Source organism: Lithobates pipiens, unplaced genomic scaffold (genome assembly GCF_037356315.1).
Source record: "Lithobates pipiens isolate NorthernLeopardFrog02 unplaced genomic scaffold, aLitPip1_a1.2 Scaffold_30, whole genome shotgun sequence".
Classification (NCBI taxonomy): domain Eukaryota; kingdom Metazoa; phylum Chordata; class Amphibia; order Anura; family Ranidae; genus Lithobates; species Lithobates pipiens.
In genome coordinates, this window is record NW_027507791.1 from 81,691,841 (window position 1) to 81,763,415 (window position 71,575).

The 71,575-nt window shown below is 48.5% G+C and overlaps 1 protein-coding gene, 14 non-coding genes and 1 pseudogene across 15 annotated transcripts; 11 read left to right on the forward strand and 5 right to left on the reverse strand.

The window, feature by feature from the left end:
• Window positions 1–5,285: 5,285 nt before the first annotated feature.
• LOC143950460 (U6 spliceosomal RNA) lies at window positions 5,286–5,392 on the forward strand. The gene has a single exon (XR_013265831.1). It is a non-coding gene; the product is annotated as a U6 spliceosomal RNA (small nuclear RNA).
• A 2,733-nt stretch (window positions 5,393–8,125) lies between these two features.
• LOC143950470 (U6 spliceosomal RNA) lies at window positions 8,126–8,237 on the reverse strand. Its single transcript, XR_013265840.1, has one exon. It is a non-coding gene; the product is annotated as a U6 spliceosomal RNA (small nuclear RNA).
• Window positions 8,238–11,123: 2,886 nt separating this feature from the next.
• On the reverse strand, window positions 11,124–11,230 carry LOC143950462 (U6 spliceosomal RNA). The gene has a single exon (XR_013265833.1). It is a non-coding gene; the product is annotated as a U6 spliceosomal RNA (small nuclear RNA).
• A 6,916-nt stretch (window positions 11,231–18,146) lies between these two features.
• LOC143950464 (U6 spliceosomal RNA) lies at window positions 18,147–18,253 on the forward strand. Its single transcript, XR_013265835.1, has one exon. It is a non-coding gene; the product is annotated as a U6 spliceosomal RNA (small nuclear RNA).
• Window positions 18,254–22,030: 3,777 nt separating this feature from the next.
• On the forward strand, window positions 22,031–22,142 carry LOC143950471 (U6 spliceosomal RNA). Its single transcript, XR_013265841.1, has one exon. It is a non-coding gene; the product is annotated as a U6 spliceosomal RNA (small nuclear RNA).
• A 2,395-nt stretch (window positions 22,143–24,537) lies between these two features.
• Window positions 24,538–24,636, forward strand: LOC143950483 (U6 spliceosomal RNA; annotated as a pseudogene).
• A 1,951-nt stretch (window positions 24,637–26,587) lies between these two features.
• On the forward strand, window positions 26,588–26,699 carry LOC143950472 (U6 spliceosomal RNA). Its single transcript, XR_013265842.1, has one exon. It is a non-coding gene; the product is annotated as a U6 spliceosomal RNA (small nuclear RNA).
• A 1,983-nt stretch (window positions 26,700–28,682) lies between these two features.
• LOC143950474 (U6 spliceosomal RNA) lies at window positions 28,683–28,794 on the forward strand. The gene has a single exon (XR_013265844.1). It is a non-coding gene; the product is annotated as a U6 spliceosomal RNA (small nuclear RNA).
• A 1,893-nt stretch (window positions 28,795–30,687) lies between these two features.
• LOC143950475 (U6 spliceosomal RNA) lies at window positions 30,688–30,799 on the forward strand. Its single transcript, XR_013265845.1, has one exon. It is a non-coding gene; the product is annotated as a U6 spliceosomal RNA (small nuclear RNA).
• Window positions 30,800–32,676: 1,877 nt separating this feature from the next.
• LOC143950476 (U6 spliceosomal RNA) lies at window positions 32,677–32,788 on the forward strand. The gene has a single exon (XR_013265846.1). It is a non-coding gene; the product is annotated as a U6 spliceosomal RNA (small nuclear RNA).
• A 1,933-nt stretch (window positions 32,789–34,721) lies between these two features.
• Window positions 34,722–34,833, forward strand: LOC143950478 (U6 spliceosomal RNA). The gene has a single exon (XR_013265847.1). It is a non-coding gene; the product is annotated as a U6 spliceosomal RNA (small nuclear RNA).
• A 937-nt stretch (window positions 34,834–35,770) lies between these two features.
• Window positions 35,771–35,879, reverse strand: LOC143950484 (U6 spliceosomal RNA). The gene has a single exon (XR_013265852.1). It is a non-coding gene; the product is annotated as a U6 spliceosomal RNA (small nuclear RNA).
• A 6,005-nt stretch (window positions 35,880–41,884) lies between these two features.
• Window positions 41,885–41,991, forward strand: LOC143950463 (U6 spliceosomal RNA). Its single transcript, XR_013265834.1, has one exon. It is a non-coding gene; the product is annotated as a U6 spliceosomal RNA (small nuclear RNA).
• Window positions 41,992–43,849: 1,858 nt separating this feature from the next.
• On the reverse strand, window positions 43,850–43,961 carry LOC143950479 (U6 spliceosomal RNA). The gene has a single exon (XR_013265848.1). It is a non-coding gene; the product is annotated as a U6 spliceosomal RNA (small nuclear RNA).
• A 3,855-nt stretch (window positions 43,962–47,816) lies between these two features.
• Window positions 47,817–49,283, reverse strand: LOC143942226 (uncharacterized). Its single transcript, XM_077463478.1, has 2 exons — window positions 48,326–49,283; window positions 47,817–48,130 (listed from the first exon to the last, which is right to left on the reverse strand). The coding sequence occupies exons 1-2, from the start codon at window positions 49,281–49,283 to the stop codon at window positions 47,817–47,819; spliced, it is 1,272 nt and encodes a 423-aa protein (XP_077319604.1).
• A 467-nt stretch (window positions 49,284–49,750) lies between these two features.
• On the forward strand, window positions 49,751–49,857 carry LOC143950468 (U6 spliceosomal RNA). The gene has a single exon (XR_013265838.1). It is a non-coding gene; the product is annotated as a U6 spliceosomal RNA (small nuclear RNA).
• Window positions 49,858–71,575: the final 21,718 nt, after the last annotated feature.

The window sequence follows — 71,575 nt, forward strand, 5'->3', positions numbered from 1 at the left end:
AATGTAACCGCAATATGTAACAACATTTTATTTTTTTGTATAGCCATGGACATCAGTCCCAATCACCGTGATGTGCCACTAGATCCCCAGTGCCCATCTGTGCCCCCCACAAGTGCCGCCCACCAGCGCCACCTGTCAGTGCAAATCAATGAAGCAGAAAAATTACCTGTTTGCAAAATTGTATAACAAACTATTAAACATGATTTATTTTTTTCTTCAGAATTTTCCATATTTCTTTGTTTGTTTAGCAAAAAAAAAAAAAAAAAAACCCCAGCTGTGATTAAATACCACCAAAAGAATGCTCTATTTATGTGGGAAAAAAAATGATAAAAATGTAATTTGGGTGCAGTGTTGGATGACCGCGTCATTGACATTGAAAGTGCGTCAGCGGCGAAAGCTGAAAATTGGTCTGGGCAGGAGGAGGCCATAAGTGGCCAGTAAGCAAGGGGTTAAATAGCACAAAAAGAAAGCGCTCGCCGGAAAAGTACAACTGCACCGCCGATCTAACCGCGATATATAAGTAGGTTTTTTTATTTTTTAGTATAGCCGTGACAAGAGTACAGGAGATAGGAAGAGGGAAAAGCTTGACTGCTACATAGGAGGGCAAGAAAATGTGGTTCGCTTCACGATTATACGTGTCATCCTTGCGCAGGGAACACATTTTTTTGATTGAAAATGTATACTTTATTTTGCAAGAAAATATACAAAAAACAAAATACTTTGAACAGGGTACATTCCACACTGTACTGCGACGCAGCGCATAAAATACACTACATAACAATACAGTTCCAAACATACAAATAAATTACATTCATCCTGCGGTGTGATGCCTGATGTGTTGTGCAGAGTAATAATCCCCCGAAACATCACATCATGCATGACGCCGCGTTACCCTGAAAGCATTACCAAAAACCATTACCAAATACATGTCAAGTCATACAGTCTTAAAGCGGAGGTCCACCCTAAAGTGGACCTTCCGCTCATCGGAACCCTCCCCCCCTCCGGTGCCACAATCGGCACCTTTCAGGGGGGAGGGGGGTGCAGTTACCTGGATAATCCAGGTAACTGCACCCACTTCCGGGATACCTCTCTGCGGAAAGGGGCGTAACTTACCACTTTCCGAAGAGCATGACTTCCGACTTCCCGCAGTTGACCTTTGCCCCTGAAGCTTGGCCGAAGTCCTCACACGTCTGGGCGAGTGTGTCGATGGAGCGCCGGTCGGCACAGAACACCGTCACATCATCCATGTAGAGCGAGCACTTGACCTCCCGTCTGTCCGGTCCTGGTGCGGTGATCCCTCTGATCTCTGGGTTCCGTCTGATGCTTCGGGCGAAGAGCTCTATACAACAGACAAAAAGCAGAGGTGAGAGAGGGCAGCCTTGTCTGACCCCAGACAACACTGGAAAGGGGTCAGTTTTCCAACCGTTCACCAACACCACACTACAAATTTCATTGTACATTACATTTACATATGAACAGAACATTTCCCCAAGACCAAACCTGCGCAGAGCGCTGCACATAAACTCATGGGAGACACGGTCAAAGGCCTTCTCCTGGTCAAGACTGACCAGTCCCGAGTGCACACGGCGGCCATGGATGTACTGGACCGTGTCCCGGACAAGCGCGAGGCTGTCCGCAATCCTGCGACCAGGGATGCCACAAGTCTGATCCGGGTGGATGATCTGTCCGATGACAGATTTCAGCCTGTTGGCCAGAACCTTGGCGAGGATTTTGTAGTCCACGTTCAGAAGAGAGATCGGACGCCAGTTTTTCATGTCCGATCTCTCCCCCTTGCGCTTATACAAAATCGTGATCATCCCCTCCCTTAGGGTCGGAGGCATTCTGCCCTCCACCACCATCTCCTCGTACAGCTCGAGCAGGTCCGGGCCTACGAGATCCCACAGCGTTACATAAAGTTCAACTGGGAGACCATCGCAGCCCGGGGTCCTGCCTTGCCTAAAGGATTTAGCGGCAGAGTGCAGCTCCTCCAACACCAAGGGGGCATTGACGTCCGACGAACCTGCAGGATCAATTTGGTTAGAGATACCTGACAGGAACCTGTCGGCTGCCTGTGTGTCTGTTGTTTTCGGGGAGTAGAGGTTGGTGTAGTAGTCGCTGACCACTTGCATCACAGCCTCCATTCCCTTCTGGAGTGTTCCGGTCTCGTCACGCAGCTCAGACAAGGGTGTGTGTCCTGAGTGGAGTTTCCTGAAAAAGAAAGAATTACACTTCTCACCTTTCTCAAGGTTCTCCACCTTGGCATGGAAGACAATGTGCCTGGATTCTTCCTCAAAGTGCCCTTTCAGGCTCTTCTTGGTGTCCTCCAGGTCCTGCCTAACGTCCCAGCCACAGTGGTGAAGGTCCTGCAGGGACTGCAACTGACGTTGCAGTCTCCTGAGTTCCTTCTTCCTGGCACACACTTGCTGACGTCCCCTTGCCTGAAAGAAGCTGCGCAGCTTGACCTTCACAAACTCCCAACAGTCACTTACCCTTCCGAAGAATCGCTTTTCCTCCGTCCAGGTGGCATAGGCCTCCCGGAGTTCCCCCATCAGTTCCTCATTTTCCAGCAGGGTGCTATTCAGCTTCCAGGAGCCTGGTCCGCGGGCAAAGCCCTCGCCCAGGTCACCTCGAAAGTGAATAGCCCTGTGGTCAGAGAAAAAGCAGGGAGAAATCGCGATGCTTGACTGCTCTTGAAGTGAGCACGAAGTCAATCCTGGAACGCACTGATCCATTGGGACGGCACCATGAGTAGTTCACGGTACCTCTCCCTATGGATCCCACGGCGTCCTGCAGGGAAGCCTCCGAGATCATCTCCTTGCGCAGCCTGGATGTAGCATCGAGTTTTGCGTACATGCTGGAGCTGCGCCCATCCTCCGCTATCGGACAGTTAAAATCACCGCCGATTACTACTGCCCTGGTGGTGACGAGTTGGGTCTGCAGGGTCTGGAAAAGTTCCAGCCGCTCATTCTTATCTGGGGGGGCGTACACGTTGATGAGCCTAATTGGCTCTCCCAGCCACGAGCCGTCTATGACCAGAAGACGGCCACAGACTAGCTCATGGATGGAGTCAACAGCGAGGCGTCCACCCCTGACAAGAATGGCTACACCTGCAGACTTACAATCGCCACCCCCGGACCAGTAGGAGGGACCGAGGGTCCACTGGGAGGTCAGATGGGTGTACCTCCTCAGAGGAGGAAGTGCGCACTCCTGGAGCATGTAGACATCACTCTGCTGTGTGGCAAGAAATGTCAGTGCCGCTTGCCGTCTAGATGTATCCTTGATACTCCTCACATTAATGGAAAAGATTGAGATCTCTGCCATAATGAAAAAGGGTATGAGGTCTAGTCAGCAAGGGCCGAACTTACCTCCCCGGAGGGGGGTCTTCCGTTGCCTCCTCTGCTTGTCCTGTTTTCTGCTCAGACAGACCGAGCTCCTCCAGGACAGCATCCATCATTGTCTGGGTGATGGTGACGTGGATGTCGGAGGGGAGGTCAGGCTCAGGGATGGCCATGACCTCCTCCTCCCCCCCCACGTCCTCATCCTCCTCCCCCGCTGACTCGAGGTCCTCCACTATTGGCTCTGGTCCCTCGCTTTCGTGCTGGTCGCCAGTGGGCCTTTTAGTGGAGGAAGCGGGTTCCTCTGCTGTTGGACTCCTAGGCTTCCGTTTCCGGCTTCCTGAGGGTCCACTGGTGGGGGTGGAAGGGAGGGTGGGAAAGTCCTCCAGGGAGGACAGGTCCGGGGTGGGTGTGGGGAGGGTCTCCTCCAGCGCAGAGGTGGTGGGTGGGGGTGTGCTGGAGGCAGGGGCTGGGGCAAGGGTCTGGGCTGGGGCCTGGACAGGGGTGGGGGTAGGGGTGGGCTTACCAGTCTTCTTCTGTGGTTCTCTCTCCGCCTGCTTCTTCCCGGTGCTGGCGGATGGCTTGCCCTGGATCAGGACGCCAGCGTAGGACCGGGACCGCTGGGGGCAGTGTTTAAACACGTGCTCAGCCGCTCCGCAGAGATTGCAGGCTTTGGACCTCGGACAATCCTTGGTCTCGTGGCCTGCAACCCTACAGAACCTGCAAGCAGGTTCTTTGCAGTCCTTCCCCATGTGTCCGGTGTTGCTACACCTGTTGCAGGTGAAGGGTATACCGGGTAGAAAAGGATGCCTGCGGAGTTGCCCAGGGAGAAGCACGGCTGCAGGTGCAGGATGTCCCCCGAAGGGTCCTTCCTGAACTTGCAGAGTACTGACCACTTACCTATCCAGAAGCCGTTGGCATCGAGGATTCGGACGGGGTCCTTCACCACGGTGCAGAACCTCTGGAGGTAAGTGGCTATATCCTTACCTGAGGTATAAGGGTTCCTCATGGCCACCGTCACCCACTTCTCGTCCCGTGTTATGGGGCAGTTCGCAGTGAACTTACGAACGGGGGATTCGGGACCACTCGCCTTGACCATATCCCAGTACCTTCTGCAGGCCTGGAACGACACAAAAGTTATAAAAAATATACCTCTTGTGAAGGCCTGCACCGAAAGCGTTTCCGCTTTGCTGAACCCCTGCTCCAGGATCATCTTCTTTCCGAAGATCTCCGGGGTCATGTCGGGGACCCTTCCGTCCACCTCCTTCAGCTGCAGCACGACCGTCTGCTTCATCCAAGACTCCAGGGTAGGGAGCCCGTCTGCAGGGGGGGAGGGCTTGGCTGGATTCGGCTGGCTGGCACCGGCCGGGTTGGGGGTGGATGTTGAGGCCGCGACATCCTCTGGGATCTCGGAGGAAGTGGCTGGAGCGGGGTTCCTTTTGTTCTTTCCGGTCTTCCCGGTCTTTCTATCGCTCTTCCCCATCGTCTTGGAGATGGAAGTCGCTTCAGGTGTTCTTTCGGCGGCTTCCTTCTGGTTTCCTCGACGTCTTCGCTCTGAAGCCTTTATAAAGGCTCTTGCATCTACTGCCCGGAGGTAGTAATGCGGAGGAGGGGGGGAGGAGGGAAGACCGCAATCTCGTTCCTTGTGGGGGCTAAGCCTCTGGCCCAATAGCAGCAAGTAGGTGAAGCTGAATTTAATCAACGATCCTACAAGGCCGAGCAGAGGGTACCCCACAAGGACCTAATGGCTTGGATAGATACAAGTGGTTCTCAACGTCCTAGCTGTGAAGCAGAGACACCCCTAAGGGCTATAGTCGATACTACACTTGATCTTAGCCAAAAGGCCGAGAATCCCCACCCCCTCCCCCATACATCATTAGCAGGCTCACCATGAGCTGACATTTCTGGCTCTGGTTGTCCTTATATACCTCTGAGGGTCACCATTGGATTGTCCTCGCTTCGGCAGGACATATACTAAAATTGGAACGATACAGAGAAGATTAGCATGGCCCCTGCGCAAGGATGACACGCAAATTCGTGAAGCGTTCCATATTTTCTTCCCCCCCCAAGGTTTCAGCAGGGGCTTCAACCTAAAGTCCAAGGGGGTGTATGTGGCGCGGGCTTTTTTTTTTTTTTGGCTGGGCTGTGTTGTTGTGTGGCAGGGAGTAAGCTCACTTGCTGGTTGCCTGGCTACCAGTGCCTATCAATGCTGACCACTAAACTCACCTGCCTGACACACACTGACCTTTACACGGACCTACCTACCTGACATGCATGCAGGGCCGATCCTAGGGTCACAGACGCCTGGGTGCAGAAATATTTCTGGCGCCCCCCACATGGGCGTGGCCATCTTACTAACCCCTCCCCTTTACAAATGTTTCTATGGCTACAACTCAAACACGGAGATGCTCCCCTAAGAAGTCTTTATTACCCTGGGATCCTCCCATGATCTTTTAACAATAAAGAAAATGAGTAGACTAATGGGACCTGAAGGGGGGTCCCGCTAATGCCCACAGAGAGGGATTTCCGTTAGAGAGTGTGTTAGAAAGAGCTCCCAGACATTATGCAAGACATGATACAAGAGATGGTCAGAGACTGCAGACATGATACAAGAGATGGTCAGAGACTACAGACATGGTACAGGAGATGGTCAGAGACTGCAGACATGGTACAGGAGATGGTCAGAGACTGCAGACATGATACAGGCAGGGGCAGACTGATCAGTTGGTCACTTGGGCGCCGCCCGAGGGCCCGAGGCCATTAGGGGCCCGGGCTAGGCCACATGAGAGGCCACTTGCAACGGCTGAAATACATGCCGCGATGCCGATAATAACACAGGTAACTGTGCGCTGCTCCCTGCCGGCCCCTCCTTACATATTGCGTTTACTATGGCGGTGCAGTTGTACTTTTTTCGCCGAGCGCTTTCTTTTTGTGGTATTTAATCACCACGGGGGGGGGTTTGAATTTATTGTGCCAAATGAAAAGGACCAACATTTGTGAAAAAAAAAAAAAAAAATGAAAATAAATAATCACAGACAGTACTAATTGTTTTTGTACAGAGGATATGATCACCAATAGTCTCATGATAGGGAGGTTGCAATAATGACTTGCTTAAAAAAATTAATTAAATGGGTTTAAAATATTATTAAAAAAAGAATGGAATAAAATGTATCTTTAATGTATTTAAAAAAAAAAGCCTCCAATAAACACAGTTTATATTAAAAAAAAAAAAACATATATATATATATATATTTTTATTTTTTAATTACAAAAGTAAAAAAATATATACCTAGCGGAGGATGGTTTCGATCCATCGACCTCTTGGTTATGGGCCCGGCACGCTTCCGCTGCGCCACTCTGCTACTTGGTTGCTATGGGAACCTTTGAAATACTATATAAGATATCTTCTTATCTCCTGTACTCTTGTCACGGCTATACTAAAAAATAAAAAAAACCTACTTATATATCGCGGTTAGATTGGCGGTGCAGTTGTACTTTTCCGGCGAGCGCTTTCTTTTTGTGCTATTTAACCCCTTGCTTACTGGCCACTTATGGTCCCCTCCTGCCCAGACCAATTTTCAGCTTTGGCCGCTGACGCACTTTCAATGTCAATGACGCGGTCATCCAACACTGCACCCAAATTACATTTTTATCATTTTTTTTCCCACATAAATAGAGCCTTCTTTTGGTGATATTTAATCACAGCTGGGGGTTTTTTTTTTTTTTGCTAAACAAACAAAGAAATATGGAAAATTCTGAAGAAAAAAAAAAATCATGTTTAATAGTTTGTTATACAATTTTGCAAACAGGTAATTTTTCTGCTTCATTGATTTGCACTGACAGGTGGCGCTGGTGGGCGGCACTTGTGGGGGGCACAGATGGGCACTGGGGATCTGGTGGCACATCACGGTGATTGGGACTGATGTCCATGGCTATACAAAAAAATAAAATGTTGTTACATATTGCGGTTACATTGGCGGTGCAGTTGTACTTTTTTTGGCGAGCGCTTTCTTTTTGTGGTATTTAATCACCACGGGGGGTTTTAAATTTTTTGTGCCAAATTAAAAGGACCAACATTTGTTAAAAAAAAAAAAAAAAAAAAAAAAAATGAAAATAAATAAAGTATCACAGACAGTACTAATTGTTTTTGTACAGAGGATATGAACACCAATAGTCTCATGATAGGGAGGTTGCAATAATGACTTGCTTAAAAAAATTCATTAAATGGGTTTAAAATATTATTAAAAAAGAATGGAATAAAATGTATCTTTAATTTCTTTTTTTTTTTAAAACCTCCAATAAACAGTTTATATTAAAAAAAAAAACTTCTGATGTAATGGGAACCTCCAATGCGACTTTTAAGGCTTCATGCACAGAGCCTGCGTAGTCACTCTGCAGGGACTCAGCGCCCAATGAGATGAAATAGATGAGGCTGTGCGCCATTTTGGGTGTATGCTCCAAACACAGATATGGCGCATTCTGCCGTGTGGTGCGTTCCACATACGGCCGCGTGCGTGAAACCAAAAAATGGTCATACGCCATTAGAATTTAGTTTCAAATTTTTCAATTTAGAAAATCAAATGCTAAAAGAAAAGGAAATTTTTAACAACATTGGTCATCGAACGTACTGAGAATGTTTGTACGAACATTCGTATGAAAAAACCTACTAGTGTATAGCTTACTTTATGTCCCCAACGATATAATAACATGCATGTTATAATATAAATGTGTGTATATATTATAGCTCATAAGAAGAGGGAAGTAATTATAACTACTGTTATTTGGTGCAAGAAAATGTGGTTCGCTTCACGATTATGCGTGTCATCCTTGCGCAGGGCACATGCTAATCTTCTCTGTATCGTTCCACTTTAAGTATGTGTCCTGCCAATACCGGCCGAGGACAACATACATGGTACCTTCTAAATTATATAAACTTCTCATATAATGAACTAATGACATTAGGGAGAGTATTAAATATCAAATATCCATATTTTACTTTATATATTCCAAACTAATTCTGTAATGACCCTTTTTCCTGATAAATAATGTCTGTGAATTGAAAAAATGTATTTAAATAAAGGAAATAAGCAGCATGAAAGCATATGTTGAAGCAAAACACCGTATGCAAATTTATGCAAATTAGCAGCTGAGCCGCAAAGCATTCTGGGAGTGCAGAACCCACCCACCAACCGTCATTGACTAGCTGCAGCTGACACATAAACGCATTATATAGGATCTAAAAGGTTCCCATGGCAACCAAGTAGCAGAGTGGCGCAGCGGAAGCGTGCTGGGCCCATAACCCAGAGGTCGATGGATCGAAACCATCCTCTGCTAGGTGTATATTTTTTTCTTTTGTAATTAAAAAAATATAAACAGGGGGACACTCACACAGGAGGATATGCACACAGGGGGACACGCACACAGGAGGACACGCACACAGGGGGACACGCACACAGGAGGATATGCACACAGGGGGACACACACACAGCCAGGAGGACACTGCGGGGTGGGGGGACCCGGGGCCCTTACATCTGTACACTCCCCCCCATCACTTGTGGTGGCCCTGATGTCTCGGCTTCACTCACTGAGTCACCGGATGCCGATAATAATACTTCTAACAGCGCGCTGCTCCCCCCCCCCCCCGCGCCCCTCCACTCTTCTCGTCCGTCCCAGGTGATGTCACGACGCATACAGCACCTGGGATGAACGGGAGGGAAGGAGGGGCCGGCGGGGAGCAGCGCACAGTTAGCTGTGTTATTATCGGCATCGCGGCATGTATTTCAGCTGCTGCAAGTGGCCTCTCATGTGGCCGAGTCCGGGCCCCTAATGGCCTCGGGCGGCGCCCAAGTGACCGACTGGTCAGTCTGCCCCTGCCTATATCACGTCTGCAGTCTCTGATCATCTTCTGTACCGTCTCTGCAGTCTCTGGTCATCTCTTGCAGTATGTCTGCAGTCTCTGACCATCTCCTGTACTATTTCTGCAGTCTCTGATCATCTCCTGTACTATGTCTGCATTCTCTGACCATCTCCTGTACCATGTCTGCAGTCTCTGACCATCTCCTGTACTATTTCTGCAGTCTCTGATCATCTCCTGTACCATGTCTGCAGTCTCTGACCATCTCCTGTACCATGTCTGCAGTCTCTGACCATCTCCTGTACCATGTCTGCAGTCTCTGACCATCTCCTGTACTATGTCTGCAGTCTCTGATCACCTCCTGTACTATTTCTGCAGTCTCTGACCATCTCCTGTACCATGTCTGCAGTCTCTGATCATCTCCTGTACTATGTCTGCAGTCTCTGACCATCTCCTGTACTATGTCTGCAGTCTCTGACCATCTCCTGTACTATGTCTGCAGTCTCTGATCACCTCCTGTACTATGTCTGCAGTCTCTGACCATCTCCTGTACTATTTCTGCAGTCTCTGACCATCTCCTGTACTATTTCTGCAGTCTCTGATCATCTCCTGTACTATGTCTGCAGTCTCTGATCATCTCCTGTACTATTTCTGCAGTCTCTGATCATCTCCTGTACTATGTCTGCAGTCTCTGATCATCTCCTGTACTATGTCTGCAGTCTCTGATCATCTCCTATACTATTTCTGCAGTCTCTGATCATCTCCTGTACTATGTCTGCAGTCTCTGATCATCTCCTATACTATTTCTGCAGTCTCTGATCATCTCCTGTACTATGTCTGCAGTCTCTGACCATCTCCTGTACTATTTCTGCAGTCTCTGATCATCTCCTGTACTATGTCTGCAGTCTCTGATCATCTCCTGTACTATTACTGCAGTCTCTGATCATCTCCTGTACTATGTCTGCAGTCTCTGATCATCTCCTGTACTATGTCTGCAGTCTCTGATCATCTCCTATACTATTTCTGCAGTCTCTGATCATCTCCTGTACTATGTCTGCAGTCTCTGACCATCTCCTGTACCATGTCTGCAGTCTCTGATCATCTCCTGTACCATGTCTGCAGTCTCTGACCATCTCCTGTACTATTTCTGCAGTCTCTGACCATCTCCTGTACCATGTCTGCAGTCTCTGATCATCTCCTGTACCATGTCTGGAGTCTCTGACCATCTCCTGTACTATTTCTGCAGTCTCTGATCGTCTCCTGTACTATGTCTGCAGTCTCTGACATCTCCTGTACTATGTCTGCAGTCTCTGATCATCTCCTGTACTATGTCTGCAGTCTCTGATCATCTCTTGTATCATGTCTTGCATAATGTCTGGGAGCTCTTTCTAACACACTCTCTAATGGAGATCCCTCTGTGGGCATTAGCGGGACCCCCCCTTCAGGTCCCATTAGTCTACTCATTTTCTTTATTGTTAAAAGATCATGGGAGGATCCCGGGGTAATAAAGACTTCTTAGGGGAGCATCTCCGTGTTTGAGTTGTAGCCATAGAAACATTTGTAAAGGGGAGGAGTTAGTAAGATGGTCACGCCCATGTGGGGGGGGTTCCAGAAATATTTGTAAAGGGGAGGGGTTAATAAGATGGCCACGCCCATGTGGGGGGTGCCAGAAATATTTCTGCACCCAGGCGTCTGTGACCCTAGGATCGGCCCTGCATGCGTGTCAGGTAGGTAGGTCCGTGTAAAGGTCAGTGTGTGTCAGGCAGGTGAGTTTAGTGGTCAGCATTGATAGGCACTGGTAGCCAGGCAACCAGCAAGTGAGCTTACTCCCTGCCACACAACACAGCCCAGCCAAAAAAAAAAAAAAGCCCACGCCACATACACCCCCCTTGGACTTTAGGTTGAAGCCCCTGCTGAAACCATAGAGGGGGGAAGAAAATATGGAACGCTTCACGAATTTGCGTGTCATCCTTGCGCAGGGGCCATGCTAATCTTCTCTGTATCGTTCCAATTTTAGTATATGTCCTGCCGAAGCGAGGACAATCCAAAGGTGACCCTCAGAGTTATATAAGGACAACCAGAGCCAGAAATGTCAGCTCATGGTGACGATGTATGGGGGGGGGGGGGGGGGGGGGGGGGGGCGTTAATAAAGATTTACAGATCAATGTATCGGTGGTGATTTGAGGAAATGATAATGATCTAATCAGATCAGCTTCTCCTTACAACACATTCCGATGTTCCATACACAGATCAATAACCAATCATCTACAGATCAGATACAAGCAGCACCAGCACATGCACATGCAAATGAGCACAGCAGCCACCACAGGGGATTGTGGGAGGAGGGAGGGGCCATCCTTAGACTGTGTATCTAATTACATTGTAGCTGATTACATTGTAGTGTCAGTGTATTAGAAGCTGTTGCGGGGGATGGGAGGAGGACAAAATGCATAGAATTAGAGTCGGTGTCGATCATCTTTAGCTGCTTTCTCTTCAATAGTAAAATGTTGTTTATTCTGCGAGGCTCCTTCTAACCCTTTCACTACTAGACACGTTTTTGAAGTTTGCTTGTTTTTTGCGCACATGGTTAATAAAACATTTGACATGTGGGGGACCTCTAATATAATGGAGGACCTCTGATGTGATGGGGGGTCGGCCTGGTCATTGTGTTACACAATGGCCACCTTGCTCACTCTCCTCTCCACTATCCCTTCCCCACTTCATTTATTTATTTATTTTGTGTGTGTCACGTCTCTGTTTGTCACTGTGCACGTGTGATGAGTAGGGTGTCAGTCTTCGGGCCAACCCTGAAAGTCTTGTGAGGGGGTGGATATAGGCCTTCTGGCTTGGTTCACCCTCTCTCTTGGGGTGGTCTCCCTTTGGGGGAGCCCCAACCAAGTACCTGGGTGGGTCTGTTTCGGCAGACCTTCCGGAGAAAGGCGGTCATCTGATTTCGGCCAGATGGGCCATGTATTGGTACCTCAGTCCCCGTCTGGAGCCTAACGCCCCGGGGGATCAGGGTAAGGTTCTTCCTCATGGAGGACAGTGGTACACCCGTTGCACGTTTTTGTGTGTCACTCTTAATGTGTGTCCACTTTTTTTACACCGGGTGGAAGTTTTTGGGTGTGTTTTGCACGCCACAGGCTTTTCCCCAAAAAAAGGGGGGGGTACTCTGATCTGATGGGGGGAGCTCTGATGTGATGGGATAACCTCTGATATGATGGAGGGGCAGGGGCGGATCCAGAGTCTAATCTCGGGAGGGGCACTGCTATAAAATATGTTTTTTGGGGGGCAATTTATATGGGAAATGGCTGGTATTGGCGCTTCAATCATTACGGCACAATGGTTGTTATGGTGTCAGGATGATTGAAGGGCATTATTTCTATTAATACATTGTAATATAAAATTAAATGGTTCAACTCACCATATTGCAGAATCAGTGGGAGCCCTGAGGATGTCACTTGCCATGTCGCCTGCCACCAAATGTGGATTGTCACTTGTCACCAAATGCGGATTGTTACTTGCCACGTCACCTGCCACACATTGCGGATTGTCACTTGCCACGTAGCCTGCCACACATTGCGGATTGTGACTTGCCACGTCACCTGCCACACATTGCGGATTGTCACTTGCCACGTCGCCTGCCACCAGATGCGGATTGCCACGTAGCCTGCCACACATTGCAGATTGCCACTTGCCACGTCACCTGCCACACATTGCGGAATGTCACTTGCCACATAGCCTGCCACACATTGCGGATTGTGACTTGCCACGTCACCTGCCACATATTGCGGATTGTCACTTGCCACGTCGCCTGCCACCAGATGCGGATTGCCACGTAGCCTGCCACACATTGCGGATTGCCACTTGCCACGTCACCTGCCACACATTGCGGATTGTCACTTGCCACGTCGCCTGTCACCAGATGCGGATTGCCACGTAGCCTGCCACACATTGCGGATTGCCACTTGCCACGTCACCTGCCACACATTGCGGATTGTCACTTGCCACGTTGCCTGACCCACATTGCGGATTGCCACTTGCCACGTCACCTGCCACACATTGGGGATTGTCACTTGCCACGTCACCTGCCACACATTGCGGATTGCCACTTGCCACGTAGTCTGCCACACATTGTGGATTGCCACTTGCCACGTAGTCTGCCACACATTGCGGATTGTCACTTGCCACGTCACCTGCCACACATTGCGGATTGTCACTTGCCACGTCACCTGCCACACATTGCGGATTGTCACTTGCCACGTCACCTGCCACACATTGCGGATTGCCACTTGCCACGTAGTCTGCCACACATTGTGGATTGCCACTTGCCACGTAGTCTGCCACACATTGCGGATTGCAACTTGCCACGTAGCCTGCCACACATTGCGGATTGCCACTTGCCACGTAGCCTGCCACACATTGCGGATTGTCACCTACTGGTGGTCTTTTGTTGGGTCCCAGAGTGAAGATAGGCAGCAGAGAGATGATGCAATCTCTCTGCTGCACACAGCTTCCTACACAGTGAGGGTGGAACTGGAGGGATGCAGGGCAGTGAGAGATGATGTCATCTCCCTGCTCCCCTGCCTGCTGGCTTCCTGATTGGCCAGCAGCCCTCCTAAGCCACCCAGCTGCCCCCCCTCACTCGTCCACTAAGCGCGGGTACCCGCGGAACCGACCGCGCGGGTACCCGCGGAACCGACCGCAATTGGACCCGCGGAACCGGCCGCGGGTACCCGCGGAACCGCCCGCGATTGGACCCGCGGAACCGGCCGCGATTGGACCCGCGGAACCGGCCGCGGGTACCCGCGGAACCGCCCGCGATTGGACCCACGGAACCGGCCCGCAGGTACCCGCGGAACCGGCCGCGATTGGACCCGCGGAACCGGCCGTATTCTCGGAGGGGGCAATTAACCCGTTGCCCCCCCCCTGGATCCGCCCCTGTGGAGGGGCCTCTAATGTGATGGAAGTACCACTGATTGGGGGGGCACTGATGTGAGGGTAGAACCTCTGATGTGATAAAGGGGCCTCTGATGTGATAAAGGGACCTCTGATGTGAGGGTAGAACCTCTGATGTGATAAAGGGACCTCTGATGAGATGGGTGGATCTGTGATGTGATGGGGGACCTTTGATGTGATGGGGGGACATCTGATGTTATGGGGGATCTCTGATTTGATAGGAGGATGTCTGATGTGATGGTAGGAGCTCTGATGTGATGAGGGGACCTCTGATGTGATAAGAGGACATCTGATGCAAAGGGGGAACCTCTGATCCGGTGGGGGACCTCTGATGTGATTGGGAGACCTCTGATGTGATGGGAGGACCTCTGATGTGATGGGAGGACCTCTGATGTGATGGGAGGACCTCTGATGTGATTTGGTGATCTCTGATGTGATGGGGGGACCTTTGATCCAGGGTGGCTTTGGCCAATTATGACTCAGGGGGTTTAGTACATGCCCCACACTATATAAGGCCTTGCATAGTGTGTTGCGTCGGCGGAGAGAGATAGACAGAGAGACAGTGTCTTTGAATTTAATTTGAAGCTGTTGCAATTACAGTTGGTGTATTGTGCCATCTGCACAGTGTACGCCTAAAGCTAACCCAATTGCTGGTGTTATGCTGATCCTATCCGCAGGCAGCTGTAGCAATTATAGTCGGTGTATTGTGCCACCTGCACAGGGTACGCCTAAAGCTACCCCAATTGCTGGTGTTCTTCAGATCCTATACTACAGGCAGGCAGCTGTTGCAATTACAGTCGGTGTATGGTGTCATCTGCACAGTGTACGCCTAAAGCTACCACAATTGCTGGGCAGGTACCCGGGCAGGGCCGTCTTTAAGGCAGGGCAAAAGGGGCAGCTGCCCTGGGCCCTGTCATTGTTGTGGGGCCCAAAGCAGCTGCCTCATACTTGCCAACTATCCCAGTGTAAATTCCCTTGTCCCTTGAAGTTTTAGTCCTGTGCTATGTCCCGATATCTCAGTGAGAAGTGCTGGTACTAATGCTGCCCAGCTCTGCCCTATTGTTGTGTACAGGTGACTCACCTGCAGATCCTGTGTTTACATTAACTGGCATTCATATGTAAATAGTGGTGGCATTACTAAGTAAATAGATGCAGCTGGCAGCATTTATATGTAACTAAAGGTGGCATTCATATATGTATCATGCTCCTCTGCAGTGAGGAGATGATGTGCTGTGACTTCTAGCAGCCAATCAGTGAGCAGTATTACTTTACAGTAATCTCTAGCAACCAATTAACAAGCAGAAATCATTTGCTGTAACCTCTAGTAACTAATCAGTGAGCCGTAATGTGCGCTGTAACCTCTAGCAACCAGTCAGTAAGCAGTAATGATATGCTGTAATCTCTGGCAACCAATCGTAATTGCTGCCTGATCTGATACAGTAAACTGATTTTAAGTCTAGCTGCTATTTATTGTATGTCTCAGAGCAGGTGGAGAGCAAAATTGCATGAGGGGGCCCCCAAGAAAATTTTTGCCCAGGGTCCAATCAATATTAAAGATGGCCCTGTACCCGGGCTTACAGGATGTCCTGAGGCAGGCCAGGAAAGTCTGTGTGCATTTTCGCCGGTCATATAATGCCAGTGCTCGGCTGGCTGACGTCCAAAAGGAATTGAACCTGCCCAAGAACCGCCTAATCTGTGACACCAGGTGGAACTCAACGCTGGCCATGCTGCAGCGGCTGCAAACGCAGCAGAGGGCCATCAATGTGTACCTGTGCGACTACGGCACCAGGACAGGGTCAGGGGAGCTTGTTTTTTTTCCCCACGCCAGTGGGCCATGATCAGGGATGCATGCACTGTCCTGTCACCGTTTGAGGAGGCCACGAGGATGGTGAGCAGTGACAGTGCATGCATCAGTGACACTGTACCTCTTGTCCACCTGTTGGAGCATACACTGCATGGAATAATGGACAGGGCACTTGAGGCAGAACAGAGGCAGGAAGAGGAGGAATTCCTTGCCTCTCAAGGCCCCCTTTAGATTAGAGGGTCCTCCATCATATCAGAGGTCATCCTAACACAACAGAGGTCATCCCATCCCATCAGAGCTCCCCTCCCCTCAGAGTCCCCTCATCAGATCCGAGGTCCCCCCATCACATCAGAGGTCATCCTAACACAACAGAGGTCATCCCATCCCATCCCATCAGAAATCCCCTCCCCTCACATCAGAGTTCCCTATTCAGATCAGAGGTCCCCCCATCACATCAGATGGCCTCCAATCACATCAGAGGTCATCCTAACACATCAGAGGTCCTCCTAACACATCAGATGGCCTCCCATCACATCAGAGGTCCCCCCATCAGAGGTCATCCCATCCTATCACATCAGAACTCCCCTCCAATCACATCATAGGTTCCCCCCCATCACATCATAGGTTCCCCCATCAGATCAGAGTACTCCCAATCACATCAGAGGCCCCCCCATCACATCAGAGGTCCTCCCAAGAAATCAGAGGTCCACTCCCACCTCCCCATCACATTAGAGGGTCCTCCATCATATCAGAGATCATCCTAACACATCAGAGGTAATCCCATCACATCAGAACTCCCCTCCCCTCACATCAGAGTTCCCTCATCAGATCAGAGGTCCCCCCATCACATCAGATGGCCTCCCATCACATTAGAGATCCTCCTAACACATCAGATGGCCTCCCATCACATCAGAGGTCCCCCCATCACATCAGAGGTCATCCCATCCTATCACATCAGAACTCCCCTCCCATCACATCAGAGTTCTCTCATCAGATCAGAGGTAGGGATGAGCCAAACACCCCCCGGTTCGGTTTGCACCAGAACCTGCGAACGCACCGAAAATGTGCACGAACTTTAGAACCCCTTTAAAGTCTATGGGACTCGAACGTTCAAAATCAAAAATGCTAATTTTAAAGGCTAATATGCAAGTTATTGTCCTAAAAAGGGTTTGGGGACCCGGGTCCTGCCCCAGGGGACATGTATCAATGCAAAAAAAAGTTTTAAAAATTGACGTTTTTTTTTCGGGAGCACTGATTTTAATGATGCTTAAAGTGAAAAGAAAATTTAAATGTTCCTTTAAATATGGTGCCTGGGGGGGTGTCTGTAGTATTCCTGTGAAGTGCCATGTGTTTTCCGTGTTTAGAACAGTCCCTGCACAAGATGACATTTAACGGAAAAAAAGTGCTTGTGGTTTTAATGTAGTGTCTGGTCCCAGCAATATGGATAAAAATCATTGAGAAAAATGGCATGGGTACCCCACCCCCCACCCCGCCCATTACCAGCCCCTTTGGGTCTTGTATGGATATTAAAGGGAACCCCGTACCCAAATTTAAAAAAGGAACGGCGTGGGGCCCTTTCTCAACCTTTTCAACACAGAGGAACCCTTCAAATGATTTTCCGGTCTTGGGGAACCCCTGCTAAAAATTAGAAATCTACAACTCATGATACAATAGTGTGATAGTCAGTGGTAAGAATGGTCCTTACACTTGTGGTCATTGGGAAGAATTACCTCCTTACAGATAGTTAAAAAGATCAATGGTGTCGGTGGGAACTTATCTGAGAGGCAGAAATTTCCCAATGCTGAAGGAACCCCTGCAACCTCTGGAGGAACCCTGGTTGAGAATCACTGCCCTATATACTCAGAACAGCAGTATACAGGCGGTGCAAACAAGACAGGGACTGTGTAGGTTTGTTGTGTTAAGTAGAATCTGTTTGTAATTTTCAACTGGTACATTTCTAAAGTGTAGCTCCAGTCAAAAAATCTATTTTTAAGCTTTTTGGAAAACATGGGGAAGGGTTATCACCCCTGTATCATTTTTTTCGCTGTCTGTGCACCTCTTCAGAAGATTTCACCTCACTTTCTGTCCCAATGACAAATGTTTTTTGAAAATTTGTTTTTTTTTAGTAAAACAAGGATTGTTTTACTAAACAATCTGGTTGTCCTTATATACCTCTGAGGGTCAGCATTGGATTGTCCTCGCTTCGGCAGGACATATACTAAAATTGGAACGATACAGAGAAGATTAGCATGGCCCCTGCGCAAGGATGACACGCAAATTCGTGAAGCTTTCCATATTTTCTTCTCCCCTCTATGGTTTCAGCAGGGGCTTCAACCTAAAGTCCAAGGGGGGTGTATGTGTCCCGGGCTTTTTTTTTTTTTTGGCTGGGCTGTGTTGTTGTGTGGCAGGGAGTAAGCTCACTTGCTGGTTGCCTGGCTACCAGTGCCTATCAATGCTGACCACTAAACTCACCTGTCTGACACACACTGACCTTTACACGGACCTACCTACCTGACATGCATGCAGGGCCGATCCTAGGGTCACAGACGCCTGGGTGCAGAAATATTTCTGGTGCCCCCCACATGGGCATGGCCATCTTACTAACTCCTCCCCTTTACAAATGTTTCTATGGCTACAACTCAAACACGGAGATGCTCCCCTAAGAAGTCTTTATTACCCTGGGATCCTCCCATGATCTTTTAACAATAAAGAAAATGAGTAGACTAATGGGACCTGAAGGGGGGGTCCCGCTAATGCCCACAGAGAGGGATTTCCGTTAGAGAGTGTGTTAGAAAGAGCTCCCAGACATTATGCAAGACATGGTACAGGAGATGTTCAGAGACTGCAGACATGGTACAGGAGATGATCAGAGACTGCAGAAATAGTACAAGAGATGGTCAGAGACTGCAGACATAGTACAGGAGATGGTCAGAGACTGCAGACATGGTACAGGAGATGGTCAGAGACTGCAGACATGGTACAGGAGATGGTCAGAGACTGCAGACATGGTACTGGAGATGGTCAGAGACTGCAGACATGGTACAGGAGATGGTCAGAGACTGCAGACATAGTACAGGAGATGGTCAGAGACTGCAGACATAGTACAGGAGATGGTCAGAGACTGCAGAAATAGTACAGGAGATGATCAGAGACTGCAGATATAGTACAGGAGATGATTAGAGACTGCAGAAATAGTACAGGAGATGGTCAGAGACTGCAGATATAGTACAGGAGATGATTAGAGACTGCAGACATGGTACAGGAGATGGTCAGAGACTGCAGACATGGTACAGGAGATGGTCAGAGACTGCAGACATGGTACAGGAGATGGTCAGAGACTGCAGACATGGTACAGGAGATGGTCAGAGACTGCAGACATAGTACAGGAGATGGTCAGAGACTGCAGAAATAGTACAGGAGATGATCAGAGACTGCAGACATGGTACAGGAGATGATCAGAGACTGCAGACATAGTACAGGAGATGATCAAAGACTGCAGAAATAGTACAGGAGATGGTCAGAGACTGCAGACATAGTACAAGAGATGGTCAGAGACTGCAGACATAGTACAGGAGATGATCAGAGACTGCAGAAATAGTACAGGAGATGATCAGAGACTGCAGAAATAGTGCAGGAGATGATCAGAGACTGCAGAAATAGTACAGGAGATGGTCAGAGACTGCAGAAATAGTACAGGAGATGGTCAGAGACTGCAGAAATGGTGCAGGAGATGATCAGAGACTGCAGACATGGTACAGGAGATGATCAGAGACTGCAGACATAGTACAGGAGATGATCAGAGACTGCAGAAATAGTACAGGAGATGGTCAGAGACTGCAGAAATAGTACAGGAGATGGTCAGAGACTGCAGACATGGTACAGGAGATGATCAGAGACTGCAGACATAGTACAGGAGATGATCAGAGACTGCAGAAATAGTACAGGAGATGGTCAGAGACTGCAGAAATAGTACAGGAGATGGTCAGAGACTGCAGACATGGTACAGGAGATGGTCAGAGACTGCAGACATAGTACAGGAGATGGTCAGAGACTGCAGAAATAGTACAGGAGATGATCAGAGACTGCAAACATAGTACAGGAGATGGTCAGAGACTGCAGAAATAGTACAGGAGATGGTCAGAGACTGCAGACATAGTACAGGAGATGGTCAGAGACTGCAGACATAGTACAGGAGATGGTCAGAGACTGCAGACTTAGTACAGGAGATGATCAGAGACTGCAGAAATAGTACAGGAGATGATCAGAGACTGCAGACATAGTACAGGAGATGGTCAGAGACTGCAGACATAGTACAGGAGATGGTCAGAGACTGCAGAAATAGTACAGGAGAAATAGTACAGGAGATGATCAGAGACTGCAGACATGGTACAGGAGATGATCAGAGACTGCAGAAATAGTACAGGAGATGGTCAGAGACTGCAGACATACTACAGGAGATGATCAGAGACTGCAGAAATAGTACAGGAGATGATCAGAGACTGCAGACATAGTACAGGAGATGGTCAGAGACTGCAGACATAGTACAGGAGATGATCAGAGACTGCAGACATGATACAGGCAGGGGCAGACTGACCAGTCGGTCACTTGGGCGCCGCCCGAGGGCCCGAGGCCTTTAGGGGCCCGGACGCAGCCACATGAGAGGCCACTTGCAGCGGCTGAAATACATGCCGCGATGCCGATAATAACACAGCTAACTGTGTGCTGCTCCCCGCCGGCCCCTCCTTCCCTCCCGTCCGTCCCAGGTGCTGTATGCGTCGTGACATCACCTGGGACGGACGAGAAGAGTGGAGGGGCGGGGGGGGGAGCAGCGCGCTGTTAGAAGTACTATTATCGGCATCCGGTGCCTCGATGAGTGAAGCCGAGACATCAGGGCCACCACAAGTGATGGGGGGAGTGTACAGATGTAAGGGCCCTGGGTCCCCCCACCCCGCAGTGTCCTCCTGGCTGTGTGTGTGTGTGTGTCCCCCTATTTGCATGTCCTCCTGTGCTGTGTGAGTGTCCCCCTGTGTGAGTGTCCCCCTGTGTGCGTGTCCACCTGTGTGCATATCCTCCTGTGTGCGTGTCCCCCTGTGTGCATATCCTCCTGTGTGCGTGTCCTCCTGTGTGCGTGTCCCCCTGTGTGCGTGTCCCCCTGTGTGAGTGTCCCCCTGTGTGCGTGTCCACCTGTGTGCGTGTCCCCCTGTGTGCGTGTCCTCCTGTGTGCGTGTCCCCCTGTGTGCATATCCTCCTGTGTGCATGTCCTCCTGTGTGCGTATCCTCCTGTGTGCGTATCCTCCTGTGTGCGTGTCCTCCTGTGTGCGTGTCCTCCTGTGTGCGTGTCCCCCTGTGTGCGTGTCCCCCTGTGTGAGTGTCCCCCTGTGTGCGTGTCCACCTGTGTGCGTGTCCACCTGTGTGCGTGTCCCCCTGTGTGCGTGTCCTCCTGTGTGCATATCCTCCTGTGTGCGTGTCCCCCTGTGTGCATATCCTCCTGTGTGTGTGTGTCCTCCTGTGTGCATATCCTCCTGTGTCCGTGTCCTCCTGTGTGCATATCCTCCTGTGTGCGTGTCCTCCTGTGTGCATATCCTCCTGTGTGAGTGTCCCCCTGTTTATATTTTTTAAATTACAAAAGTAAAAAAAAAATACACCTAGCAGAGGATGGTTTCGATCCATCGACCTCTGTATTATGGGCCCAGCACGCTTCCGCTGCTCCACTCTGCTACTTGGTTGCTATGGGAACCTTTTAGATCCTATATAATGCATTTATGTGTCAGCTGCAGCTAGTCAATGACGGTTGGTGGGTGGGTTCTGCACTCCCATAATGCTTTGCGGCTCAGCTGCTAATTTGCATAAATTTGCATACGGTGTTTTGCTTCAATATATGCTTTCATGCTGCTTATTTCCATTTAATTAAATACATTTTTCAATTCACAGACATTATTTATCAGGAAAAAGGGTCATTACAGAATTAGTTTGGAATATATAAAGTAAAATATGGATATTTGATATTTAATACTCTCCCTAATGTCATTAGTTCATTATATGAGAAGTTTATATAATTTAGAAGGTACCATGTATGTTGTCCTCGGCCGGTATTGGCAGGACACATACTTAAAGTGGAACGATACAGAGAAGATTAGCATGTGCCCTGCGCAAGGATGACACGCATAATCGTGAAGCGAACCACATTTTCTTGCACCAAATAACAGTAGTTATAATTACTTCCCTCTTCTTATGAGCTATAATATATACACACATTTATATTATAACATGCATGTTATTATATCGCTGGGGACATAAAGCAAGCCATACGCTAGTAGGTTTTTTCATACGAATGTTCGTACAAACATTCTCAGTACGTTCGATGACCGATGTTGTTAAAAATTTCCTTTTCTTTTAGCATTTGATTTTCTAAATTGAAAAATGTGAAACTAAATATTCTAATGGTGTATGACCAGTTTTTGGTTTTCACGCACGCGGCCGTATGTGGAACGCACCACACGGCAGAATGCGCCATATCTGTGTTTGGAGCATACACCCAAAATGGCGCACAGCCTCATCTATTTCATCTCATTGGGCGCTGAGCCCCTGCAGAGTGACTACGCAGGCTCTGTGCATGAAGCCTTAAAAGTCGCATTGGAGGTTCCCATTACATCAGAAGTCCTCCCATCACATTCCGATGTAATGAGGGGGGAGGGGGCTCTTATGTGATGGGAGGACTTCTGATGTCATGGGAACCTCCAATGCGACTTTTAAGGCTTCATGCACAGAGCCTGCGTAGTCACTCTGCAGGGACTCAGCGCCCAATGAGATGAAATAGATGAGGCTGTGCGCCATTTTGGGTGTATGCTCCAAACACAGATATCGCGCATTCTGCCGTGTGGTGCGTTCCACATACGGCCGCGTGCGTGAAAACCAAAAACTGGTCATACACCATTAGAATATTTAGTTTCACATTTTTCAATTTAGAAAATCAAATGCTAAAAGAAAAGGAAATTTTTAACAACATCGGTCATCGAACGTACTGAGAATGTTTGTACGAACATTCGTATGAAAAAACCTACTAGCGTATGGCTTGCTTTATGTCCCCCTGTGTGAGTGTCCCCCTGTGTGCGTGTCCACCTGTGTGCGTGTCCCCCTGTGTGCATGTCCTCCTGTGTGCATGTCCCCCTGTGTGCATATCCTCCTGTGTGCGTGTCCTCCTGTGTGCGTGTCCTCCTGTGTGCGTGTCCTCCTGTGTGCGTGTCCCCCTGTGTGCGTGTCCTCCTGTGTGCGTGTCCCCCTGTGTGCATATCCTCCTGTGTGCATGTCCTCCTGTGTGCGTATCCTCCTGTGTGCGTGTCCTCCTGTGTGCGTGTCCTCCTGTGTGCGTGTCCTCCTGTGTGCGTGTCCCCCTGTGTGCGTGTCCCCCTGTGTGCGTGTCCCCCTGTGTGCGTGTCCACCTGTGTGCGTGTCCCCCTGTGTGCGTGTCCCCCTGTGTGCGTGTCCCCCTGTGTGCATATCCTCCTGTGTGCGTGTCCCCCTGTGTGCATATCCTCCTGTGTGTGTGTGTCCTCCTGTGTGCATATCCTCCTGTGTCCGTGTCCTCCTGTGTGCATATCCTCCTGTGTGCGTGTCCTCCTGTGTGCATATCCTCCTGTGTGAGTGTCCCCCTGTTTATATTTTTTAAATTACAAAAGTAAAAAAAAAATACACCTAGCAGAGGATGGTTTCGATCCATCGACCTCTGTATTATGGGCCCAGCACGCTTCCGCTGCTCCACTCTGCTACTTGGTTGCCATGGGAACCTTTTAGATCCTATATAATGCATTTATGTGTCAGCTGCAGCTAGTCAATGACGGTTGGTGGGTGGGTTCTGCACTCCCATAATGCTTTGCGGCTCAGCTGCTAATTTGCATACGGTGTTTTGCTTCAATATATGCTTTCATGCTGCTTATTTCCATTTAATTAAATACATTTTTCAATTCACAGACATTATTTATCAGGAAAAAGGGTCATTACAGAATTAGTTTAGAATATATAAAGTAAAATATGGATATTTGATATTTAATACTCTCCCTAATGTCATCCGTTCATTATATGAGAAGTTTATATAATGTAGAAGGTACCATGTATGTTGTCCTCGGCCGGTATTGGCAGGACACATACTTAAAGCGGTAGTAAACCCGCATTTTTTTTTTTTTTTTTTTTTAAACCTGCAAAGCAAAAGGCATAATGAGCTAGTATGCACCGCATACTAGCTCATTATGAAATACTTACCTTAGAACGAGGCCCCGACATCTCGCCCGATCCACGCCGAGGAAGCCGACATGCTCCCTCGGCGTCTCTTCCGGGTATCGCGGCTCCGGCGCTGTGAGTGGCCGGAGCCGCGATATCGTCACTCCCGCGCATGCGCGCGGGAGATTTAAATCCGGCCGGACGAGCACTGCCGGATTTTCGCGGAGAGAACCCCCTTGTGCGCATGCGCCGCTGCAGTCAGCGGCGCATACCGAGGGGAATATCTCCTAAACCGTACAGGTTTAGGAGATATTTTTTTTACCTACAGGTAAGCCTTATTATAGGCTTTCCTGTAGGTAAAAGTTAAAAAAGTGGGTTTACTTCCACTTTAAAGTGGAACGATACAGAGAAGATTAGCATGTGCCCTGCGCAAGGATGACACGCATAATCGTGAAGCGAACCACATTTTCTTGCACCAAATAACAGTAGTTATAATTACTTCCCTCTTCTTATGAGCTATAATATATACACACATTTATATTATAACATGCATGTTATTATATCGCTGGGGACATAAAGCAAGCCATACGCTAGTAGGTTTTTTCATACGAATGTTCGTACAAACATTCTCAGTACGTTCGATGACCGATGTTGTTAAAAATTTCCTTTTCTTTTAGCATTTGATTTTCTAAATTGAAAAATGTGAAACTAAATATTCTAATGGTGTATGACCAGTTTTTGGTTTTCACGCACGCGGCCGTATGTGGAACGCACCACACGGCAGAATGCGCCATATCTGTGTTTGGAGCATACACCCAAAATGGCGCACAGCCTCATCTATTTCATCTCATTGGGCGCTGAGCCCCTGCAGAGTGACTACGCAGGCTCTGTGCATGAAGCCTTAAAAGTCGCATTGGAGGTTCCCATTACATCAGAAGTCCTCCCATCACATTCCGATGTAATGAGGGGGGAGGGGGCTCTTATGTGATGGGAGGACTTCTGATGTCATGGGAACCTCCAATGCGACTTTTAAGGCTTCATGCACAGAGCCTGCGTAGTCACTCTGCAGGGACTCAGCGCCCAATGAGATGAAATAGATGAGGCTGTGCGCCATTTTGGGTGTATGCTCCAAACACAGATATCGCGCATTCTGCCGTGTGGTGCGTTCCACATACGGCCGCGTGCGTGAAAACCAAAAACTGGTCATACACCATTAGAATATTTAGTTTCACATTTTTCAATTTAGAAAATCAAATGCTAAAAGAAAAGGAAATTTTTAACAACATCGGTCATCGAACGTACTGAGAATGTTTGTACGAACATTCGTATGAAAAAACCTACTAGCGTATGGCTTGCTTTATGTCCCCCTGTGTGCGTGTCCACCTGTGTGCGTGTCCCCCTGTGTGCATGTCCTCCTGTGTGCATGTCCCCCTGTGTGCATATCCTCCTGTGTGCGTGTCCTCCTGTGTGCGTGTCCTCCTGTGTGCGTGTCCCCCTGTGTGCGTGTCCTCCTGTGTGCGTGTCCCCCTGTGTGCATATCCTCCTGTGTGCGTGTCCTCCTGTGTGCGTGTCCTCCTGTGTGCGTGTCCCCCTGTGTGCGTGTCCTCCTGTGTGCGTGTCCCCCTGTGTGCGTGTCCTCCTGTGTGCGTGTCCTCCTGTGTGCGTGTCCTCCTGTGTGCGTGTCCCCCTGTGTGCGTGTCCCCCTGTGTGCGTGTCCCCCTGTGTGCGTGTCCACCTGTGTGCGTGTCCACCTGTGTGCGTGTCCCCCTGTGTGCGTGTCCCCCTGTGTGCGTGTCCCCCTGTGTGCATATCCTCCTGTGTGCGTGTCCCCCTGTGTGCATATCCTCCTGTGTGTGTGTGTCCTCCTGTGTGCATATCCTCCTGTGTCCGTGTCCTCCTGTGTGTGTGTCCTCCTGTGTGCATATCCTCCTGTGTGAGTGTCCCCCTGTTTATATTTTTTAAATTACAAAAGTAAAAAAAAAATACACCTAGCAGAGGATGGTTTCGATCCATCGACCTCTGTATTATGGGCCCAGCACGCTTCCGCTGCTCCACTCTGCTACTTGGTTGCCATGGGAACCTTTTAGATCCTATATAATGCATTTATGTGTCAGCTGCAGCTAGTCAATGACGGTTGGTGGGTGGGTTCTGCACTCCCATAATGCTTTGCGGCTCAGCTGCTAATTTGCATAAATTTGCATACGGTGTTTTGCTTCAATATATGCTTTCATGCTGCTTATTTCCATTTAATTAAATACATTTTTCAATTCACAGACATTATTTATCAGGAAAAAGGGTCATTACAGAATTAGTTTGGAATATATAAAGTAAAATATGGATATTTGATATTTAATACTCTCCATAATGTCATCCGTTCATTATATGAGAAGTTTATATAATGTAGAAGGTACCATGTATGTTGTCCTCGGCCGGTATTGGCAGGACACATACTTAAAGTGGAACGATACAGAGAAGATTAGCATGTGCCCTGCGCAAGGATGACACGCATAATCGTGAAGCGAACCACATTTTCTTGCACCAAATAACAGTAGTTATAATTACTTCCCTCTTCTTATGAGCTATAATATATACACACATTTATATTATAACATGCATGTTATTATATCGCTGGGGACATAAAGCAAGCCATACGCTAGTAGGTTTTTTCATACGAATGTTCGTACAAACATTCTCAGTACGTTCGATGACCGATGTTGTTAAAAATTTCCTTTTCTTTTAGCATTTGATTTTCTAAATTGAAAAATGTGAAACTAAATATTCTAATGGTGTATGACCAGTTTTTGGTTTTCACGCACGCGGCCGTATGTGGAACGCACCACACGGCAGAATGCGCCATATCTGTGTTTGGAGCATACACCCAAAATGGCGCACAGCCTCATCTATTTCATCTCATTGGGCGCTGAGCCCCTGCAGAGTGACTACGCAGGCTCTGTGCATGAAGCCTTAAAAGTCGCATTGGAGGTTCCCATTACATCAGAAGTCCTCCCATCACATTCCGATGTAATGAGGGGGGAGGGGGCTCTTATGTGATGGGAGGACTTCTGATGTCATGGGAACCTCCAATGCGACTTTTAAGGCTTCATGCACAGAGCCTGCGTAGTCACTCTGCAGGGGCTCAGCGCCCAATGAGATGAAATAGATGAGGCTGTGCGCCATTTTGGGTGTATGCTCCAAACACAGATATCGCGCATTCTGCCGTGTGGTGCGTTCCACATACGGCCGCGTGCGTGAAAACCAAAAACTGGTCATACACCATTAGAATATTTAGTTTCACATTTTTCAATTTAGAAAATCAAATGCTAAAAGAAAAGGAAATTTTTAACAACATCGGTCATCGAACGTACTGAGAATGTTTGTACGAACATTCGTATGAAAAAACCTACTAGCGTATGGCTTGCTTTATGTCCCCCTGTGTGAGTGTCCCCCTGTGTGCGTGTCCACCTGTGTGCGTGTCCCCCTGTGTGCATGTCCTCCTGTGTGCATGTCCCCCTGTGTGCATATCCTCCTGTGTGCGTGTCCTCCTGTGTGCGTGTCCTCCTGTGTGCGTGTCCCCCTGTGTGCGTGTCCTCCTGTGTGCGTGTCCCCCTGTGTGCATATCCTCCTGTGTGCGTGTCCTCCTGTGTGCGTGTCCTCCTGTGTGCGTGTCCCCCTGTGTGCGTGTCCCCCTGTGTGCGTGTCCCCCTGTGTGCGTGTCCCCCTGTGTGCGTGTCCTCCTGTGTGCGTGTCCTCCTGTGTGCGTGTCCTCCTGTGTGCGTGTCCTCCTGTGTGCGTGTCCCCCTGTGTGCGTGTCCCCCTGTGTGCGTGTCCACCTGTGTGCGTGTCCACCTGTGTGCGTGTCCCCCTGTGTGCGTGTCCCCCTGTGTGCGTGTCCCCCTGTGTGCATATCCTCCTGTGTGCGTGTCCCCCTGTGTGCATATCCTCCTGTGTGTGTGTGTCCTCCTGTGTGCATATCCTCCTGTGTCCGTGTCCTCCTGTGTGCGTGTCCTCCTGTGTGCATATCCTCCTGTGTGAGTGTCCCCCTGTTTATATTTTTTAAATTACAAAAGTAAAAAAGAAATACAGCTAGCAGAGGATGGTTTCGATCCATCGACCTCTGTATTATGGGCCCAGCACGCTTCCGCTGCTCCACTCTGCTACTTGGTTGCCATGGGAACCTTTTAGATCCTATATAATGCATTTATGTGTCAGCTGCAGCTAGTCAATTACGGTTGGTGGGTGGGTTCTGCACTCCCATAATGCTTTGCGGGTCAGCTGCTAATTTGCATAAATTTGCATACGGTGTTTTGCTTCAATATATGCTTTCATGCTGCTTATTTCCATTTAATTAAATACATTTTTCAATTCACAGACATTATTTATCAGGAAAAAGGGTCATTACAGAATTAGTTTGGAATATATAAAGTAAAATATGGATATTTGATATTTAATACTCTCCCTAATGTCATCCGTTCATTATATGAGAAGTTTATATAATGTAGAAGGTACCATGTATGTTGTCCTCGGCCGGTATTGGCAGGACACATACTTAAAGTGGAACGATACAGAGAAGATTAGCATGTGCCCTGCGCAAGGATGACACGCATAATCGTGAAGCGAACCACATTTTCTTGCACCAAATAACAGTAGTTATAATTACTTCCCTCTTCTTATGAGCTATAATATATACACACATTTATATTATAACATGCATGTTATTATATCGCTGGGGACATAAAGCAAGCCATACGCTAGTAGGTTTTTTCATACGAATGTTCGTACAAACATTCTCAGTACGTTCGATGACCGATGTTGTTAAAAATTTCCTTTTCTTTTAGCATTTGATTTTCTAAATTGAAAAATGTGAAACTAAATATTCTAATGGTGTATGACCAGTTTTTGGTTTTCACGCACGCGGCCGTATGTGGAACGCACCACACGGCAGAATGTGCCATATCTGTGTTTGGAGCATACACCCAAAATGGCGCACAGCCTCATCTATTTCATCTCATTGGGCGCTGAGCCCCTGCAGAGTGACTACGCAGGCTCTGTGCATGAAGCCTTAAAAGTCGCATTGGAGGTTCCCATTACATCAGAAGTCCTCCCATCACATTCCGATGTAATGAGGGGGGAGGGGGCTCTTATGTGATGGGAGGACTTCTGATGTCATGGGAACCTCCAATGCGACTTTTAAGGCTTCATACACAGAGCCTGCGTAGTCACTCTGCAGGGACTCAGCGCCCAATGAGATGAAATAGATGAGGCTGTGCGCCATTTTGGGTGTATGCTCCAAACACAGATATCGCGCATTCTGCCGTGTGGTGCGTTCCACATACGGCCGCGTGCGTGAAAACCAAAAACTGGTCATACACCATTAGAATATTTAGTTTCACATTTTTCAATTTAGAAAATCAAATGCTAAAAGAAAAGGAAATTTTTAACAACATCGGTCATCGAACGTACTGAGAATGTTTGTACGAACATTCGTATGAAAAAACCTACTAGCGTATGGCTTGCTTTATGTCCCCCTGTGTGAGTGTCCCCCTGTGTGCGTGTCCACCTGTGTGCGTGTCCCCCTGTGTGCATGTCCTCCTGTGTGCATGTCCCCCTGTGTGCATATCCTCCTGTGTGCGTGTCCTCCTGTGTGCGTGTCCTCCTGTGTGCGTGTCCCCCTGTGTGCGTGTCCTCCTGTGTGCGTGTCCCCCTGTGTGCATATCCTCCTGTGTGCATGTCCTCCTGTGTGCGTATCCTCCTGTGTGCGTGTCCTCCTGTGTGCGTGTCCTCCTGTGTGCGTGTCCCCCTGTGTGCGTGTCCCCCTGTGTGCGTGTCCCCCTGTGTGCGTGTCCACCTGTGTGCGTGTCCCCCTGTGTGCGTGTCCCCCTGTGTGCGTGTCCCCCTGTGTGCGTGTCCCCCTGTGTGCATATCCTCCTGTGTGCGTGTCCCCCTGTGTGCATATCCTCCTGTGTGTGTGTGTCCTCCTGTGTGCATATCCTCCTGTGTCCGTGTCCTCCTGTGTGCGTGTCCTCCTGTGTGCATATCCTCCTGTGTGAGTGTCCCCCTGTTTATATTTTTTAAATTACAAAAGTAAAAAAAAAATACACCTAGCAGAGGATGGTTTCGATCCTTCGACCTCTGTATTATGGGCCCAGCACGCTTCCGCTGCTCCACTCTGCTACTTGGTTGCCATGGGAACCTTTTAGATCCTATATAATGCATTTATGTGTCAGCTGCAGCTAGTCAATGACGGTTGGTGGGTGGGTTCTGCACTCCCATAATGCTTTGCGGCTCAGCTGCTAATTTGCATACGGTGTTTTGCTTCAATATATGCTTTCATGCTGCTTATTTCCATTTAATTAAATACATTTTTCAATTCACAGACATTATTTATCAGGAAAAAGGGTCATTACAGAATTAGTTTAGAATATATAAAGTAAAATATGGATATTTGATATTTAATACTCTCCCTAATGTCATCCGTTCATTATATGAGAAGTTTATATAATGTAGAAGGTACCATGTATGTTGTCCTCGGCCGGTATTGGCAGGACACATACTTAAAGTGGAACGATACAGAGAAGATTAGCATGTGCCCTGCGCAAGGATGACACGCATAATCGTGAAGCGAACCACATTTTCTTGCACCAAATAACAGTAGTTATAATTACTTCCCTCTTCTTATGAGCTATAATATATACACACATTTATATTATAACATGCATGTTATTATATCGCTGGGGACATAAAGCAAGCCATACGCTAGTAGGTTTTTTCATACGAATGTTCGTACAAACATTCTCAGTACGTTCGATGACCGATGTTGTTAAAAATTTCCTTTTCTTTTAGCATTTGATTTTCTAAATTGAAAAATGTGAAACTAAATATTCTAATGGTGTATGACCAGTTTTTGGTTTTCACGCACGCGGCCGTATGTGGAACGCACCACACGGCAGAATGCGCCATATCTGTGTTTGGAGCATACACCCAAAATGGCGCACAGCCTCATCTATTTCATCTCATTGGGCGCTGAGCCCCTGCAGAGTGACTACGCAGGCTCTGTGCATGAAGCCTTAAAAGTCGCATTGGAGGTTCCCATTACATCAGAAGTCCTCCCATCACATTCCGATGTAATGAGGGGGGAGGGGGCTCTTATGTGATGGGAGGACTTCTGATGTCATGGGAACCTCCAATGCGACTTTTAAGGCTTCATGCACAGAGCCTGCGTAGTCACTCTGCAGGGGCTCAGCGCCCAATGAGATGAAATAGATGAGGCTGTGCGCCATTTTGGGTGTATGCTCCAAACACAGATATCGCGCATTCTGCCGTGTGGTGCGTTCCACATACGGCCGCGTGCGTGAAAACCAAAAACTGGTCATACACCATTAGAATATTTAGTTTCACATTTTTCAATTTAGAAAATCAAATGCTAAAAGAAAAGGAAATTTTTAACAACATCGGTCATCGAACGTACTGAGAATGTTTGTACGAACATTCGTATGAAAAAACCTACTAGCGTATGGCTTGCTTTATGTCCCCCTGTGTGAGTGTCCCCCTGTGTGCGTGTCCACCTGTGTGCGTGTCCCCCTGTGTGCATGTCCTCCTGTGTGCATGTCCCCCTGTGTGCATATCCTCCTGTGTGCGTGTCCTCCTGTGTGCGTGTCCTCCTGTGTGCGTGTCCCCCTGTGTGCGTGTCCTCCTGTGTGCGTGTCCCCCTGTGTGCATATCCTCCTGTGTGCATGTCCTCCTGTGTGCGTATCCTCCTGTGTGCGTGTCCTCCTGTGTGCGTGTCCTCCTGTGTGCGTGTCCCCCTGTGTGCGTGTCCCCCTGTGTGCGTGTCCCCCTGTGTGCGTGTCCACCTGTGTGCGTGTCCCCCTGTGTGCGTGTCCCCCTGTGTGCGTGTCCCCCTGTGTGCATATCCTCCTGTGTGCGTGTCCCCCTGTGTGCATATCCTCCTGTGTGTGTGTGTCCTCCTGTGTGCATATCCTCCTGTGTCCGTGTCCTCCTGTGTGCGTGTCCTCCTGTGTGCATATCCTCCTGTGTGAGTGTCCCCCTGTTTATATTTTTTAAATTACAAAAGTAAAAAAAAAATACACCTAGCAGAGGATGGTTTCGATCCATCGACCTCTGTATTATGGGCCCAGCACGCTTCCGCTGCTCCACTCTGCTACTTGGTTGCCATGGGAACCTTTTAGATCCTATATAATGCATTTATGTGTCAGCTGCAGCTAGTCAATGACGGTTGGTGGGTGGGTTCTGCACTCCCATAATGCTTTGCGGCTCAGCTGCTAATTTGCATACGGTGTTTTGCTTCAATATATGCTTTCATGCTGCTTATTTCCATTTAATTAAATACATTTTTCAATTCACAGACATTATTTATCAGGAAAAAGGGTCATTACAGAATTAGTTTAGAATATATAAAGTAAAATATGGATATTTGATATTTAATACTCTCCCTAATGTCATCCGTTCATTATATGAGAAGTTTATATAATGTAGAAGGTACCATGTATGTTGTCCTCGGCCGGTATTGGCAGGACACATACTTAAAGTGGAACGATACAGAGAAGATTAGCATGTGCCCTGCGCAAGGATGACACGCATAATCGTGAAGCGAACCACATTTTCTTGCACCAAATAACAGTAGTTATAATTACTTCCCTCTTCTTATGAGCTATAATATATACACACATTTATATTATAACATGCATGTTATTATATCGCTGGGGACATAAAGCAAGCCATACGCTAGTAGGTTTTTTCATACGAATGTTCGTACAAACATTCTCAGTACGTTCGATGACCGATGTTGTTAAAAATTTCCTTTTCTTTTAGCATTTGATTTTCTAAATTGAAAAATGTGAAACTAAATTCTAATGGTGTATGACCAGTTTTTGGTTTTCACGCACGCGGCCGTATGTGGAACGCACCACACGGCAGAATGCGCCATATCTGTGTTTGGAGCATACACCCAAAATGGCGCACAGCCTCATCTATTTCATCTCATTGGGCGCTGAGCCCCTGCAGAGTGACTACGCAGGCTCTGTGCATGAAGCCTTAAAAGTCGCATTGGAGGTTCCCATTACATCAGAAGTCCTCCCATCACATTCCGATGTAATGAGGGGGGAGGGGGCTCTTATGTGATGGGAGGACTTCTGATGTCATGGGAACCTCCAATGCGACTTTTAAGGCTTCATGCACAGAGCCTGCGTAGTCACTCTGCAGGGGCTCAGCGCCCAATGAGATGAAATAGATGAGGCTGTGCGCCATTTTGGGTGTATGCTCCAAACACAGATATCGCGCATTCTGCCGTGTGGTGCGTTCCACATACGGCCGCGTGCGTGAAAACCAAAAACTGGTCATACACCATTAGAATATTTAGTTTCACATTTTTCAATTTAGAAAATCAAATGCTAAAAGAAAAGGAAATTTTTAACAACATCGGTCATCGAACGTACTGAGAATGTTTGTACGAACATTCGTATGAAAAAACCTACTAGCGTATGGCTTGCTTTATGTCCCCCTGTGTGAGTGTCCCCCTGTGTGCGTGTCCACCTGTGTGCGTGTCCCCCTGTGTGCATGTCCTCCTGTGTGCATGTCCCCCTGTGTGCATATCCTCCTGTGTGCGTGTCCTCCTGTGTGCGTGTCCTCCTGTGTGCGTGTCCCCCTGTGTGCGTGTCCTCCTGTGTGCGTGTCCCCCTGTGTGCATATCCTCCTGTGTGCATGTCCTCCTGTGTGCGTATCCTCCTGTGTGCGTGTCCTCCTGTGTGCGTGTCCTCCTGTGTGCGTGTCCTCCTGTGTGCGTGTCCCCCTGTGTGCGTGTCCCCCTGTGTGCGTGTCCCCCTGTGTGCGTGTCCACCTGTGTGCGTGTCCACCTGTGTGCGTGTCCCCCTGTGTGCGTGTCCTCCTGTGTGCGTGTGCCCCTGTGTGCATATCCTCCTGTGTGCGTGTCCCCCTGTGTGCATATCCTCCTGTGTGTGTGTGTCTTCCTGTGTGCATATCCTCCTGTGTCCGTGTCCTCCTGTGTGCATATCCTCCTGTGTGCGTGTCCTCCTGTGTGCATATCCTCCTGTGTGAGTGTCCCCCTGTTTATATTTTTTAAATTACAAAAGTAAAAAAAAAATACACCTAGCAGAGGATGGTTTCGATCCATCGACCTCTGTATTATGGGCCCAGCACGCTTCCGCTGCTCCACTCTGCTACTTGGTTGCCATGGGAACCTTTTAGATCCTATATAATGCGTTTATGTGTCAGCTGCAGCTAGTCAATGACGGTTGGTGGGTGGGTTCTGCACTCCCATAATGCTTTGCGGCTCAGCTGCTAATTTGCATAAATTTGCATACGGTGTTTTGCTTCAATATATGCTTTCATGCTGCTTATTTCCATTTAATTAAATACATTTTTCAATTCACAGACATTATTTATCAGGAAAAAGGGTCATTACAGAATTAGTTTGGAATATATAAAGTAAAATATGGATATTTGATATTTAATACTCTCCCTAATGTCATCCGTTCATTATATGAGAAGTTTATATAATGTAGAAGGTACCATGTATGTTGTCCTCGGCCGGTATTGGCAGGACACATACTTAAAGTGGAACGATACAGAGAAGATTAGCATGTGCCCTGCGCAAGGATGACACGCATAATCGTGAAGCGAACCACATTTTCTTGCACCAAATAACAGTAGTTATAATTACTTCCCTCTTCTTATGAGCTATAATATATACACACATTTATATTATAACATGCATGTTATTATATCGCTGGGGACATAAAGCAAGCCATACGCTAGTAGGTTTTTTCATACGAATGTTCGTACAAACATTCTCAGTACGTTCGATGACCGATGTTGTTAAAAATTTCCTTTTCTTTTAGCATTTGATTTTCTAAATTGAAAAATATGAAACTAAATATTCTAATGGTGTATGACCAGTTTTTGGTTTTCACGCACGCGGCCGTATGTGGAACGCACCACACGGCAGAATGCGCCATATCTGTGTTTGGAGCATACACCCAAAATGGCGCACAGCCTCATCTATTTCATCTCATTGGGCGCTGAGCCCCTGCAGAGTGACTACGCAGGCTCTGTGCATGAAGCCTTAAAAGTCGCATTGGAGGTTCCCATTACATCAGAAGTCCTCCCATCACATTCCGATGTAATGAGGGGGGAGGGGGCTCTTATGTGATGGGAGGACTTCTGATGTCATGGGAACCTCCAATGCGACTTTTAAGGCTTCATGCACAGAGCCTGCGTAGTCACTCTGCAGGGACTCAGCGCCCAATGAGATGAAATAGATGAGGCTGTGCGCCACATACGGCCGCGTGCGTGAAAACCAAAAACTGGTCATACACCATTAGAATATTTAGTTTCACATTTTTCAATTTAGAAAATCAAATGCTAAAAGAAAAGGACATTTTTAACAACATCGGTCATCGAACGTACTGAGAATGTTTGTACGAACATTCGTATGAAAAAACCTACTAGCGTATGGCTTGCTTTATGTCCCCAGCGATATAATAACATGCATGTTATAATATAAATGTGTGTATATATTATAGCTCATAAGAAGAGGGAAGTAATTATAACTACTGTTATTTGGTGCAAGAAAATGTGGTTCGCTTCACGATTATGCGTGTCATCCTTGCGCAGGGCACATGCTAATCTTCTCTGTATCGTTCCATTATATATGTCCCCATATATAATGTATATATGGATGTATGGGAGTGCAGAACCCGCCCACCAACCGTCATTGAATAGCCGCAACTGACACATATACGCGTTACACAAAAACCAAAAAGAGCTCCCAGAGAGCTGTATAGCTGAGTGGCGCAGCGGAAGCGCGCCCGGCCCGTAACCAAGAGGTTGGTGGATCGAAACCATCCTCTGCCAGGTGTATTTTTTTTTACTTTTGTAATTAAAAAATAAAATAAAAATATATATATATATTTTTTTTTTTTTTTTTTTTTTTATATAAACTGTTTATTGGAGGTTTTTAAAAAAAAAATGAAATTAAAGATACATTTTATTCCATTGTTTTTTAATAATATTTTAAACCCATTTAATGAATCTTTTTTAAGCAAGTCATTATTGCAACCTCCCTATCATCAGATTATTGGTGTTCATATCCTCTGTACAAAAACAATTAGTACTGTCTGTGATACTTTATTTTCATTTTTTTTTTTTTTTTCACAAATGTTGGTCCTTTTCATTTGGCACAAAAAATTCAACCCCCCCCTCCTCCCCCCCCCCTGGTGATTAAATACCACAAAAAGAAAGCTCTCGCCGAAAAAAGTACAACTGCACCGCCAATGTAACCGCAATATGTAACAACATTTTATTTTTTTGTATAGCCATGGACATCAGTCCCAATCACCGTGATGTGCCACCAGATCCCCAGTGCCCATCTGTGCCGCCCGCAAGTGCCGCCCACCAGCGCCACCTGTCAGTGCAAATCAATGAAGCAGAAAAATTACCTGTTTGCAAAATTGTATAACAAACTATTAAACATGATTTTTTTTTTTTCTTCAGAATTTTCCATATTTCTTTGTTTGTTTAGCAAAAAAAAAAAAAAAAAAAAAACCCCAGCTGTGATTAAATACCACCAAAAGAATGCTCTATTTATGTGGGAAAAAAAATGATAAAAATGTAATTTGGGTGCAGTGTTGGATGACCGCGTCATTGACATTGAAAGTGCGTCAGCGGCAAAAGCTGAAAATTGGTCTGGGCAGGAGGGGACCATAAGTGGCCAGTAAGCAAGGGGTTAAATAGCACAAAAAGAAAGCGCTCGCCGGAAAAGTACAACTGCACCGCCAATCTAACCGCGATATATAAGTAGGTTTTTTTTATTTTTTAGTATAGCCGTGACAAGAGTACAGGAGATAAGAAGAGGGAAAAGCTTGACTGCTACATAGGAGGGCAAGAACATGTGGTTCGCTTCACGATTATACGTGTCATCCTTGCGCAGGGAACACATTATTTTGATTGAAAATGTATACTTTATTTTGCAAGAAAATATACAAAAAACAAAATACTTTGAACAGGGTACATTCCACACTGTACTGCGACGCAGCGCATAAAATACACTACATAACAATACAGTTCCAAACATACAAATAAATTACATTCATCCTGCGGTGTGATGCCTGATGTGTTGTGCAGAGTAATAATCCCCCGAAACATCACATCATGCATGACGCCGCGTTACCCTGAAAGCATTACCAAAAACCATTACCAAATACATGTCAAGTCATGCAGTCTTAAAGCGGAGGTCCACCCTAAAGTGGACCTTCCGCTCATCGGAACCCTCCCCCCCTCCGGTGCCACAATCGGCACCTTTCAGGGGGGAGGGGGGTGCAGTTACCTGGATAATACAGGTAACTGCACCCACTTCCGGGATAGCTCTCTGCGGAAAGGGGCGTAACTTACGCCCCTTTCCGCAAGTGCCCGCCCCTTCCCGCAAGTGCCCCGCTGCCTGCTGGGAAACACACAGATCCCAGAGGCAGCGGGGACCGTCCTCATTGCGCAGCGCAGCTCGCGCATGCGCAGTAGGGAACCGGGAAATGAAGCCGAAAGGCTCCATTTCCTGATTCCCATACCCAAGATGGCGGCGGCAGCACTCGAGTGTCGATCTAGAGATCGGCTTCGGGTGCCGACATCGCGGGCGCGCTGGACAGGTAAGTGTCACTATTTTAAAAGTCAACAGCTGCAGTATTTGTAGCTGCTGGCTTTAAAAAAAAAAAAAAACGCGGAGTCCCGGTGGACTCCCACTTTAATCAAAGTCAAAATCAAAATGACATTTCAATGAGCAACAGGTGTGATGGGGGGGGGGTTGGAGAAGGTGGGGAAGGGAAGGGAAAAAGAGTTCACAGGCCCGAAGCTTTATTGAACTGCCAAAAAGGGTACATAGTGGTGGGAGGGGGAAATCTTCAGACCTCCTCTTCCTCCTTGTTGTCCATCAGGTGATAGTCTCTGAGCGGACTGTGAGTCAGTCTGCGGCAGTCCTGGATGGACATCCTCTCCCTCTGGTGGATGAGGCGCTTTCTGGCACACCAAACAGTGTCCTTAACCACTTCCCACCCAGCCAATGCATATATACGGCCGGGTGGGAGCCGTCTACTCCTGATAGGACGTTCAGGAACGTCCTTCAGGAGTAGCGGGATCGCTCGCGCAGCGGCGCGATCCCGATGTGCTCGTGTCACCCGGACACGGCACATCTCAGATCGGCAGGAGGGCTCTGTGATTGGCCCTCCTGATCACATGACGGCCGTGTCCAATCACGGCCGTCATGTGATGTAAACAAACAGCCGGTTGCTAGGCAATCGGCTCTCCTCTCCTCACACGGAAGTCACCGCTGAGGAGAGGAGAGCAGAACGCTGCAGCCGGCTGATGATCAGTGAGTATGGGCTGCTTTTTACAGCTTTTTACTCACTGATCATCAGTGTAGTGTAAACACACAACACACCACACAGTACAAACACAGTCCCCACATATGTCCCCAAAACACACATGTCCCCAAAACATACATGTCCCCAAATAATAAAAACACATGTCCCTAATAATAAAAACATGTCCCCCACATATGTCCCACTAAAATCACATGTCCCAATGATTATCTGCACACATATGTACGTGATCACCTGCACACATATGTACATGATCATTTGCGTACATATGTCCGTGATCACACAAACCAATTATTATACACTTAACGGAATTTTTTTTACCAAAAACATGTAGCAGAATACATTTTGGCTTAAATTTATGACAAAATTTGATTTTATTGGATTTCTTTTCAAATAGAAAAAAGAAAATATTGTTTTTTTTCCAAATTTCCGCTATTTTTGCGCTTATATCGCAAAGAATAAAAAACGGAGTCGTGAATAAATAACACCAAAATAAAGCTCTATTTGTGCGAACAAAATGATAACAATTTCATTTGGGTACAGTGTAGCATGACCGCGCAATTGTCACTGAAAGCGCTAGAGCGCTGAAAGCTGAAAATTGGGCTGGGAAGGAAGGAGGTGAAAGTGCCCGGTATTGTAGTGGTTAAAGCAACACAGCACCCGCCAGGCACTATCAATGTCCTCTTGTGAATGAGTCCCACAAAAGAGTCCGTTCAGCACACCAAAGTGTGTTATAGCAGTCTGTGGAACAAAGTCTTTGAGATCCGGTTCCAGAGCCCTCAACAGGCCCTGTGCAAAGGGACACTCCCAGAAAACATGCAGAGCCGTTTCCTCCTGGATGATGCAAAAGGGGCAGTGTCTGTATCTGCACAGGTTTCTGGCATGCATGAATGTCCTGAGTGGCAACCCCCCTTGGATTGCCATCCATGCCAGATCTTTGTGCCTGTTGGTAAGTCTCTTTGAAGAAACATTCCTCCAGACCACTTTACAAGTGGCTGAAGGGAGGCCTGGAACAGTCTCAACAATGTCCGATGCTCCGATCAACTTGTGGATAGTTTTTGGCTTCCACAAGTCGGGCTTCACTCCATGTAGCCCCAGCTCCTTAATAAACTTGAAAGTGTCCAAGTAATACCAAGGAGTGTCCCAGTTGTAGGGGATTGAGTTGTCCCATTTGTCCCATCCAAGGGACCTCCAGAGAGGCAGGAGGAAAAAACGGGACATGGAGTTACCACCAGAGTCTACAGTTCTGTCCACCAAAGTTCTGCGGATGCAGTTACAGGCAAAGAAGACCCTCAGTAGGGTGGCGATGTCGGGCACGCCCTTACCGCCCTTGAGGGGTTCCTTGAACATAACCGCCCTCTTTACTCTGTCCATTTTGGAGCTCCAGATGAAGTGAAACACTGCCCTGGTGATGGCCTTGCAGGTGTTAACCCGGGGGGGTCAGGCCTGGGCGAGGTACTGCAACACAGGGAGAATCTCGCTGCGGAGTACCAGTGTTTTACCTTCGATGGTGAGTTCTCGGAGGCTCCAAAGTCCAAACTTCTGTCGCATCTTTGCCAGTCGTTCTTCCCAGGACTTCAGGGCTGCGCCCTCTGCTCCAAACCAGACCCCAAGGATTTTGATGAAGTCTGCTTTGACGCTGAAGGGCATGGGTGCAGAAGAAGGCAGAAACCACTTTCCGAAGAGCATGACTTCCGACTTCCCGCAGTTGACCTTTGCCCCTGAAGCTTGGCCGAAGTCCTCACACGTCTGGGCGAGTGTGTTGATGGAGCGCCGGTCGGCACAGAACACCGTCACATCATCCATGTAGAGCGAGCACTTGACCTCCCGTCTGTCCGGTCCTGGTGCGGTGATCCCTCTGATCTCTGGGTTCCGTCTGATGCTTCAGGCGAAAAGCTCTATACAACAGACAAAAAGCAGAGGTGAGAAAGGGCAGCCTTGTCTGACCCCAGACAACACTGGAAAGGGGTCAGTTTTCCAACCGTTCACCAACACCACACTACAAATTTCATTGTACATTACATTTACATATGAACAGAACATTTCCCCAAGACCAAACCTGCGCAGAGCGCTGCACATAAACTCATGGGAGACACGGTCAAAGGCCTTCTCCTGGTCAAGACTGACCAGGGCCGCGTGCACACGGCGGCCATGAATGTACTGGACCGTGTCCCGGACAAGCGCGAGGCTGTCCGCAATCCTGCAACCAGGAATGCCACAAGTCTGATCCGGGTGGATGATCTGTCCGATGACAGATTTCAGCCTGTTGGCCAGAACCTTGGCGAGGATTTTGTAGTCCACGTTCAGAAGAGAGATCGGACGCCAGTTTTTCAGGTCCGATCTCTCCCCCTTGTGCTTATACAAAATCGTGATCATCCCCTCCCTTAGGGTCGGAGGCATTCTGCCCTCCACCACCATCTCCTCGTACAGCTCGAGCAGGTCCGGGCCTATGAGATCCCACAGCGTTACATAAAGTTCAACTGGGAGACCATCGCAGCCCGGGGTCCTGCCTTGCCTAAAGGATTTAGCGGCAGAGTGCAGCTCCTCCTCCTTTGCTGAACCCCTGCTCCAGGATCATCTTCTTTCCGAAGATCTCCGGGGTCATGTCGGGGACCCTTCCGTCCACCTCCTTCAGCTGCAGCACGACCGTCTGCTTCATCCAAGACTCCAGGGTAGGGAGCCCGTCTGCAGGGGGGGAGGGCTTGGCTGGATTCGGCTGGCTGGCACCGGCCGGGTTGGGGGTGGATGTTGAGGCCGCGACATCCTCGGGGGTCTCGGAGGAAGTGGCTGGAGCGGGGTTCCTTTTGTTCTTTCCGGTCTTCCCGGTCTTTCTATCGCTCTTCCCCATCGTCTTGGAGATGGAAGTCGCTTCAGGTGTTCTTTCGGCGGCTTCCTTCTGGTTTCCTCGACGTCTTCGCTCTGAAGCCTTTATAAAGGCTCTTGCATCTACTGCCCGGAGGTAGTAATGCGGAGGAGGGGGGGAGGAGGGAAGACCGCAATCTCGTTCCTTGTGGGGGCCAAGCCTCTGGCCCAATAGCAGCAAGTAGGTGAAGCTGAATTTAATCAACGATCCTACAAGGCCGAGCAGAGGGTACCCCACAAGGACCTAATGGCTTGGATAGATACAAGTGGTTCTCAACGTCCTAGCTGTGAAGCAGAGACACCCCTAAGGGCTATAGTCGATACTACACTTGATCTTAGCCAAAAGGCCGAGAAGCCCCACCCCCCTCCCCCATACATCATTACCAGGCTCACCATGAGCTGACATTTCTGGCTCTGGTGGTCCTTATATACCTCTGAGGGTCACCTTTGGATTGTCCTCGCTTCGGCAGGACATATACTAAAATTGGAACGATACAGAGAAGATTAGCATGGCCCCTGCGCAAGGATGACACGCAAATTCGTGAAGCGTTCCATATTTTCTCCCCCCCCCAAGGTTTCAGCAGGGGCTTCAACCTAAAGTCCAAGGGGGGTGTATGTGGCGCGGGCTTTTTTTTTTTTTTGGCTGGGCTGTGTTGTTGTGTGGTAGGGAGTAAGCTCACTTGCTGGTTGCCTGGCTACCAGTGCCTATCAATGCTGACCACTAAACTCACCTGCCTGACACACACTGACCTTTACACGGACCTACCTACCTGACATGCATGCAGGGCCGATCCTAGGGTCACAGACACCTGGGTGCAGAAATATTTCTGGCGTCCCCCACATGGGCGTGGCCATCTTACTAACCCCTCCCCTTTACAAATGTTTCTATGGCTACAACTCAAACACGGAGATGCTCCCCTAAGAAGTCTTTATTACCCTGGGATCCTCCCATGATCTTTTAACAATAAAGAAAATGAGTAGACTAATGGGACCTGAAGGGGGGTCCCGCTAATGCCCACAGAGAGGGATTTCCGTTAGAGAGTGTGTTAGAAAGAGCTCCCAGACATTATGCAAGACATGATACAAGAGATGGTCAGAGACTGCAGACATGATACAAGAGATGGTCAGAGACTGCAGACATGATACAAGAGATGGTCAGAGACTGCAGACATGATACAAGAGATGGTCAGAGACTACAGACATAGTACAGGAGATTATCAGAGACTGCAGACATGATACAAGAGATGGTCAGAGACTGCAGACATGATACAAGAGATGGTCAGAGACTACAGACATAGTACAGGAGATTATCAGAGACTGCAGACATGGTACAGGAGATGGTCAGAGACTGCAGACATACTGCAAGAGATGACCAGAGACTGCAGACATGATACAGGCAGGGGCAGACTGATCAGTTGGTCACTTGGGCGCCGCCCGAGGGCCCGAGGCCATTAGGGGCCCGGGCTAGGCCACATGAGAGGCCACTTGCAACGGCTGAAATACATGCCGCGATGCCGATAATAACACAGGTAACTGTGCGCTGCTCCCTGCCGGCCCCTCCTTACATATTGCGGTTACATTGGCGGTGCAGTTGTACTTTTTTCGGCGAGCGCTTTCTTTTTGTGGTATTTAATCACCACGGGGGGTTTTGAATTTATTGTGCCAAATGAAAAGGACCAACATTTGTGAAAAAAAAAATAAATAAATGAAAATAAATAATCACAGACAGTACTAATTGTTTTTGTACAGAGGATATGATCACCAATAGTCTCATGATAGGGAGGTTGCAATAATGACTTGCTTAAAAAAATTAATTAAATGGGTTTAAAATATTATTAAAAAAAGAATGGAATAAAATGTATCTTTAATGTATTTTTAAAAAAAAGCCTCCAATAAACACAGTTTATTAAGAGCCCCCTCCCCCCTCATTACATCGGAATGTGATGGGAGGACTTCTGATGTAATGGGAACCTCCAATGCGACTTTTAAGGCTTCATGCACAGAGCCTGCGTAGTCACTCTGCAGGGGCTCAGCGCCCAATGAGATGAAATATATGAGGCTGTGCGCCATTTTGGGTGTATGCTCCAAACACAGATATGGCGCATTCTGCCGTGTGGTGCGTTCCACATACGGCCGCGTGCGTGAAACCAAAAACTGGTCATACGCCATTAGAATTTTTAGTTTCAAATTTTTCAATTTAGAAAATCAAATGCTAAAAGAAAAGGAAATTTTTAACAACATTGGTCATCGAACGTACTGAGAATGTTTGTACGAACATTCGTATGAAAAAACCTACTAGCGTATGGCTTGCTTTATGTCCCCAGCGATATAATAACATGCATGTTATAATATAAATGTGTGTATATATTATAGCTCATAAGAAGAGGGAAGTAATTATAACTACTGTTATTTGGTGCAAGAAAATGTGGTTCGCTTCACGATTATGCGTGTCATCCTTGCGCAGGGCACATGCTAATCTTCTCTGTATCGTTCCACTTTAAGTATGTGTCCTGCCAATACCGGCCGAGGACAACAAAAATGTTACCTTATGCATTATATAAACTTCTCATATAATGAACTGATGACATTAGGGAGAGTATTAAATATCAAATATCCATATTTTACTTTATATATTCCAAACTAATTCTGTAATGACCCTTTTTCCTGATAAATAATGTCTGTGAATTGAAAAAATGTATTTAAATAAAGGAAATAAGCAGCATGAAAGCATATATTGAAGCAAAACACCGTATGCAAATTAGCAGCTGAGCCGCAAAGCATTCTGGGAGTGCAGAACCCACCCACCAACCGTCATTGACTAGCTGCAACTGACACATAAACGCGTTATATAGGATCTAAAAGGTTCCCATAGCAACCAAGTAGCAGAGTGGCGCAGCGGAAGCGTGTCGGGCCCATAACCCAGAGGTCGATGGATCGAAACCATCCTCCGCTAGGTATATTTTTTTTTCTTTTGTAATTAAAAAAATATAAACAGGGGGACACGCACACAGGAGGATATGCACACAGGGGGACACGCACACAGGAGGATATGCACACAGGGGGACACGCACACAGGAGGATATGCACACAGGGGGACACGCAGACATGGTACAGTCTGCCCCTGCCTATATCATGTCTGCAGTCTCTGATCATCTTCTGTACCGTCTCTGCAGTCTCTGGTCATCTCTTGCAGTATGTCTGCAGTCTCTGACCATCTCCTGTACTATTTCTGCAGTCTCTGATCATCTCCTGTACTATGTCTGCAGTCTCTGACCATCTCCTGTACCATGTCTGCAGTCTCTGACCATCTCCTGTACTATTTCTGCAGTCTCTGATCATCTCCTGTACCATGTCTGCAGTCTCTGACCATCTCCTGTACCATGTCTGCAGTCTCTGATTATCTCCTGTACTATGTCTGCAGTCTCTGACCATCTCCTGTACCATGTCTGCAGTCTCTGACCATCTCCTGTACTATGTCTGCAGTCTCTGACCATCTCCTGTACCATGTCTGCAGTCTCTGACCATCTCCTGTACTATGTCTGCAGTCTCTGACCATCTCCTGTACTATGTCTGCAGTCTCTGACCATCTCCTGTACCATGTCTGCAGTCTCTGACCATCTCCTGTACTATTTCTGCAGTCTCTGATCATCTCCTGTACTATGTCTGCAGTCTCTGACCATCTGCTGTACCATGTCTGCAGTCTCTGACCATCTCCTGTACTATTTCTGCAGTCTCTGATCATCTCCTGTACTATGTCTGCAGTCTCTGACCATCTCCTGTACCATGTCTGCAGTCTCTGACCATCTCCTGTACCATGTCTGCAGTCTCTGACCATCTCCTGTACTATGTCTGCAGTCTCTGATCACCTCCTGTACTATTTCTGCAGTCTCTGACCATCTCCTGTACCATGTCTGCAGTCTCTGATCATCTCCTGTACTATGTCTGCAGTCTCTTACCATCTCCTGTACTATGTCTGCAGTCTCTGACCATCTCCTGTACTATGTCTGCAGTCTCTGATCACCTCCTGTACTATGTCTGCAGTCTCTGATCACCTCCTGTACTATTTCTGCAGTCTCTGACCATCTCCTGTACTATTTCTGCAGTCTCTGATCATCTCCTGTACTATGTCTGCAGTCTCTGATCATCTCCTGTACTATTTCTGCAGTCTCTGACCATCTCCTGTACTATTTCTGCAGTCTCTGATCATCTCCTGTACTATGTCTGCAGTCTCTGATCATCTCCTGTACTATTTCTGCAGTCTCTGACCATCTCCTGTACTATTTCTGCAGTCTCTGATCATCTCCTGTACTATGTCTGCAGTCTCTGATCATCTCCTGTACTATGTCTGCAGTCTCTGATCATCTCCTGTACTATGTCTGCAGTCTCTGATCATCTCCTATACTATTTCTGCAGTCTCTGATCATCTCCTGTACTATGTCTGCAGTCTCTGACCATCTCCTGTACCATGTCTGCAGTCTCTGACCATCTCCTGTACTATTTCTGCAGTCTCTGATCGTCTCCTGTACCATGTCTGGAGTCTCTGACCATCTCCTGTACTATTTCTGCAGTCTCTGGGACTGACCAGTCCCGAGTGCACACGGCGGCCATGAATGTACTGGACCGTGTCCCGGACAAGCGCGAGGCTGTCCGCAATCCTGCGACCAGGAATGCCACAAGTCTGATCCGGGTGGATGATCTGTCCGATGACAGATTTCAGCCTGTTGGCCAGAACCTTGGCGAGGATTTTGTAGTCCACGTTCAGAAGAGAGATCGGACGCCAGTTTTTCAGGTCCGATCTCTCCCCCTTGCGCTTATACAAAATCGTGATCATCCCCTCCCTTAGGGTCGGAGGCATTCTGCCCTCCACCACCATCTCCTCGTACAGCTCGAGCAGGTCCGGGCCTACGAGATCCCACAGCGTTACATAAAGTTCAACTGGGAGACCATCGCAGCCCGGGGTCCTGCCTTGCCTAAAGGATTTAGCGGCAGAGTGCAGCTCCTCCAACACCAAGGGGGCATTGACGTCCGACGAACCTGCAGGATCAATTTGGTTAGAGATACCTGACAGGAACCTGTCGGCTGCCTGTGTGTCTGTTGTTTTCGGGGGGAGTAGAGGTTGGTGTAGTAGTCGCTGACCACTTGCATCACAGCCTCCTTTCCCTTCTGGAGTGTTCCGGTCTCGTCACGCAGCTCAGACAAGGGTGTGTGTCCTAAGTGGAGTTTCCTGAAAAAGAAAGAATTACACTTCTCACCTTTCTCAAGGTTCTCCACCTTGGCATGGAAGACAATGTGCCTGGATTCTTCCTCAAAGTGCCCTTTCAGGCTCTTCTTGGTGTCCTCCAGGTCCTGCCTAACGTCCCAGCCACAGTGGTGAAGGTCCTGCAGGGACTGCAACTGACATTGCAGTCTCCTGAGTTCCTTCTTCCTGGCACACACTTGCTGTCGTCCCCTTGCCTGAAAGAAGCTGCGCAGCTTGACCTTCACAAACTCCCACCAGTCACTTACCCTTCCGAAGAATCGCTTTTCCTCCGTCCAGGTGGCATAGGCCTCCCGGAGTTCCCCCATCAGTTCCTCATTTTCCAGCAGGGTGCTATTCAGCTTCCAGGAGCCTGGTCCGCGGGCAAAGCCCTCACCCAGGTCACCCCGAAAGTGAATAGCCCTGTGGTCAGAGAAAAAGCAGGGGATCATGGAGAAATCGCGATGCTTGACTGCTCTTGAAGTGAGCACGAAGTCAATCCTGGAACGCACTGATCCATCGGGACGGCACCATGAGTAGTTCACGGTACCTTTCCCTATGGATCCCACGGCGTCCTGCAGGGAGGCCTCCGAGATCATCTCCTTGAGCAGCCTGGATGTAGCATCAAGTTTTGCGTACATGCTGGAGATGCGCCCATCCTCCTCTATCGGACAGTTAAAATCACCGCCGATTACTACTGCCCTGGTGGTGACGAGTTGGGTCCGCAGGGTCTGGAAAAGTTCCAGCCGCTCATTCTTATCTGGGGGGGCGTACACGTTGATGAGCCTAATTGGCTCTCCCACCCACGAGCCGTCTATGACCAGAAGACGGCCACAGACTAGCTCATGGATGGAGTCAACAGCGAGGCGTCCACCCCTGACAAGAATGGCTACACCTGCAGACTTACAATCGCCACCCCCGGACCAGTAGGAGGGACCGAGGGTCCACTGGGAGGTCAGATGGGTGTACCTCCTCAGAGGAGGAAGTGCGCACTCCTGGAGCATGTAGACATCACTCTGCTGTGTGGAAAGAAATGTCAGTGCCGCTTGCCGTCTAGATGTATCCTTGATACTCCTCACATTAATGGAAAAGATTGAGATCTCTGCCATAATGAAAAAGGGTATGAGGTCTAGTCAGCAAGGGACCGAACTTACCTCCCCGGAGGGGGGTCTTCCGTTGCCTCCTCTGCTTGTCCTGTTTTCTGCTCAGACAGACCGAGCTCCTCCAGGACAGCATCCATCATTGTCTGGGTGATGGTGACGTGGATGTCGGAGGGGAGGTCAGGCTCAGGGATGGCCATGACCTCCTCCTCCCCCCCCACTTCCTCATCCTCCTCCCCCGCTGACTCGAGGTCCTCCACTATTGGCTCTGGTCCCTTGCTTTCGCGCTGGTCGCCAGTGGGCCTTTTAGTGGAGGAAGCGTGTTCCTCTGCTGTTGGACTCCTAGGCTTCCGTTTCCGGCTTCCTGAGGGTCCACTGGTGGGGGTGGAAGGGAGGGTGGGAAAGTCCTCCAGGGAGGACAGGTCCGGGGTGGGTGTGGGGAGGGTGGGGAGGGTCTCCTCCAGCGCAGAGGTGGTGGGTGGGGGTGTGCTGGAGGCAGGGGCTGGGGCAAGGGTCTGGGCTGGGGCCTGGACAGGGGTGGGGGTAGGGGTGGGCTTACCAGTCTTCTTCTGTGGTTCTCTCTCCGGCTGCTTCTTCCCGGTGCTGGCGGATGGCTTGCCCTGGATCAGGACGCCAGCGTAGGACCGGGACCGCTGGGGGCAGTGTTTAAACACGTGCTCAGCCGCTCCGCAGAGGTTGCAGGCTTTGGACCTCGGACAATCCTTGGTCTCGTGGCCTGCAACCCTACAGAACTTGCAAGCAGGTTCTTTGCAGTCCTTCCCCATGTGTCCGTTGTTGCTACACCTTTTGCAGGTGAAGGGTATACCAGGGTAGAAAAGGATGCCTGCGGAGTTGCCCAGGGAGAAGCACGGCTGCAGGTGCAGGATGTCCCCCGAAGGGTCCTTCCTGAACTTGCAGAGTACTGACCACTTACCTATCCAGAAGCCGTTGGCATCGAGGATTCGGACGGGGTCCTTCACCACGGTGCAGAACCTCTGGAGGTAAGTGGCTATATCCTTACCTGAGGTATGGGGGTTCCTCATGGCCACCGTCACCCACTTCTCGTCCCGTGTTATGGGGCAGTTCGCAGTGAACTTACGAAAGGGGGATTCGGGACCACTCGCCTTGACCATATCCCAGTACCTTCTGCAGGCCTGGAACGACACAAAAGTTATAAAAAATATACCTCTTGTGAAGGCCTGCACCGAAAGCGTTTCCGCTTTGCTGAACCCCTGCTCCAGGATCATCTTCTTTCCGAAGATCTCCGGGGTCATGTCGGGGACCCTTCCGTCCACCTCCTTCAGCTGCAGCACGACCGTCTGCTTCATCCAAGACTCCAGGGTAGGGAGCCCGTCTGCAGGGGGGGAGGGCTTGGCTGGATTCGGCTGGCTGGCACCGGCCGGGTTGGGGGTGGATGTTGAGGCCGCGACATCCTCTGGGATCTCGGAGGAAGTGGCTGGAGCGGGGTTCCTTTTGTTCTTTCCGGTCTTCCCGGTCTTTCTATCGCTCTTCCCCATCGTCTTGGAGATGGAAGTCGCTTCAGGTGTTCTTTCGGCGGCTTCCTTCTGGTTTCCTCGACGTCTTCGCTCTGAAGCCTTTATAAAGGCTCTTGCATCTACTGCCCGGAGGTAGTAATGCGGAGGAGGGGGGGAGGAGGGAAGACTGCAATCTCGTTCCTTGTGGGGGCCAAGCCTCTGGCCCAATAGCAGCAAGTAGGTGAAGCTGAATTTAATCAACGATCCTACAAGGCCGAGCAGAGGGTACCCCACAAGGACCTAATGGCTTGGATAGATACAAGTGGTTCTCAACGTCCTAGCTGTGAAGCAGAGACACCCCTAAGGGCTATAGTCGATACTACACTTGATCTTAGCCAAAAGGCCGAGAAGCCCCACCCCCTCCCCCATACATTATTACCAGGCTCCCTATGACCTGACATTTCTGGCTCTGGTGGTCCTTATATACCTCTGAGGGTCACCTTTGGATTGTCCTCGCTTCGGCAGGACATATACTAAAATTGGAACGATACAGAGAAGATTAGCATGGCCCCTGCGCAAGGATGACACGCAAATTCGTGAAGCGTTCCATATTGTCTTCCCCCCCCCAAGGTTTCAGCAGGGGCTTCAACCTAAAGTCCAAGGGGGGTGTATGTGTCGCGGGCTTTTTTTTTTTTTTGGCTGGGCTGTGTTGTTGTGTGGCAGGGAGTAAGCTCACTTGCTGGTTGCCTGGCTACCAGTGCCTATCAATGCTGACCACTAAACTCACCTGCCTGACACACACTGACCTTTACACGGACCTACCTACCTGACATGCGTGCAGGGCCGATCCTAGGGTCACAGACGCCTGGGTGCAGAAATATTTCTGGCGCCCCCCACATGGGCGTGGCCATCTTACTAACCCCTCCCCTTTACAAATGTTTCTATGGCTACAACTCAAACACGGAGATGCTCCCTATGGGGCACTATTCCCCCTCTGACTCCAATGATGGGGCCCTATTCCTCCCACTGACACCAATAATGGGGCACTATTCCCCCACTGACACCAGTTATGGGGCCCTATTCCCCCACTGACTCCAATGATGGGGCACTATTCCCCCACTGACTCCAATGATGGGGCACTATTCCTCCACTGACTCCAATGATGGGGCTCTATTCCCCCATTGACTCCAATAATGGGGCACTATTCCCCCACTGACTCCAATGATGGGGCACTATTCCTCCACTGACTCCAATGATGGGGCATTATTCCCCCACTGACTCCAATGATGGGGCCCTATTCCCCCATTGACTCCAATGATGGGGCACTATTCCCCAACATACTCCAATGATGGGGCACTATTCCCCCACTGACTCCAATGATGGGGCACTATTCCTCCACTGACTCCAATGATGGGGCACTATTCCTCCACTGACTCCAATGATGGGGCTCTATTCCCCCACTGACTCCAATGATTGGGCACTATTCCCCCACTGACCCCAATGATGGGGCACTATTCCCCCACTGACTCCAATGATGGGGCACTATTCCTCCCACTAACATCAATGATGGGGCACTATTCCTTTCAATGACTCCAATGATGGGGCACTATTCCCCAACTGACTCCAATGATGGGGCACTATTCCTCCCACTAACATCAATGATGGGGCACTATTCCTTTCACTGAGCCCAATGATGGGGCACTATTCCCCCACTGACTCCAATGATGGGGTACTATTCCTCCACTGACTCCAAAGATGGGGCACTATTCCCCCACTGACTCCAATGATGGGGCACTATTCCTCCCACTAACATCAATGATGGGGCACTATTCCTTTCACTGACTCCAATGATGGGGCACTATTCCTTTTACTGATTCCAATGATAAGGCAATATTCCCCCACTGACTCCAATGAAGGGGCACTATTCCCCCACTGACTCCAATAATGGGCCACTATTCCCCCACTGACTCCAATGATGGGGCACTATTCCCCCACTGACTCCAATAATGGGCCACTATTCCCCCACTGACTCCAATGATGGGGCACTATTCCCCCGCTGACTCCAATGATGGGGCCCTATTCCCCCACTGACTCCAATGATGGGGCACTATTCCCCCTCTGAATCCAATGATGGGGCCCTATTCCTCCCACTGACACCAATAATGGGGCACTATTCCCCCACTGACACCAGTTATGGGGCCCTATTCCCCCACTGACTCCAATGATGGGGCACTATTCCCCCCACTGACTCCAATGATGGGGCACTATTCCTCCACTGACTCCAATGATGGGGCTCTATTCCCCCCATTGGCACCAATGATGGGGCACTATTCCCCCACTGACTCCAATGATGGGGAACTATTCCTCCACTGACTCCAATGATGGGGCATTATTCCCCCACTGACTCCAATGATGGGGCCCTATTCCCCCACTGACTCCAATGATGGGGCCCTATTCCCCCACTGACTCCAATGATGGGGCTCTGTTCCCCCATTGACTCCAATGATGGGGCACTATTCCCCAACAGACTCCAATGATGGGGCACTATTCCTCCACTGACTCCAATGATGGGGCACTATTCCCCCACTGACTCCAATGATGGGGCACTATTCCCCCACTGACTCCAATGATGGGGCACTATTCCTCCACTGACTCCAATGATGGGACTCTATTCCCCCACTGACTCCAATGATTGGGCAATATTCCCCCACTGACTCCAATGATGGGGTACTATTCCTCCACTGACTCCAAAGATGGGGCACTATTCCCCCACTGACTCCAATGATGGGGCACTATTCCTCCCACTAACATCAATGATGGGGCACTATTCCTTTCACTGACTCCAATGATGGGGCACTATTCCCCAACTGACTCCAATGATGGGGCACTATTCCTCCACTGACTCCAATGATGGGGCACTATTCCTCCACTGACTCCAATGATGGGGCTCTATTCCCCCACTGACTCCAATGATGGGGCACTATTCCCCCACTGACTCCAATGATGGGGCACTATTCCCCCACTGACTCCAATAATGGGGCACTATTCCTCCACTGACTCCAAAGATGGGGCACTATTCCCCCACTGACTCCAATGATGGGGCACTATTCCTCCCACTAACATCAATGATGGGGCACTATTCCTTTCACTGACTCCAATGATGGGGCACTATTCCTTTTACTGATTCCAATGATAAGGCAATATTCCCCCACTGACTCCAATGATGGGGCACTATTCCCCCACTGACTCCAATAATGGGCCACTATTCCCCCACTGACTCCAATGATGGGCCACTTTTCCCCCACTGACTCCAATGATGGGGCCCTATTCCCCCACTGACTCCAATGATGGGGCCCTATTCACCCACTGACTCCAATGATGGGGAACTATTCCTCCACTGACTCCAATGATGGGGCACTATTCCTCCACTGACTCCAATGATGGGGCTCTATTCCCCCACTGACTCCAATGATTGGGCACTATTCCCCCACTGACTCCAATGATGGGGCACTATTCCCCCGCTGACTCCAATGATGGGGCCCTATTCCCCCACTGACTCCAATGATGGGGCACTATTCCCCCTCTGACTCCAATGATGGGGCCCTATTCCTCCCACTGACACCAATAATGGGGCACTATTCCCCCACTGACACCAGTTATGGGGCCCTATTCCCCCACTGACTCCAATGATGGGGCACTATTCCCCCACTGACTCCAATGATGGGGCACTATTCCTCCACTGACTCCAATGATGGGGCTCTATTCCCCCATTGACTCCAATGATGGGGCACTATTCCCCCACTGACTCCAATGATGGGGCACTATTCCTCCACTGACTCCAATGATGGGGCATTATTCCCTCACTGACTCCAATGATGGGGCCCTATTCCCCCACTGACTCCAATGATGGGGCCCTATTCCCCCACTGACTCCAATGATGGGGCTCTGTTCCCCCATTGACTCCAATGATGGGGCACTATTCCCCAACATACTCCAATGATGGGGCACTATTCCCCCACTGACTCCAATGATGGGGCACTATTCCTCCACTGACTCCAATGATGGGGCACTATTCCTCCACTGACTCCAATGATGGGGCTCTATTCCCCCACTGACTCCAATGATTGGGCACTATTCCCCCACTGACTCCAATGATGGGGTACTATTCCTCCACTGACTCCAAAGATGGGGCACTATTCCTCCACTGACTCCAATGATGGGGCACTATTCCCCCACTGACTCCAATGATGGGGCACTATTCCTCCACTGACTCCAATGATGGGGCACTATTCCTCCCCTGACTCCAATGATGGGGCTCTATTCCCCCACTGACTCCAATGATTGGGCACTATTCCCCCACTGACCCCAATGATGGGGCACTATTCCCCCACTGACTCCAATGATGGGGCACTATTCCTCCCACTAACATCAATGATGGGGCACTATTCCTTTCACTGACTCCAATGATGGGGCACTATTCCCCAACTGACTCCAATGATGGGGCACTATTCCTCCCACTAACATCAATGATGGGGCACTATTCCTTTCACTGACCCCAATGATGGGGCACTATTCCCCCACTGACTCCAATGATGGGGCACTATTCCTCCCACTAACATCAATGATGGGGCACTATTCCTTTCACTGACTCCAATGATAAGGCACTATTCCCCCACTGACTCCAATGATAGGGCCCTATTCCACCACTGACTCTAATGATGGGGCACTATTCCTCCCATTGACTCCAATGATGATGCACTATTCCCCCACTGACTCCAATAATGGGGCACTATTCCCCCACTGACACCAGTTATGGGGCCCTATTCCCCCACTGACTCCAATGATGGGGCACTATTCCCCACTGACTCCAATGATGGGGCACTATTCCTCCACTGACTCCAATGATGGGGCACTATTCCTCCACTGACTCCAATGATGGGGCTCTATTCCCCCACTGACTCCAATGATGGGGCACTATTCCCCCACTGACTCCAATGATGGTGCACTATTCATCCACTGACTCCAATGATGGGGCACTATTCCCCCACTGACTCCAATGATGGGGCCCTATTCCTCCCACTGACTCCAATGATCGGCCACTATTCCTCCCACTGACTCCAATGATGGGGCAATATTCCTCCACTGACTCCAATGATGGGGCACTTTTCCCCCACTGACTCCAATGATGGGGCACTATTCCTCCAGTGACTCCAATGATGGGGCACTATTCCCCCGCTGACTCCAATGATAGGGCCCTATTCCACCACTGACTCCAATGATGGGGCACTATTCCCCCACTGACTCCAATGATGGGGCTCTATTCCCCCTTGACTCCAATGATGGGGCACTATTCCCCAACTGACTCCAATGATGGGGCACTATTCCCCCTTGACTCCAATGATGGGGCACTATTCCCCAACTGACTCCAATGATGGGGCCCTATTCCACCACTGACTCCAATGATGGGGCACTATTCCCCCACTGACTCCAATGATGGGGCTCTATTCCCCCTTGACTCCAATGATGGGGCACTATTCCCCAACTGACTCCAATGATGGGGCACTATTCCACCACTGACTCCAATGATGGGGCACTATTCCCCCACTGACTCCAATGACGGGGCACTATTCCCCAACTGACTCCAATGATGGGGCACTATTCCACCACTGACTCCAATGATGGGGCACTATTCCCCCACTGACTCCAATGATGGGGCACTTTTCCCCCACTGACTCCAATGATGGGGCACTATTCCTCCAGTGACTCCAATGATGGGGCACTATTCCCCCGCTGACTCCAATGATGGGGCACTATTCCTCCACTGACTCCAATGATGGGGCACTATTCCTCCCACTGACTCCAATGATGGGGCACTATTCCTCCCACTGACTCCAATGATGGGGCACTATTCCTCCACTGACTCCAATGATGGGGCACTATTCCCCCACTGACTCCAATGATGGGGCCACTATTCCTTCCACTGAATCCAATGATGGGGCACTATTCCCCCACTGACTCCACTGATGGGGCACTATTCCCCCACTGACTCCAATGACGGGGCACTATTCCTCCACTGACTCCAATAATGGGCCACTATTCCCCACTGACTCCAATGATGGGGCACCATTCCCCCACTGACTCCAATGATGGGGCCCTATTCCACCACTGACTCCAATGATGGGGCACTATTCCTCCACTGACTCCAATGATGGGCAACTATTCCTCCCACTGACTCCAATGATGGGGCACTATTCCCCCACTGACTCCAATAATGGGCAACTATTCCCCACTGACTCCAATGATGGGGCACTATTCCCCCACTGACTCCAATGATGGGGCCCTATTCCCCCACTGACTCCAATGATGGGGCACTATTCCCCCACTGACTCCAATGATGGGCCACTATTCCTCCACTGACTCCAATGATGGGGCACTATTCCCCAATGATGGGGCACTATTCCCCCACTGACTCCAATGATGGGGCACTATTCCCCCACTGACTCCAATAATGGGGCACTATTCCTCCACTGACTCCAAAGATGGGGCACTATTCCCCCACTCACTCCAATGATGGGGCACTATTCCTCCCACTAACATCAATGATGGGGCACTATTCCTTTCACTGACTCCAATGATGGGGCACTATTCCTTTTACTGATTCCAATGATAAGGCAATATTCCCCCACTGACTCCAATGATGGGGCACTATTCCCCCACTGACTCCAATGATGGGGCACTATTCCTCCACTGACTCCAATAATGGGCCACTATTCCCCCACTGACTCCAATGATGGGCCACTATTCCCCCACTGACTCCAATGATGGGGCACTATTCCTTTTACTGATTCCAATGATACGGCAATATTCCCCCACTGACTCCAATGATGGGGCACTATTCCCCCACTGACTCCAATAATGGGCCACTATTCCCCCACTGACTCCAATGATGGGGCACTATTCCCCCACTGACTCCAATGATGGGGCACTATTCCCCCGCTGACTCCAATGATGGGGCCCTATTCCCCCACTGACTCCAATGATGGGGCACTATTCCCCCTCTGACTCCAATGATGGGGCCCTATTCCTCCCACTGACACCAATAATGGGGCACTATTCCCCCACTGACACCAGTTATGGGGCCCTATTCCCCCACTGACTCCAATGATGGGGCACTATTCCCCCACTGACTCCAATGATGGGGCACTATTCCTCCACTGACTCCAATGATGGGGCTCTATTCCCGCATTGACTCCAATGATGGGGCACTATTCCCCCACTGACTCCAATGATGGGGCACTATTCCTCCACTGACTCCAATGAAGGGGCATTATTCCCTCACTGACTCCAATGATGGGGCCCTATTCCCCCACTGACTCCAATGATGGGGCCCTATTCCCCCACTGACTCCAATGATGGGGCTCTGTTCCCCCATTGACTCCAATGATGGGGCACTATTCCCCAACATACTCCAATGATGGGGCACTATTCCCCCACTGACTCCAATGATGGGGCACTATTCCTCCACTGACTCCAATGATGGGGCACTATTCCTCCACTGACTCCAATGATGGGGCTCTATTCCCCCACTGACTCCAATGATTGGGCACTATTCCCCCACTGACTCCAATGATGGGGTACTATTCCTCCACTGACTCCAAAGATGGGGCACTATTCCTCCACTGACTCCAATGATGGGGCACTATTCCCCCACTGACTCCAATGATGGGGCACTATTCCTCCACTGACTCCAATGATGGGGCACTATTCCTCCCCTGACTCCAATGATGGGGCTCTATTCCCCCACTGACTCCAATGATTGGGCACTATTCCCCCACTGACCCCAATGATGGGGCACTATTCCCCCACTGACTCCAATGATGGGGCACTATTCCTCCCACTAACATCAATGATGGGGCACTATTCCTTTCACTGACTCCAATGATGGGGCACTATTCCCCAACTGACTCCAATGATGGGGCACTATTCCTCCCACTAACATTAATGATGGGGCACTATTCCTTTCACTGACCCCAATGATGGGGCACTATTCCCCCACTGACTCCAATGATGGGGCACTATTCCTCCCACTAACATCAATGATGGGGCACTATTCCTTTCACTGACTCCAATGATAAGGCACTATTCCCCCACTGACTCCAATGATAGGGCCCTATTCCACCACTGACTCTAATGATGGGGCACTATTCCTCCCATTGACTCCAATGATGATGCACTATTCCCCCACTGACTCCAATAATGGGGCACTATTCCCCCACTGACACCAGTTATGGGGCCCTATTCCCCCACTGACTCCAATGATGGGGCACTATTCCCCCACTGACTCCAATGATGGGGCACTATTCCTCCACTGACTCCAAAGATGGGGCACTATTCCTCCACTGACTCCAATGATGGGGCTCTATTCCCCCACTGACTCCAATGATGGGGCACTATTCCCCCACTGACTCCAATGATGGTGCACTATTCATCCACTGACTCCAATGATGGGGCACTATTCCCCCACTGACTCCAATGATGGGGCCCTATTCCTCCCACTGACTCCAATGATCGGCCACTATTCCTCCCACTGACTCCAATGATGGGGCAATATTCCTCCACTGACTCCAATGATGGGGCACTTTTCCCCCACTGACTCCAATGATGGGGCACTATTCCTCCAGTGACTCCAATGATGGGGCACTATTCCCCAATGATGGGGCACTATTCCCCCACTGACTCCAATGATAGGGCCCTATTCCACCACTGACTCCAATGATGGGGCACTATTCCCCCACTGACTCCAATGATGGGGCTCTATTCCCCCTTGACTCCAATGATGGGGCACTATTCCCCAACTGACTCCAATGATGGGGCACTATTCCACCACTGACTCCAATGATGGGGCACTATTCCCCCACTGACTCCAATGACGGGGCACTATTCCCCCACTGACTCCAATAATGGGCTACTATTCCTCCCACTAACTCCAATGATGGGGCACTATTCCCCCACTGACTCCAATGATGGGGCACTATTCCTCCACTGACTCCAATAATGGGCCACTATTTCCTCACTGACTCCAATAATGGGGCACTATCCCCCCACTGACTCCAATGATGGGGCACTATTCCTCCACTGACTCCAATGATGGGGCACTATTCCTCCCACTGACTCCAATGATGGGGCACTATTCCTCCCACTGACTCCAATGATGGGGCACTATTCCTCCACTGACTCTAATGATGGGGCACTATTCCCCCACTGACTCCAATGATGGGGCCACTATTCCTTCCACTGAATCCAATGATGGGGCACTATTCCCCCACTGACTCCACTGATGGGGCACTATTCCCCCACTGACTCCAATGACGGGGCACTATTCCTCCACTGACTCCAATAATGGGCCACTATTCCCCACTGACTCCAATGATGGGGCACCATTCCCCCACTGACTCCAATGATGGGGCCCTATTCCACCACTGACTCCAATGATGGGGCACTATTCCTCCACTGACTCCAATGATGGGCAACTATTCCTCCCACTGACTCCAATGATGGGGCACTATTCCCCCACTGACTCCAATGATGGGGCACTATTCCCCCACTGACTCCAATGATGGGGCACTATTCCCCCACTGACTCCATTGATGGGCCACTATTCCTCCACTGACTCCAATGATGGGGCACTATTCCCCAATGATGGGGCACTATTCCCCCACTGACTCCAATAATGGGCAACTATTCCCCACTGACTCCAATGATGGGGCACTATTCCCCCACTGACTCCAATGATGGGGCCCTATTCCCCCACTGACTCCAATGATGGGGCACTATTCCCCCACTGACTCCAATGATGGGCCACTATTCCTCCACTGACTCCAATGATGGGGCACTATTCCCCAATGATGGGGCACTATTCCCCCACTGACTCCAATGATGGGGCACTATTCCCCCACTGACTCCAATAATGGGGCACTATTCCTCCACTGACTCCAAAGATGGGGCACTATTCCCCCACTCACTCCAATGATGGGGCACTATTCCTCCCACTAACATCAATGATGGGGCACTATTCCTTTCACTGACTCCAATGATGGGGCACTATTCCTTTTACTGATTCCAATGATAAGGCAATATTCCCCCACTGACTCCAATGATGGGGCACTATTCCCCCACTGACTCCAATGATGGGGCACTATTCCTCCACTGACTCCAATAATGGGCCACTATTCCCCCACTGACTCCAATGATGGGCCACTATTCCCCCAATGACTCCAATGATGGGGCCCTATTCCCCCACTGACTCCAATGATGGGGCCCTATTCACCCACTGACTCCAATGATGGGGAACTATTCCTCCACTGACTCCAATGATGGGGCTCTATTCCCCCACTGACTCCAATGATTGGGCACTATTCCCCCACTGACTCCAATGATGGGGTACTATTCCTCCACTGACTCCAAAGATCGGGCACTATCCCCCCACTGACTCCAATGATGGGGCACTATTCCTCCCACTAACATCAATGATGGGGCACTATTCCTTTCACTGACTCCAATGATGGGGCACTATTCCTTTTACTGATTCCAATGATACGGCAATATTCCCCCACTGACTCCAATGATGGGGCACTATTCCCCCACTGACTCCAATAATGGGCCACTATTCCCCCACTGACTCCAATGATGGGGCACTATTCCCCCACTGACTCCAATGATGGGGCACTATTCCCCCGCTGACTCCAATGATGGGGCCCTATTCCCCCACTGACTCCAATGATGGGGCACTATTCCCCCTCTGACTCCAATGATGGGGCCCTATTCCTCCCACTGACACCAATAATGGGGCACTATTCCCCCACTGACACCAGTTATGGGGCCCTATTCCCCCACTGACTCCAATGATGGGGCACTATTCCCCCACTGACTCCAATGATGGGGCACTATTCCTCCACTGACTCCAATGATGGGGCTCTATTCCCCCATTGACTCCAATGATGGGGCACTATTCCCCCACTGACTCCAATGATGGGGCACTATTCCTCCACTGACTCCAATGATGGGGCATTATTCCCTCACTGACTCCAATGATGGGGCCCTATTCCCCCACTGACTCCAATGATGGGGCCCTATTCCCCCACTGACTCCAATGATGGGGCTCTGTTCCCCCATTGACTCCAATGATGGGGCACTATTCCCCAACATACTCCAATGATGGGGCACTATTCCCCCACTGACTCCAATGATGGGGCACTATTCCTCCACTGACTCCAATGATGGGGCACTATTCCTCCACTGACTCCAATGATGGGGCTCTATTCCCCCACTGACTCCAATGATTGGGCACTATTCCCCCACTGACTCCAATGATGGGGTACTATTCCTCCACTGACTCCAAAGATGGGGCACTATTCCTCCACTGACTCCAATGATGGGGCACTATTCCCCCACTGACTCCAATGATGGGGCACTATTCCTCCACTGACTCCAATGATGGGGCACTATTCCTCCCCTGACTCCAATGATGGGGCTCTATTCCCCCACTGACTCCAATGATTGGGCACTATTCCCCCACTGACCCCAATGATGGGGCACTATTCCCCCACTGACTCCAATGATGGGGCACTATTCCTCCCACTAACATCAATGATGGGGCACTATTCCTTTCACTGACTCCAATGATGGGGCACTATTCCCCAACTGACTCCAATGATGGGGCACTATTCCTCCCACTAACATCAATGATGGGGCACTATTCCTTTCACTGACCCCAATGATGGGGCACTATTCCCCCATTGACTCCAATGATGGGGCACTATTCCTCCCACTAACATCAATGATGGGGCACTATTCCTTTCACTGACTCCAATGATAAGGCACTATTCCCCCACTGACTCCAATGATAGGGCCCTATTCCACCACTGACTCTAATGATGGGGCACTATTCCTCCCATTGACTCCAATGATGATGCACTATTCCCCCACTGACTCCAATAATGGGGCACTATTCCCCCACTGACACCAGTTATGGGGCCCTATTCCCCCACTGACTCCAATGATGGGGCACTATTCCCCCACTGACTCCAATGATGGGGCACTATTCCTCCACTGACTCCAATGATGGGGCACTATTCCTCCACTGACTCCAATGATGGGGCTCTATTCCCCCACTGACTCCAATGATGGGGCACTATTCCCCCACTGACTCCAATGATGGTGCACTATTCATCCACTGACTCCAATGATGGGGCACTATTCCCCCACTGACTCCAATGATGGGGCACTATTCCTCCACTGACTCCAATGATGGGGCACTATTCCCCCACTGACTCCAATGATGGGGCCCTATTCCCCCACTGACTCCAATGATGGGGCCCTATTCCCCCACTGACTCCAATGATGGGGCACTATGACATTTCCAAAAACCACCCCACTAATGTGGCGAAGCATTGGAATCTTTGCCATGATAAGGATGTCAGTGGCTTACGCATTCAGGGGGTGGAAAAAGTCACTTTATCTAAAAGAGGGGGTGATAGGTTTAGTCTGTTATGCAAAAGGGAGGTTTATTGGATATTCCATCTCCATACGAGGCAGCCTAAGGGCCTTAACTTTGAGTGGGACATTTCATTCTTTTATGAGTGAATTTTCCACATATTGATTGCCCAGTATTTACTAAGCCAATATGTATGGCTCCCATTTCACTGGTTGTCGGTCTGGTGCTGACAGGTTTTTTCATCTGGTTCTGCTGGGCTCATTTTATTATGTTTCTGCCAGAGTTTATTCACCATTTTCCATTTATTATAAGTGCTTTACATTGAGGACAGGCCAATTATTCGATTGAAACTGTTTTTTGAATAGGGCTGCATGCATATATTGCGGCATTTTTCTCTGCAATGTTTATGAATATCAGTATTTTTTATGTTAACTAATATCCTATTAGACATGTTTGTCATTCGTTTGATAATCACACAGCTGATATATTATGTTGGGTGTGTGATCAATCAACAGGGTTTTTGTATCAGCTTCTTATACCTGTCGGTATAGTGATATTCGCATTGAACCTGCCCTTGGTTTTAGAACATTTGATATCGATCGTTCATTTGGTCTATTCCTATATTTATATTTACTTTTATTTTTGATATCTATGCATTGTATCATAGGAGACGACCTAAGTAGACACATCCAATAATGCGATATTTGCAATCTTTTTATTATGAAACCTTTTTTGGGATGTGTCATTTTTAGTGAATATTTTTTGTGTGTTTTTCTCTGGTGGGTTTGACATTCAATGAGCCCATGTATTGGCATGCACACACACATTGAGAGTTTGTTTCTTTCTCTCCCTTTTTTTTGTGTGTCTGCCAATGCGTGTGAAAAAATATATAACATTTTTTTTACATACAAAATGAAAAATGTTTTTACTTATGTCATTTTTTATTTCTTTAGATTACACCTATACCTCTTCACCTAAGGATAAAATTTATCATGTCATTCATTTATTACCATTATGTATGCTTTCAATGTGTCAGCTTGATTTTGGTGTTTTAGGGGAAAAAGTATTTTTCCTTTCATTCATTTAAATGTTAATCTTTAGACTTTGGATGTTCACAGGTGTTTCCTTAATTGCTATCTTGTCATACACATATTTTATTCATTTGTCTAATTGCTTGTGTGTGTGTATATAGCTCTGTATGTAAGACCACAGGGGTAGTGGCAGTTGAAGGGCTGGGAGGACAACACACATGGGCGCACAAGGTATACTGCAGATTGCAAATTGGAAAAGGCCCCATATTTAAGGCACACGTTTTAATATCTGAGCTACCTGATAACATACTGGGAATGGATATCTTGAGGGGTCAGACAATCCAAACTGATGCAGGTGTGTTTTCATTTGGTAACTCAGTGCGTTCTTTGTGTCTGCAGTAAAACCTATCATCAGGGGACATGCAAAGTGGACGCCAGTGTACATCCCTCCGCCCAAACACCCTGTTAATCTCAAGCAGTACCGTATACCTGGATGACACCAAGAAGTGACTGACACAATAAAGGCCTTGCTGGATGTAGGAGTATTCAGGCCTGCGGTGAGCCCCTTTAACTCGCCTATTTTTCCTGTAAGGAAACCAGATGGAACTTATAGGATGACAATAGACTATCGAGCGTTAAACAAAGTGGCTCCACCCCTTGCAGCAGCTGTCCCAGATATGGTGTCACTTGTAGAGACTATTTCTCAAACTGCTGGAGAATGGCATGCGGTACTGGATTTAGCAAATGCATTTTTCTCCATTTCTATTGATAAGGAATCACAAGATCAATTTGCTTTTTCTTGGGATGGAAAACAGTATACAGCCAATGTTGTCCCTCAGGGCTATTTGCATAGTCCAACAATTTGCCATGGTATGGTAGTCAGAGATCTGGATATGTTACCAAAACTGGACTGTAACCTGTATCATTACATTGATGATATCATGCTCTCTGGTAGTACAGAAGAACAAGTAAGACAAGACTTGACTACAGTGCAGGCCCATATACAGAAAAGAGGATGGGCTATTAACCCTACAAAGATCCAAGGACCAGCTACAAGTGTCAAATTTTTAGGAATGATTTGGTCTGGGCCCATCAAGACTATTCCACAACCTGTATTAGACTCTATTGCAGCATTGAAGCCTCCCAAAAATGTGAAAGAGGCTCAAAGTTTACTCGGTTTACTGGGTTTTTGGAGACCTTTCATTCCTCATTTGGGCCTGATTCTCAGGCCAATTTATAATGTTACCCGGAAAAAGACTGTATTTTTATGGGGACCAGATCAGCAGTTGGCACTAGACACTGCTAAAGAGACTGTAAGGACACAGCACTCTTTAGGCCCCTTGAAACCAGATCAGCCTTTCATTTTAGATGTGACTGCAACTGAACATGGGATGTCGTGGGGTCTGTGGCAGAAAGGCCAAAATCCAAGGGATCGGAAGATACCATTGGGATTCTGGTCCAAACAGTTCACCGCTGCACAGAGAAAGTACAGTCCCTTGGAGAAGCAGTTGCTGGCTGCCTACACTGCATTACAACATGTGGAAATAACAACAAAGCAGCAGTTTGTGACAGTGAGGACTGACTTACCCATTTCTGGGTGGGTGAGACGAGAAGGTTTCCAGGCTCATACAAGTGTAGCACAAAAGCAGACGCTACAGAAATGGAAATGGTACTTAAGTGAAAGGGCTAACATTTCATCTCAGGATCCCAGTCAGATATCACAACAACTGGCTGGACATGTGGACTTTGAATCAAAAGTTCCTGAGTTGCCTCCAATGCAAGTGGCAGAATCGCCTTTCAAGGAAGCACCTCTTTTTATTGAGCTGTCAGATGAAGGCAAACAAAATGCTTGGTTTACAGATGGATCGGCCAAAATCACCCCTCAGGGTAGAGTATGGACTGCAGCAGCTTTCCAGCCAGGTACTGAAACGGTGATTCACCAAAGTCGTCAGGGTGGATCGAGTCAATATGCTGAGCTCCAAGCTGTGTATATGGTGGTGCAAGATATATCAGGAAATTTGATCATCTATACAGATAGTTGGGCAGTATTTAAAGGACTAACTACTTGGCTAAGAGCATGGAAACAAGAAAACTGGCAAGTAAATGGAAAAGAACTGTGGGGTGGGCCTCAAATCTGGGAATTTTTGTGGCAAGAAGGTCACAATCGAATTATTCAAATCGGACATGTCCACGCCCATAGTGGAGATCTTAACAATGATACGGTTGATGGACTGGCACAAGTGTCTGTTGCTAACCAAGAGAATGACACCATTTTGGAAATCTTAGGAAAATGGGCACACAGTCAATCCGGACACAGAGGTGCACAAAGCACGTGGCAATGGGCGCAACACAAAGGCATACCATTAACACAGACTCAGGCAAAAGACATTGTAGCCCAGTGCCCCCTCTGCCAAGAAGCAAAGAAATGGCCGCGAATGACACCCATGCCAGGAAACATTTACAGAGGTCAGCAACCAGGACAAGTCTGGCAAGTAGACTTCATAGGCCCCTTGCCAGGAGGAAGAGGTGGATTGAAATATGGTGCCACAGCTGTGGACACATATAGTGGATTTTGCAAGTTTCAGCTACTAAGCATGCGGATCAGAAGACAACCTTGAAACTTATGCAATTGCTGACACAGCATTATGGAGTGCCTCAAGAAATCCAATCAGACAATGGCACACATTTTACAGGACAAGCCGTTAAACAATGGGCGGAGGAACATGGTGTACACTGGGTGTTTCACATTCCCTATCATCCACAAGCAGCAGGTTTAATTGAGAGAATGAATGGTTTGCTTAAAGAGCAAATACGGAAATTAACACCTGCACGCACACTCAGGGGGTGGGATAAGGTGATACAAGAAGCAGTGTACATTCTGAACAATAGATTAGTAGGACAGAACACTCCTATGCAGCGAATGTTGGGAAGTGGTGTTGAAAGTGCAGGAAAATGGGTTGTCACTCTAACTACTAAAGGTCCAACAATTCCTGTAACTCAACCCATACCAGTTACAATGCTCCAAGATGTGGAAGTAAGCGGGGGTGAGGGGGAAGTGAATCCTAGCCCTGACTCCCATATATCAGTACCTACTGGCATTTTACAGTTAGATCCCACATGTGATTTGCAGTTCATTCCAGACTCTAAGTTGACTGAGTGGTGTGAGTGGGATACAGAAGTGAAAAAAGATGCACTGGGAGAATATTGTGTTACCCTAGTACCTTTAGAAATGGGATGTCTGAAAAAAGGACAACAAAAAGGACAGATAATAATTATACCTAAACGTCTACGGGTACATGGGAAAATGTATTCTGCCCAATTAGGTACCAAGGTGTGGGTAGCCCCAAGTGTAGCTGAGAGGGGAAGAGCTAAAGGAAGGAAGGGAGAAATTGTGGCCTGGGGACCCGGGTCCACAGCTTTAGTTTTAATTGAACAGGAAGACCAACCTATTTATGTTCCTATCCACAGATTGTTGCCGTTGCCATGAGGACACTACTATGGCTTCAGATGATGACCAGCCTCGTTTTTGGTGGAACAGCACAGGTGGTCATATAATCTGTCTCTCAGTCTTCGTGTTGTGCGTCCAACATACTGTATGCGACATTGTTCACACGTAATCACGTAAATAACAAATTTAGTGTTACAGTTAATGAAGGCCATGGCTTTAAAATCCTTATTTAGAGACCTAGAAAGGATGGTATCGCCTCGTAAAATGTGGGGGCAACATGGACAATTATTGCCCCCACATCGAAACGATCCTTTAAACTGTAACCAATTGGGGCGTTGAATGCTGCTCGAATAGAGGCTGGGAGACAACATGCCACCAATAGTTGGGGCCCTGCGGGAGACTGATCTAATACCCTTAGATAGAATTTGAGCATAGACAGGATCGTTGTAGAGAATAGGTAAATATTTCTCCACGATCCCTTTAATTTTACTAAACTCTAAACTATAAGGCGTGAAAAACACCGGAATTTTTACGTTTTTTTCAGATACCCGCCTTCTCCCATCTCCATTCTTGACTTTATCACGAAGGAGATGACATCTATCCGTATTAAGGGCTATATTGAACGCCCTATCAAGTACAGGGGCTGAATAACCTCTTTCTATGAAACGCTTTTTCATAGCAGAGGCTTCTATCAAAAAAGATGATTCATCACTACATACCCGTTTTAACCTCAAAAACTGTCCTTTTACCCAAGCTGCACAAGGGTTGTCAACCCTTGTTAGGTAGACCTATAGTGGCAGGCATTGGGTCACTGAATGAGCGCTTGGGGGAGTGGGTTGATTACCAGTTACAGCCACTGGTTTCTGATTTACCCGGTTTTTTGAGAGATACTAAGCAGCTTTTGTCTGATATTCATCACAAGTAATCCACACAAAATCCGAATCCCATTTCATAGGTTGAATATCAGACAAAAGCTGCTTAGTATCTCTCAAAAAACCGGGTAAATCAGAAACCAGTGGCTGTAACTGGTAATCAACCCACTCCCCCAAGCGCTCATTCAGTGACCCAATGCCTGCCACTATAGGTCTACCTAACAAGGGTTGACAACCCTTGTGCAGCTTGGGTAAAAGGACAGTTTTTGAGGTTAAAACGGGTATGTAGTGATGAATCATCTTTTTTGATAGAAGCCTCTGCTATGAAAAAGCGCTTCATAGAAAGAGGTTATTCAGCCCCTGTACTTGATAGGGCGTTCAATATAGCCCTTAATACGGATAGATGTCATCTCCTTCGTGATAAAGTCAAGAATGGAGATGGGAGAAGGCGGGTATCTGAAAAAAACGTAAAAATTCCGGTGTTTTCCACGCCTTATAGTTTAGAGTTTAGTAAAATTAAAGGGATCGTGGAGAAATATTTACCTATTCTCTACAACGATCCTGTCTATGCTCAAATTCTATCTAAGGGTATTAGATCAGTCTCCCGCAGGGCCCCAACTATTGGTGGCATGTTGTCTCCCAGCCTCTATTCGAGCAGCATTCAACGCCCCAATTGGTTACAGTTTAAAGGATCGTTTCGATGTGGGGGCAATAATTGTCCATGTTGCCCCCACATTTTACGAGGCGATACCATCCTTTCTAGGTCTCTAAATAAGGATTTTAAAGCCATGGCCTTCATTAACTGTAACACTAAATTTGTTATTTACGTGATTACGTGTGAACAATGTCGCATGCAGTATGTTGGACGCACAACACGAAGACTGAGAGACAGATTATATGACCACCTCTATGACATTTGCAAAAACCACCCCACTAATGTGGCGAAGCATTGGAATCTTTGCCATGATAAGGATGTCAGTGGCTTACGCATTCAGGGGGTGGAAAAAGTCACTTTATCTAAAAGAGGGGGTGATAGGTTTAGTCTGTTATGCAAAAGCGAGGTTTATTGGATATTCCATCTCCATACGAGGCAGCCTAAGGGCCTTAACTTTGAGTGGGACATTTCATTCTTTTATGAGTGAATTTTCCACATATTGATTGCCCAGTATTTACTAAGCCAATATGTATGGCTCCCATTTCACTGGTTGTCGGTCTGGTGCTGACAGGTTTTTTCATCTGGTTCTGCTGGGCTCATTTTATTATGTTTCTGCCAGAGTTTATTCACCATTTTCCATTTATTATAAGTGCTTTACATTGAGGACAGGCCAATTATTCGATTGAAACTGTTTTTTGAATAAGGCTGTATGCATATATTGCAGCATTTTTCTATGCATTGTATCATAGGAGACGACCTAAGTAGACACATCCAATAATGCGATATTTGCAATCTTTTTATTATGAAACCTTTTTTGGGATGTGTCATTTTTAGTGAATATTTTTTGTGTGTTTTTCTCTGGTGGGTTTGACATTCAATGAGCCCATGTATTGGCATGCACACACACATTGAGAGTTTGTTTCTTTCTCTCCCTTTTTTTTGTGTGTCTGCCAATGTGTGTGAAAAAATATATAACATTTTTTTTACATACAAAATGAAAAATGTTTTTACTTATGTCATTTTTTATTTCTTTAGGTTACACCTATACCTCTTCACCTAAGGATAAAATTTATCATGTCATTCATTTATTACCATTATGTATGCTTTCAATGTGTCAGCTTGATTTTGGTGTTTTAGGGGAAAAAGTATTTTCCCTTTCATTCATTTAAATGTTAATCTTTAGACTTTGGATGTTCACAGGTGTTTCCTTAATTGCTATCTTGTCATACACATATTTTATTCATTTGTCTAATTGCTTGTGTGTGTGTATATAGCTCTGTATGTATATTCTGCTCATTAGCTATGACTAAGCACCGTGTTCGGTGTGAAACATGTCAGCGGCTGTGCAGTTAGTCTGTTTGCCAGCCTAGATGCTATGATTTTAATTACATTTTTGAAATAAAGTTGAATAATTTGGAGTGCGGCTATCCAGCTACTAGTGATGGACGAACTTCCGACGGGACGTTTCGCGAACGCGAAACGCGAACGGGCACAAACGTTCGCGAAAACGACCGTTCGCCGCGGGCTCCATTGACTTCAATGGGAGGCGAATTTCGCAAACCTTTAGGTCGAATTTGCGGCCACGGGGTAATTATTAGGGGGTAGCACGTAGTCCCACCACCTGGACAATAGCATAATACATGTATGAGGTGAATTTGGGATCGATAACTACAAGCATTTTTTTTTTATTTGGGAAATTGTTCTGACAATTCAGGACTATGGAGCTAATGAAGGCAATGGAGGAGAGGGAAGGTCAGGGACCAGGGTAGGCAAACAAGAGGGTGCAGGAGATACAGAGCACTGACAGCAGCACCGTAATACAGAGCACTGACATCAGCACCGTGACATACAGCGCTGACAGCAGCTCCGTGACATACAGCGCTGACAGCAGCTCCGTGACATACAGCGCTGACAGCAGCTCCGTGACATACAGCGCTGACAGCAGCTCCGTGACATACAGCGCTGACAGCAGCTCCGTGACATACAGCGCTGACAGCAGCACCGTGACATACAGCGCTGACAGCAGCTCCGTGACATACAGCGCTGACAGCAGCTCCGTGACATACAGCGCTGACAGCAGCTCCGTGACATACAGCGCTGACAGCAGCACCGTGACATACAGCGCTGACAGCAGCTCCGTGACATACAGCGCTGACAGCAGCTCCGTGACATACAGCGCTGACAGCAGCTCCGTGACATACAGCGCTGACAGCAGCTCCGTGACATACAGCGCTGACAGCAGCTCCGTGACATACAGCGCTGACAGCAGCACCGTGACATACAGCGCTGACAGCAGCTCCGTGACATACAGCGCTGACAGCAGCTCCGTGACATACAGCGCTGACAGCAGCTCCGTGACATACAGCGCTGACAGCAGCTCCGTGACATACAGCGCTGACAGCAGCTCCGTGACATACAGCGCTGACAGCAGCTCCGTGACATACAGCGCTGACAGCAGCTCCGTGACATACAGCGCTGACAGCAGCTCCGTGACATACAGCGCTGACAGCAGCTCCGTGACATACAGCGCTGACAGCAGCTCCGTGACATACAGCGCTGACAGCAGCACCGTGACATACAGCGCTGACAGCAGCTCCGTGACATACAGCGCTGACAGCAGCTCCGTGACATACAGCGCTGACAGCAGCTCCGTGACATACAGCGCTGACAGCAGCTCCGTGACATACAGCGCTGACAGCAGCTCCGTGACATACAGCGCTGACAGCAGCTCCGTGACATACAGCGCTGACAGCAGCTCCGTGACATACAGCGCTGACAGCAGCTCCGTGACATACAGCGCTGACAGCAGCTCCGTGACATACAGCGCTGACAGCAGCTCCGTGACATACAGCGCTGACAGCAGCTCCGTGACATACAGCGCTGACAGCAGCTCCGTGACATACAGCGCTGACAGCAGCACCGTAAGCAGCCCCAGGAGGAAGTCAGCACAGCACAGGGATGGTGTGATCCCCTCATAATAAGAACCCCCAGGAGGAAGTCAGCACAGCACAGGGATGGTGGGAGCCCCTCATAATAAGAACACCCAGGAGGAAGTCAGCACAGCACAGGGATGGTGGGAACCCCTCATAATAAGCAGCCCCAGTAGAAATATGACACCGCTCAACCTCTTCAAAGAGGAGGGTAGGGGCATATAGTACGGTGTGCTTTTTTGGGTCAGGGAAGTGAGCCAAATGAATTAAGAAGGTCTGTGTGCTTGATTCCAAAAATTGTTTATAGACATATACATGGTCTACTGATCACATGTGTTGAATTCCTCCGAGATCCATGCCTCATTCATTTTTAGAAATGTGAGGTAGTTAACACTGTGGTGAGCTAGGCGAGTACGCTTATCGGTCACAATCCCCCCTGCTGCGCTGAACGTCCTTTCGGACAGGACACTGGATGAGGGGCAAGCCAACAGTTCGATTGCAAATTGGGCAAGCTCTGGCCAGAGGTCAAGCCTGCCCACCCAGTAGTCTAGGGGTTCATCACTCCTCAGAGCGTCCACATCGGCCGTTAACCCAATGTAGTCGGACACCTGACGGTCTAGGCGTTCCCTGATGCTGGATCCGGATGACACCTGTCGATGGGTCGGCTGAAAGAATGACCTCATATCCGAAGTCACCAACACATCTTCAAACCGGCCTCTTCTTGCAGGCGCTGTTGGATTGGTACCCGCAAATCCTTCTCTGGGAGTGGGAATTGCTCCTCTGCCAGCGCACGCAAAAGCAGAATGCAGCATTTCTCGAAGCAAGGCCTGGAAGTGCTGCATTCTGACAGCCCTCTGCGACGGCGGTAACATTTCCGCCATTTTGTGTTTGTACCGGGGGTCTAA

What these genes read in the sequence shown, in the direction of transcription:
- LOC143942226 (XM_077463478.1), bottom strand. Translation starts at nt 49,283, where the DNA reads ATGGGGAAGAGCGATAGAAAGACCGGGAAGACCGGAAAGAACAAAAGG. An exon ending in AGAACCACAGAAGAAGACTG is followed by an intron (nt 48,131 to 48,325) that starts GTAAGCCCACCC and finishes GTGGACCCTCAG; the next exon opens with GAAGCCGGAAACGGAAGCCT.